Source organism: Notolepis coatsorum (assembly GCF_963971535.1).
Source record: "Notolepis coatsorum genome assembly, chromosome: 1".
NCBI classification, from domain to species: Eukaryota; Metazoa; Chordata; class Actinopteri; order Aulopiformes; family Paralepididae; genus Notolepis; species Notolepis coatsorum.
In genome coordinates this window covers 260981835-261053923 of record NC_140165.1, presented here as the reverse complement: position 1 = coordinate 261053923, position 72089 = coordinate 260981835, and the positions used below count along the sequence as shown (strand labels likewise).

General features: G+C 45.1%; 2 protein-coding genes across 2 annotated transcripts; both read left to right on the top strand.

The window, feature by feature from the left end:
• The first annotated feature begins 28830 nt into the window (after positions 1–28830).
• Positions 28831–48030, top strand: LOC311228554 (uncharacterized protein). Its single transcript, XM_084314452.1, has 3 exons — positions 28831–28944; positions 32156–32331; positions 44185–48030. Exons 2-3 carry the CDS (start codon positions 32157–32159, stop codon positions 46188–46190), a joined length of 2181 nt encoding a protein of 726 aa, XP_084170578.1. The 5' UTR covers positions 28831–28944; position 32156; the 3' UTR covers positions 46191–48030.
• Positions 48031–49154: 1124 nt separating this feature from the next.
• On the top strand, positions 49155–61254 carry LOC311244173 (uncharacterized protein). The gene is made up of 2 exons (XM_084333580.1): positions 49155–49390; positions 57469–61254. The coding sequence occupies exons 1-2, from the start codon at positions 49213–49215 to the stop codon at positions 58980–58982; spliced, it is 1692 nt and encodes a 563-aa protein (XP_084189706.1). The 5' UTR covers positions 49155–49212; the 3' UTR covers positions 58983–61254.
• Positions 61255–72089: the final 10835 nt, after the last annotated feature.

The window sequence follows — 72089 nt, the reverse complement described above, 5'->3', positions numbered from 1 at the left end:
CTTATTACTGTGTTCAGGGCCGCCTGGGAGAAATGCGAGGCCCTTTTTATACAGTCAACATATTCTTAAATAATAGCGCTGCCCGAGGCGGGGCATGATACAGTCAACATATAGCAAAAGAGAGAGCGAGAGAGAGCTCCCGTTCTACAGTCAATATACAGTGTACAGAGAGAGAGAGAGAGAGAGACACATTGGAAAGAAATTGAAATGCTATTTGGCCCTAAACAGAGAGTACACAGTGGCAGAATACCTGAGCACTGTGACTGAAGATCCTTGAGCACAGCCTAGCCATCGAGAAAGGCCGCCATAGGCAGACTGTGTGTGTTAGAAAGAGAGAGAGAGAGAGAGAGAGAACATGTGTGTTTGTCATGTGTGTGTGTGTGTTAGAGAGAGACTATAGCATGTATGAGAGATTCAAAAGGACAAAGATCAACACTTAAATCCAACAAGAAGAGGGTCAACAGAGAAACCAAAGCAGCAAGGAGCCAATGGCCGACATCAGCTAAATAGGCTAGCCAGGTACTGTGACACCAGGCCACGTGACACACAGCTTTGGCCAACGGCCCAACGCTACCCAAGCTACACAAACGACCATTCACACACAGCACATGTCGTATCTCCAAATGTTGTGAAGTAGCATATGTTTTGCCTGGAAAAAAACATCGTTATTAACAAAACATTCGGGAGGGGAAGGAAGGAAGAGTGGGGTAATGTCATCATGACATTTTCATTAATCCAAGTTACCTGCACGATGAACGCAGGGCGAAAGGCCGCAAGGTCTCCACGTTGACGAAAGGCCTCTCGCTGGCGGGACAAAAAGAAGCTATGGCCAGAGCCTTGTCATGGTGCAGGCCCGACTACATCTTCTGTCAAAGGGCCTGCTATTCTCAAGGCTAACTGATAGCATCAAACGAACGTTCCCAGCTGACGCTAAACAGCTAACTGGCTAACAGTTAGCTCACACAGTTAGCTACTAGTAGTATTAGCTAGTCGACCAGTTTGGCTCCAAGAGAGAAAGAGAGATAGGGTCAGGTGACTCAGATCCACGGCGGGTATATAATCATAAGTTGACTCACCATAACGCAGTATCAACGTGGAAGGAGACTTTCTTGGCCCCACGGTGTAATTTCGGCGTATTGCTGCCTAACAGATTTATCTGCTCACAAGTTCTCTTCTCCTTCTTTTGAAAAGACATCCACTCGCCTCGCCTCGCTAGGTTAGCTAACGCTAGTTAGCATTTAGCTAAGCTAGCTACTAGCCGACATGGCTAGCTCCGGCCATTTGTCCCGCTAGCGAGAGGCCTTTCGTCAACGTTCCTTGGTTGGTGACCGACCGACTGATAATGACCGACCTCTTTCTTCGTCTTGGCTATTGGGCATAACTAAGCATAGTCAAAAGCTGCACGCGCGAAAATGTCAAACGCAGCCGACTCACGCTGCCGGCGTACTACACTGTCTACACATGATGTAAGTAAAACCACTCCCTTCGTTGAAACCAATGCTGCTGCAGAACCCCAGAGGCTGAGCTCCAATAGTGAGTATGTCTGCAGCTGCAGGACTGCAGACCCAGGAACAAGTCAGACACGTTTGTAGAATATATGAAATATATAAGCATATAAGCAAAACTAGATTTTAGGTCTGTGATGAAAAAGGGCCTCGCGGGAAGGGGGGCCTCGCAAAAAAAAATAAAAAATAAAAAATAATAATAAAAAAAAGTAATACATTTTTTTTTTTTTTTTTTTTTTTTGCGAGGCCCCCCTTCCCGCGAGGCCCTGTGCGACCGCACTGCTCGCACACCCCCTGAGGCGGCCCTGACTGTGTTGTGTCATCCAAAAATACTTTAATTTAGAGGTAATTCACACCACAACCATGTTACTATCACAAGATAGCGACTTAACAATAACAACAGGTAATGTTTTGTATTCTGGTCATAACGAGACCGCCGGCCATCTTCGTATAACAGATTGATTGATAACTTTATTAACAGATTGCAGAATGGGTACAGTACAGTACAGCTCAATACATACAATTGTTAAGGGGATGCAGACCAGAGAAAGACTTTCGTCTTGTTTACATCAGGGTCCCCCATTTTCAATTCATCATAACATATATGACACACACGACATACAGATAGACAGTACTGCTACATCTATACATTTACGACATACCAGATTTGCAAATACAGTACTGTTTGTGATACAAAAAGAGTCCAGAAAAGAGAGTATATACACTGTACATTGGAAGTTAGGGGACAACAAATGGGTTTCTAGATCAAATGTATGCGTTGAGCTGCGTTTTTATTACATATTTTATCACATTCTTGTTCATTTCATAACCTTATATAAGACTTTCGATTTGGATTCTTGATTTTCGATTTGGATTCTAGCTAACGTTACCTAACTAGTAGTAGTACATAATGTTAGCCTATAGCCTGCCGTTAGCCTACCTGTTAATTATTGTTTATCATTGAGATTAAACGATAGGTTATGTAGATAACCTAGTTATATTAGTATAGGCTAAGCTCCCGCTCTGAGCCTTACGAGATACTCTATATCGCCTGTGATACCTAATGTATCTCCCACGAACAAAAACACATGCACCCCACCTGTATGGGGCCCCGCCCCTTATGGTGGCACCACCCATATAATCATGACTCTGGTCATGACACACCCTTCCTCGCCAAAAACCCGTCCCAGGAAAAGATCCCTCAAGAGGGAACTCAGGGCGCGCAGAGCGGGAGCTTAGCCTATACTAATATAACTAGGTTATCTACATAACCTATCGTTATATTTCGTATGGCATCGCTCCCGCTCTGAGCCTTACGAGATAATGGGGAAGAGCGGGTGCGAGACCCGACAGATGTACCCCCTGAGGACCCGTAAGCCCACATCAAGGGGTGCGGGGAGCCCTGTCACCCCATCCTTCCTAACGAAGGGGGGGCGCAGTCAACTCCACCTGAATGCGAACAAGAGGGAGCCAGAACCCCTTGAACACACCGTACAGGCGGAACCACGTGTGACTCAACACACTGCGGCCCATACCCATACACTCCCGCTACCCGACCAAAGGACGGGAAGCAGGAAAGGCCACAGACCCCAGAACCGCCTGGGAGACAGAACCCCCGGTCATGTCCATGAGGTAAAACCTTACAAAGGAGCCCGGGGAGGACCATGAAGCTGCAGCACAGATGTCCTCCACCGAGGCCCCACCCAGGAGAGCGGCAGAGGCAGCCACCCCACGAGTGGAGTGCGCCCTGACGCCCCCAGGGGGATCCTGCCCAGCCAGCGTGTAGCAGAGGGTAACACCCTCGCACAACCAATGGGACAGGCGCTGCTCCGACAGTGCCTTACCAGCACGAGCCCCACCGTAACAGACAAAAAGCTGGTCGGTAACCCTGAAATCCTGAGTACGGCTGAGGTAAATCCCCAAGCACGGACTGGACATGACAGGTGAAGGCCCGCATCTAACTCACCAGTGTGAGGAGGAGGACGAAACGCCTGAACCACAATATCCCGGGAGCGGAAGGAACTCCGGATATTCTCAGGCACGAAAGCAGGATTAGGTCGCAGAGTGACACCGCAATCGGTCCGAAAAGACAGGCACTCTGGACGTACCGAGAGAGCACAGAGCTCACCTACGCGTTTAGCGGAAGTGACAGCCAGAAGGAACGCGGTCCTGAAGGACAGCTGTCCCAACGGCGCCCGCTCGAGCGGCTCAAACGGGGCCAAGGACAACCGACCGAGGACCAATTGAAGATCCCAAGTCGGAGCCAAGGAGCGTTGCACCGGCTTAACGCCGTAAGCGCGACAGTGGAGGGAGCATGCGCATTCCAGATGGTAACACCATCAGGATCAAGAACCTGCACCCCTCAACGTACCCGTCCCAACAACTGACCTAACAGATGTATGGGGAAGAATCCCTGGCGGCACGGCATCGGTCCCAGACCTGCCTGGCCATGTCCAGACGCAATCCTCACCCGTCAGGATGAGGGCCGCCCCGCGACAGTACACCTGCACCCACATTCTCCCTGCCGGGGATGTGGGGAGCCCTTAGGCCGCGCAGATGGAGGACGCCCATAGCCAGCCGCCCGCCGCCTGGTGCAGACAGGGGGAGCGTACTCCTCCCTGTCTGTCGATACACGACACTGACGTCGTATCGTCCGTCCTGATCAACACCATTTGTGGACCAGAAGGACCGCTTTCAACACCAACACATTGAACGTAGCGCAGATCGGGCAGCATGGTTTGCCAGCTGCCCCCTACTGCGTTGGCCCGACGCATCACCAGCGAGGGAGGCGTCGGTGAAAACGCGACGTGAGACAGCGCCGTAACCGTCCTAGGACGGAACCTCCCGAGCGTGTTGACAACACGCTCCGAGATGGATGCCCATAGCCCTCCAACCGTTGACTGGGAAGAGGAATACTCTACATCCAGTCTACAGCAACCCCAGGCTGGTAGAGACCTGCCTGGTACGAGACCTGACGATCCACCTTGACCGCGAAGGACCAGAACGTCATCAGGGCAGAACACCCCGTAACCCCGGATGACGCAGAGGCCCCAGTGCGGCCTCCACGCACTTGGTGAAGATGCGGGGAGCCAGAGAAAACCGAACGGCAGCCTCTGGTACTCATACGCTAACCCTGCAAAGGAAGCGTAGGTAAGCCCTAGGATGGAAGATCGGGGATGCGCATACGCATCCTACAGGTCTATGGAGGAGAACCAGACCCCCACCTGACAGTGTTCAACAGGTAGGAGACGATCCAAAAAATGCTGAACCTTCCCATGGGACAGGTCCAGCCTGGGTCTTACACCCCTCCCTCCCGACTTCTCGGGCAGAGAACACCGGGAGGAGAACGCCACGACGATGGCTTGCTTCGTCCACAGAGATTGGATCTCGTCGACCAGAGCTGTCCCTGCTGGAGACCCCGACAACAGGGTCTGTACCAAACCTGAAAACGGGTGGGGTTGTGTAAACACAAGTCCCCGCCTCACCATTCTCTCCATCTACCTCGACATATGGTACTGCCGTAGTCATATGTGACGACACTCCCAACGCACCCGCCGTCACGTGGCGCAGGTCCGCCAGGAACTGTAGATAGTTGGCCCGGTCCCCCCCGCTGTGCGAAGACAACCCTGGAATCGTGCGAGGAGCGCGTTCCGTGTCGGAACACCTGACCCTGACACCACCCACGAGGCAATCGCACCCAAGGGGGAACCCCGACAGAAAAGGGCCTGTCTGATACGGGGGGCTTCCGATCAAAAAAGCCCCCCCACTGAACACCCCTCCAGAACATGCTGAAGGAGTTGTTCCGCAGCCGGACATGCAAGGTGTAAGGCCCCCATGGGTTCCTACACACCGTAGCCCTGCAGTGATATCACTACCACCCCAAACCATGTGAGCTGCGACCACTTGCCAATATTCCAGGAGTGGGAGCACCAACATGATACCTGGCCTGGCGAAGGCGAGGCCGGGGAAGCCCGCACTGTGTGCCTCAAAAGGTTTCGAGCCCCCCTGCTGACAACACTTAAGTTGACAGACGTAACACCAGGCTCAACCAACACAGTTCAAGGTGTGGGAGCCGCTTGACAGCACAACATTCTCACGGACAGACCCAGGCTCAGCCATCAACTGGGTGTCAGCCCCTGTCTCCATGAGAAGCGAAGAATGGGGCCGCATACGCTTCAATGAAGGTTCGCGGCCCGCAGCCAAAGGAGAATGCTCAGAGCCCCGCCTCTGGGGATACCAGAGAGAGGATTGAACGGGGAGCGGGCTGCTCGCGGCAAAATGACGACGGAGTGGTTTACCAACACCGAAATCACCCAAAATGGCCGATCCCTCGGCCGCCAAGACTGTCGGCCTCGCGATACCCTGTCGATTCTCCAACCAGGGCACCACTGGCGGGGGAAACATGGCCGCCTGTCGAGGGCCCCGTCATCGCCGCTGACGAGGCCGTGCTCTCTCTTCTTCTGGCTGCGCGGTGTGAGGCGGTGTAGGGCCTAGGACAATACCGCCCGCGCTCCAGCAGAAGACCAAAATCCCCTGCGGAGAGGGGAACCCTGAGCGGTTATAGCTTGCGGCTGGGTCAAAGCTAATAACGTCAACATCCTCGACGGAGTGGTTTACCAACACCGTGCGCGATGTGTCGACGTCGGCCGGCCCTCAAGGCCCCTCCACCAGACACCATCTCGCCAGGCCGACCCATGGTGTCGGCCGGGCGGGGCATTGTTTCAATATATCAAAAACAAAGGACTGACGTTAACATGGAGCACCAGTGGTGATTGCAAACAGCACCCTCCACTGTGGTGTGGACCATGAAAAGGTTAAATGAATAAAAAGAGCTAAACCACAAAAACTGTAGAATGAGCAAACCCATACACACAAAGTTTAAGGGGAGACGGACCAGACCCGTCTTCATTCAAAATATTCACAACAGAACACCAGCCCTAGTTTAGCCCATTTACCAAAAAAGGTAAACAAAGCCCCCCCCCCGCACTACTCCCCCAGTATACCGATTGACCGTCAGTATGAATGGTTTGAGAGGAGAGAAAGCTGTAGCAAGACAGACCTTCTCATAGCAGAGTGACAATATGAAACAATAGCCCCCTACACAGGGCCGCCCCAGGAGATGGGGGGCCTCGCGTCTAAAAACGCACAGGGCCTCACATTTCTCCCAAGCGGCCCTGCCCTTATACTACTGCAGCCTAACGCCAGGCAATGTGGAACCCAAGACAACAATTGCCTGTGCACAGACACGCAACATGTTTACCATGTCGGCTGGACCCATAGCCCCACTACCCGACGCCAACCCAGATGGGAACACCGTTCAACAAACCCCGCCGGAACACAAGGTAATACCTGGCTAGAACCTAGCCACGACCTACCCCGTTGTCAACCCATTTACCCGAAAAAGGTAAATAGAACTTAAAACCCCACAACAGCTACCGACTGACCTTCATTGATGAACCGGGCAAGAGGCGGGAGAGTGACAACATCTCACGGCGGAGACATTAAAACAGCATAGCAATTAGCAGTAGTGATAGCATGCGGCAGTAGCGATAGCATGTTAGCATAGCTTTAGATGTTTTAGCAGCACGCCCAAGACAGCTTGGAAACCGTTCCCTGCAGAGAACGTTCACCAAACCATCTTGCCCCTGGCGCCAACACACAACAAGGTTGTGTTAACAACACAAACCAGCATTACTAACACTAATACCCATGCCTGAAGACACAGGGCCTACCTGAGTACAAGCTGGCCCGACAGCCAGCCTTGTACAGCTGAACCTCGATGTGCAGTCATCAACCGAGGAACATCACAGGCCCGTCGTGTCGCCGAAAACATGCGTCGAAGATGCCAGGGGCCAGCAACCTCCGGTAAGCTTCCAACATTATTAATCTTCCTTAATCTTTTACATTCCGCTAGCTCGCATGGTGCAAGCATCCAGTGCGCTGGGACGAAAATAGAGGAAGGGTGTGTCATGACCAGAGTCATGATTATATGGGTGGTGCCACCATAAGGGGCGGGGCCCCATACAGGTGGGGTGCATGTGTTTTTGTTCGTGGGAGATACATTAGGTATCACAGGCGATATAGAGTATCTCGTAAGGCTCAGAGCGGGAGCGATGCCATACGAAATATAACTTGCTGTATCAAGGTCAGGCTTCAGCCACCTTCTCTTCTCTTTGTCGTCGGGAGGAAAGCGGTAATAAGATACCGTTTTGTTGACATCGTTGAACGTTTATTGCAACATGGAACACAGAACTAACTGACTGTTTCGCGACGGAGGTGAACTGGCGTAGATAAGGGGGGCGTAATAGCATAGGTCAGTGGCCAATCAGAGCGCAAAACTCGAATGCGGAAACACGAATTTGTTGCGCTTCGCGTAGACGCAAACAGTATAGATAGACTGTCTATCCTAAACTAAACAACATAGACTGAAGCCTGCATTTCTCAACCAAGGTGCCTGGCCTACCGTTTTGATGTGGAAAGGTGAGTGTCCACAACGGCTAGCTAGCTGTTCTACTTGAATACTGAATGTTAATATTGAATCAGACAATATTGAATACTGAATGTTAATCATTTGACAGTTGACAGGGGGCTGGAAAGTTTATTTAATAAAAGAAAAAAGACTAATTTAATCAGATTAATCACTTTATTCAAATTGAGGATTTAGTTTGAGGATACAAAAAATATATATAAAATAAATGAGAATAATTTTTTTTATTTAAATGTTTTAATTAAAAACGAAGGTTCGAACGTCCGTTTGAAAAACCCTGACGAAGTTTGAATCACTTTATTCAAATTGAGGATTTAGTTTGAGGATATATATATAAAAAATAAAAATAAAAGTTATTTTTTTTTTTTTTACTTTTTTAATTAAAAACGAAGGTTCGAACGAAGTTTGAATCCCAAAAACAGGCTTCGGAGACAGCCTTACCAAACATTATTATTTATATTATTCAAATTGAACTCAAACTTGTTCCGTTGTGATGTCACAGTATGATGTCATAATAGAACATTCTAGAACATTTCTGATGTCACAGTATGATGTCATAATCGAACATTCTAGAACATTTGTGTATCTATTCAACAATTCTCTCAGAATATCTCATTGTGCATCTTGAAACAGGACTAAACAACAACCAAGGTGCCTTTCCGACCGTTTAGCTTCTTCTTCTTTTGTGTATCCAGATGGCCAACTCTGTGTCCTGCAGCCAGGAGATGGACGACAACCTTCATGCAGTCTCCTCTGTGAGTAGCAAGATTATATACTTTAACATTTGAAGCCTGTCAATCCTGTAATCAGAGCAGCATAACTGGACCACATACCACTTTAACATAACCTTTAATCAGAGCAGCATAACTGGACCACATGCCACTTTAACATGGCGAAATCCCTACAGGCCGCCAGATCATAGTGACTTTTATGATACACTGGATGGGTGTTTAGCTGGAGTTGAGGATGTAGACAAAATTCTTATTGGAGACTGGAACACGGATATGCAACGAAAATATGCACCCGTCTTCAAGTCATTCAGTAGGTTTTGTGATCTGCACGGCCTCAGCCAGCTAATCACCCAACCCACACGTGTATGTGAATCAACTCAGACTACCATTGACCTCATTCTGACCTCCGACAAGTCCAAGATCTCCAATAAAGGGGTTATAGCATGCGGGTTAAGTGATCATTATATGATATTCTGTACCCGCAAAAAACTAAAACAAAAGGCTGGCTGCCACAAAACAGTCACATCTAGAGACCTCAAAACCTACTCTAGCGAGGCCTTTAACCTTGAACTGGAGAGCCTGGACTGGTCAGATGAACTCAATGGTACACTGGTTGAAGAAACATGGCTTGGTTTCAAAACCAAATTCTCAACAATACTAAACGACATGGCCCCCCTAAGAACCACCAGGGTAAAAAATCGCGCTGAGCCGTGGATGCACTCCGAAATACTGGCCGCTATGAAAACCAGAGACAAAAAATGCTCTGAGTTTCGTAAAAGTCAGTCAAAGCTTACTAAAAGCACGAGCAGTGAACTCCAAGCCCACGTGACTGAACTCAAACTAGAAAGAAACAGACTAAGAAACGACGTAAACTCCATGATCAAAACTGCAAAAAAGAATTTCATCAATGACAAAACTGAGGAAAACAAAAACAAACCACGTGAACTTTGGAAATTACTCAATAATCAACTAGGATGCAGTAAAAAACTTAAAACCAGATTCTCAAACATAAACATAAAAACGGACAACACGCTCATCACAGACAAGCTGGATGTAGCCAATTACTTAAACATTTTCTTCACAAACATAGCCACAACACTGGTAAACAAACTACCCTCCCACTCAGGGCTTTATGGGGTAGAACACATAGTAGCTTACTACAAAAACCTAGGGGTCCGCAAGGACGACTTCAAGCTAGAAATGGTAACAACAGATGAGGTACTCAATAAACTGAGCGCCCTCCAACCTAACAAGGCCACTGGCCATGACAACATCCCCTCCAAATTCCTCAGAGACTCAGCAGCCGCCATCACCCCAATCATCACACACATAATAAACCTCTCCATAAAACAGGGACACGTCCCCAAGGACTTCAAAATTGCGAGGGTGACCCCTCTGCACAAAAAGGGCAGCAAATTAGACCCAGGCAACTACCGCCCTGTTTCTATTCTCACCTCCATCTCAAAAGTCATGGAAAAAATAGTCTACGAACAGGTCGAAAAGTACCTAGCGGAAAAAAATCTAATCTACGAATTCCAATCTGGCTTCAGAACATCCCACTCCACTGACACATGCCTTCTCTATTTGAATGACCACATCAAACAAGAGGTGGACGCAGGCAAATACTGCGGCATGGTCATGCTGGACCTACAAAAGGCCTTTGACACGGTCAATCACTCCATTCTGATTGACAAGCTAAAAGCAATTGGTTTTGATAGTCTATCAGTGAGCTGGATGCAATCCTACCTTGAGGGCAGGGAACAGATGGTGGAGGTAAACGGTACCCTATCCCCCCCTCTCACAGTGAGCTGTGGTGTTCCACAAGGAAGCATACTAGGACCGCTACTGTTCCTAATTTATGCAAATGACATGTCGTCAGCTTGTGACTGCAACTTGTTCCTGTTTGCGGACGACTCAGCCCTGCTGGTCTCTGACAAGAACAAGTTACAGGTTGAAAAAACCCTCAGCTCTGAACTAGGCAGAATCTGCATATGGCTCGCTGATAACAAACTATCATTACACATGGGCAAAACAGAGTCCATTCTCTTCGGTTCAAATAACAAACTCAGCAAGACCGACGGCTTCTCAGTTACAGTGGGTGACAATATTGTCACAAGGAAAGATGAAATTACCTACCTGGGTTCCATCCTAGAGGCTAATCTCTCCTGTGACAAAATGGCATCCAATGTAATAAAAAAAGTCAACCAACGAACTCGATTCTTGTACCGGATCTCCTCTCTGGTAAACAAGAATACCCTGAAGACTCTGGCAGGAGCACTCATTCAGGGGTACTACGACTATGCTTGCACCTCATGGTACCAAAGCACCTCAAAGGCGCTAAAAACAAAATTACAAACATCTCAAAACAAACTGGTCAGACTACTGCTTGACCTTACTCCTAGAACCCACCTCACCCCTGCCCACTTTGACAACCTAGGATGGCTTAGAGTAGATGACAGAGTACAGCAACTTGCAATGGGCCTGGTCTACAAGATACACTACACGACCAAGGTACCCATGTACATGGCAAAATACTTCCCAAAGGTCAGTGAATACCACGATCACAACACCAGAGGGAGCTCCACAAATCATGTTAAACCCAGATTCGGCTCAAATAAGGGACTAAACACGTTTCGCAATTATGCCACATCAATGTGGAACGCCCTACCCAAAGCTGTAAAGGAATGTGGATCACTACCCACTTTCAAAACCTCTCTCAAGAGACACCTACGGGAGACTGCAATGCAACACTGGCCCCTGTAAATATCCTAACCCAACCCCCTCCAATGTACAGTAATTTACCTAGTATGGTCTTGTCAATAGTCCAATGTACAATTTTGTTTGTTTGTACAGAGTCCCCCCCCCCCCCCCCCTCAATGTACAGTTTTGCTTGTTTATACAATGTGCCCCCCCCCCCCCACCCACCTCCAATGTAAATTACCCAGTATGGTTGTCAATATCCCAGTGTACCCAACCCCCCCCACCCAACCTCCTCCAATGTACAGTTTCTACGTCAAATGTATATACTCCCTTTTCTTGACTCCTTCTGTATCACAAACAGTACTGTATTTGCAAATCTGGTATGTCATAAATGTATAGATGTAGCAGTACTGACTATCTGTATGTCATGTATGTCATATATGTCCTGATGAATTGAAAATGGGGGACCCTGGTGTAAACAAGACGAAAGTCTTTCTCTGGTCTGCATCCCCTTAACAATTGTGTGTATTGAGCTGTACTGTATTGTACCCATTCTGCAATCTGTTAATAAAGTTTTCAATCAATCAATCAATCAAACATAACCTTTAATCAGAGCAGCATAACTGGACCACATACCACTTTAACATAACCTTTATTCAGAGCAGCATAACTGGACCACATACCACTTTAACATAACCTTTAGTCAGAGCAGCATAACTGGACCACGTACAACTTTAACATAACCTTTAATCAGAGCAGCATAACTGGACCACGTACCACTTTAACATAACCTTTAATCAGAGCAGCATAGCTGGACCACATACCACTTTATCATAACCTTTAATCAGAGCAGCATAACTGGACCACATACCACTTTAACATAACCTTTAATCAGAGCAGCATAACTGGGCCACCTACCACTTTAACATAACCTGTAATCAGAGCAGCATAACTGGACCACATGCCACTTTAACATAACCTTTAATCAGAGCAGCATAACTGGACCACATACCACTTTAACATAACCTTTAGCCAGAGCAGCATAACTGGACCACATACCACTTTAACATAACCTTTAATCAGAGCAGCATAACTGGACCACGTACCACTTTAACATAGCCTTTAATCAGAGCAGCATAGCTGGACCACATACCACTTTAACATAACCTTTAATCAGAGCAGTATAACTGGACCACTTTAACACTTTCAGTGCCGGCCATAACGTTGATTAATGTCCTTGAGTGCCATCATCCACTTCAATGATAGCATTAAAAACGCATAATCTATGTTTTAAATTATGGCTGTGTCTAATCTGCCTGTCGCTTATCAATGACTTGTTTGCAGTCAACATTGTCGAAACGGATCGTTTTTTAATCGGTTCATATCCTTTTTATAGCATTTCGAAAAGCTATCTTTTTCTCGAATATTTCCGGAAAATAGAAAGATTCCCTCATAAACGGCATTTATTGGAATATTCACGAATACACTAGACACGTTGTCATTTGTCGGCCTATTTATGAATCGTTTTCAAATAAACGCTAGATTATCGATAGTATATGTGTACTTATGCACGCTATAGAAGCGAGCTGAGAAATCGATTACCTCATTTCCTCAACATCACACACACACACACACACACACACACACACACACACACACACATACACATACGGGACACGCTGTTATCTCAGTGAATACAGCTCTGATTATCCTAAAACTGGTAACATAGACTCCTTACCTTAGATCAGATGTTCTCCAAAAAGATTATTCCAATTCCTGATCGCCATTCCAAATATCGATCGCGTTTATTGATTGATTATTGGCTGCTGTAAATATATATTCCAGGCTGCTTTCCAACTCGCGATCACTTCCATGTTCATCAGATCACTCGCCAGCATAATGGAGCCAGTTGGCTCCCCCCACACAGATCCACCAGTCTAATCGAATGGCCTGCAGTTACACAGGGATAGACGATAGGGGGCGGTATTTTCCCCTCTGAGCTCCTAGAGGGGCTGCTGTACCAACGGGAGACTCGGTTGATGAAATATGAATTCAGATCGCTAATAAAAAAATCAAACGACAATTTGCGTCGTCGGCACTCAACGGGGGGCATGAAAAGACGACATAACGTCGCTGGCACTCGTATAACTGGACTTTAGATACTTAAGTACATTCAATAACAAATACTTCTCTACTTTTACTTACGTAGAATTTTTATTTGTACAAGTTTGATGGATTACAATCCTCATTTAAAGGTAGGGGATCCACCACAGCTTGCCCTGTATTCTCCTGCTGCTCTTCTCTACTTCTACTGGTCAGCCAGAACTGGTGGAGTGTTCTCCATGGACGTGGTGTCAGGTCCACATATGGAATCTTGCCCTGTTGTTTTCTTCTCTGGTAGCTGAAACAATAGTGTATAATGTGATACTGATTCTGGTGGGCTAAATGACACACAAACCTAAATTCTAGATATAACAGAAAAGGTAATTTCTAATCCTACTGACATGACAGTTTGAAATACACCAGAGAAAGATATACTGCATGTTACCTATAGGTTTTGAATGTATTCAAGTCAAGTCAAGAGTTTTATTTGCCCCGGCATGCAAGGCATACAGTGAAATGCGGGTAGTCATGCCCGCAACAATTGTGCAATAATACAAGTAAGAATAAGACATAACAGGTATAATGTGCATAAAGTTAAAAAAAAATATTAAAAAAAAAGCATTGTAAAAGACATGCTAAGGTCCTGTGATAGTGCAATACAGTGTTAGCTACGGATGAAGCACTGGGTCTTATGACGTACACTACTATACAATACTATACTATACAATATACAGTTATATATCCTTATGCTATCTTGCTATATCCATCTACTCCATTTACTATACAAGAACCACTCCCGTTTTCATTGTGTAAAGTGACCGTTGAGTGAGCGTGTGCAGCATGTGTGTGTGTTTGTGTGTGTGTGTGTTTAAAGTTTAAGTTTATTTGGTTTGTGTGTGTTTGTGCTAAAGTGACTGTTAGTGTGTGAGCATATACAGTATTGCTTTGAAGGTAGATTTATGGTCTAGTAATTCAGTTGTTGTGATTGTGATTTAATCTGGAGCTTTTGATAAATTTGCAGATTTTATTTCTCAATATAGTAAATCTGAGAAATCGTGGGTGATTTTAATCTAAATTGGTTGACTATAATGTGTCTGATTATTGGACAGAGGTGTGTGGTAATCTCAACCTAACCCAACTGATTACTGAGCCTACCAGGCCTAATTTAAAGTGATTTGAAGTCAACTCTATCTGATCTTATCCAATAGGAGTGATACAATGGTTGCTTCTGGTGTCTTTGACCTTGAAATAAGGTACATTTGCCCCATAGCCTGCATTAGGGATAAGTGACTAAAGAAAGTTAAATCGTGAGTTGTTGTCAAGAGACACTTTAGTCTCTGTATAGTTCTATAGTTAGTTAGTTAGACCTATAGTTTGGTCTATAGGCCTACCTTTCCCCTACATTCCTCACTATTAATCTCTGTTCTCTCCGGTGTGAGCTGTGAGGGGAACAACATGTCACCTGGTGAAGAGAGACACAGCTTGAACCTGAAGAGGCCTATATGGACAAATATCTGTCTGGATCAAATCGTCAATAACATGATTTTGTAGTGCCGGAGGAGAGAGGAATAAACGTAGGTAACGTAATGCTTGTTTAATGTACAAAGCCACGTCAGTAAACACAGAACACAAGAGCACATGAATCGCTAGCACAGTAATGAATGACAACAGCTAGTGCAACCGCAATAGATGTCCCCTCTGGCCGCGGTGCCAGATCATTGGTTCCCTCCCACTACACAACACAGTCAGAGGAGAACACACACCAATACTGTAGTCACTACAATTTGAACATTCTTTTGCTTTTGGTTGTTTCCTTAACAGCTTGGAGACCTTCATTCCATAGTCATCCATATGGAGGCTGAGACACAGCTTGACTCTGGAGAGGCTCCTGGGACCACAGAGTCCACTGGGTCTGGCTCCCTGCAGCTAGGGTGACCAGATGCAAAAAGTCCAAAAGTGGGACAACAGTAAGATTTTGGTGGGACAAAGTGGGACAACAGTAAGATTTTGGTGGGACAAAGTGGGACAACAGTACGATTTTGGTGGGACAAAGTGAGACAAAGTGGGACAGATAGATAATGTAAATTTTTTTATTAGAATAACTGAGTCTGGCAAAATGACAGGAGCTAGTTTCATACCACAGTCGGCTGACCTGTATGAATGGGAGTGTTGTACTGTGTGATAGACACTTGTTATCTCAGCTGCAGTGACCTTGTCCGTCTGGCTATCATTGTTTGGTTTAAAAAGAAACGTATCCATAGATCTGGATGTTTCTTTTTGGTGAACCACTTTCAAGTGAGACTCACGTCCACTGTGGCGCTTCAAGTCGTATTCTCCTCCATGCGCAATTGAAAACGAACTATGACACAAAACACAGAAAGCCTGCTGCGGATTGCCTGCCATCTGCCTCACCCAGTCATGTGTCGTTTGCCAGTCTTGGTTGTAACTGCAGGTCAGTTTCTTTTTACTGCTTTCCATCTTGAACTAGTTCGCTTGTAATGTTGTTGTGTTTTTTTTGACCAATCAGATTTGCGATACGAGGTAGCGTCACAAGTTCAACTCTCACGAGCAGAGCAGTGCGCTAAATTACTATAACCAATCAGATCTGCGATATGAGGTAGCGTCACGACTCAGTCACGTCACAAGCAGGCAAGCAGCGCGCTAAAGTACTATAACCAATCAGAGCAATGTGTGTGGACAAGAGGCGGGTTGCTACGTTTACTGTCTGTAGGGAGGGGCTTTTAGACGCATGTTTTTTTTTGGCTTCGAAAAGAGGGACATCCTCTCAATATGAGGGACGCGGGACATTTGGTCAAATGGTGGGACAGTACAACCAAAAGGGGGACACCTGGTCACCCTACCTGCAGCAGCAGCAGCAGCTTGAAGAGGCTCCTGGGACCACAGAGTCCACTGGGTCTGACTCCCTGCAGCAGCAGCAGCAGCTTGAAGAGGCTCCTGGGACCACAGAGTCCACCGGGTCTGACTCCCTGCAGCAGCAGCAGCAGCTTGAAGAGGCTCCTGGGACCACAGAGTCCACCGGGTCTGACTCCCTGCAGCAGCAGCAGCAGCAGCTTGAAGAGGCTCCTGGGACCACAGAGTCCACTGGGTCTGGCTCCCTGCAGCAGCAGCAGCTTGAAGAGGCTCCTGGGACCACAGAGTCCACTGGGTCTGACTCCCTGCAGCAGCAGCAGCTTGAAGAGGCTCCTGGGACCACAGAGTCCACCGGGTCTGACTCCCTGCAGCAGCAGCAGCAGCTTGAAGAGGCTCCTGGGACCACAGAGTCCACTGGGTCTGACTCCCTGCAGCAGCAGCAGCTTGAAGAGGCTCCTGGGACCACAGAGTCCACCGGGTCTGACTCCCTGCAGCAGCAGCAGCAGCTTGAAGAGGCTCCTGGGACCACAGAGTCCACTGGGTCTGGCTCCCTGCAGCAGCAGCAGCTTGAAGAGGCTCCTGGGACCACAGAGTCCACTGGGTCTGACTCCCTGCAGCAGCAGCAGCTTGAAGAGGCTCCTGGGACCACAGAGTCCACTGGGTCTGGCTCCCTGCAGCAGCAGCAGCTTGAAGAGGCTCCTGGGACCACAGAGTCCACCGGGTCTGACTCCCTGCAGCAGCAGCAGCTTGAAGAGGCTCCTGGGACCACAGAGTCCACCGGGTCTGACTCCCTGCAGCAGCAGCAGCTTGAAGAGGCTCCTGGGACCACAGAGTCCACTGGGTCTGGCTCCCTGCAGCAGCAGCAGCTTGAAGAGGCTCCTGGGACCACAGAGTCCACTGGGTCTGACTCCCTGCAGCAGCGTAGCTTACTAGCTGCTGTTCTCACTCCAGCTGCTGATCTCACTCCAGCTGCTGATCTCACTCCAGCTGCTGATCTCACTCTAGCTGATGATCTCACTCTAGCTGTTGTTCTCACTCCAGCTGCTGATCTCACTCCAGCTGCTGATCTCACTCTAGCTGCTGTTGTTCTCACTCCAGCTGTTGTTCTCACTCCAGCTGCTGTTCTCACTCCAGCTGCTGATCTCACTCCAGCTGCTGATCTCAAACTAGCTGCTGATCTCACTCCAGCTGCTGATCTCAAACTAGCTGCTGATCTCAAACTAGCTGCTTTTGTTCTCAATCGCTGCTGATCTCACTCCAGCTGCTGATCTCACTCTAGCTGTTGTTCTCACTCTAGCTGCTGATCTCACTCCAGCTGCTGATCTCAATCTAGCTGCTGTTGTTCTCACTCCAGCTGTTGTTCTCACTCTAGCTGCTGTTCTCACTCTAGCTGTTGTTCTCACTCTAGCTGCTGATCTCACTCCAGCTGCTGTTCTCACTCCAGCTGCTGATCTCACTCTAGCTGCTGTTCTCACTCTAGCTGTTGTTCTCACTCTAGCTGTTGTTCTCACTCCAGCTGCTGCTCTCACTCTAGCTGCTGCTCTCATTCTAGCTGGTCTCAGTCTAGGTTACTCTCTAGTTGCTTGTTCTCACTCTGTCACACTCCCATGTCAGGTCAGACCTGGGAGAGAGAACACCACAGCACTCCCAGTAGTGGTCTTAAAAACGCTGTATTAAGTGAGCCTATTATGGGCTCCACGCGAGCTTTCTACCGTGGGTACATCTGGGCGTCCCGCAACTTTTACTCATTCACATGTAGCCCCGAAAATGCTTAGAAAAGGAAAGCCAAAAGCGTGGAATAAACTCGCCGAAACGGAAAAAAATATTCACGGCCATAGAGGAGACCGTGGGACACCTTTTTGCAACCGAATATGTGTCTCGAATTTGCTCCCATGCGGCGAAAAAAAAAGCAAAATGTTCTCACTTTATTATTGATTTAGGGGAGTGGGCGGGGCCTCGTGGTCTGACCTGCGGGGGGGCCCCGACGTATTGCGCAACGCCACTGCTGTGCACCCTTGCCCACTTCCATTTATCTTTTATCATTTATCCTATCTATCTTTTGTGTAGACGTGTTTTGTGTGGCCAACCATCCTGGTGTCTGGGAGCACAGTTGCTGGCTGGCAATTGGGAGCTTGAGGCTGGACCGACACGGCGTGTAGGGCAGCCACTGTTTTTCCTCTTTTTAACTTCTCTGTGCGTCAAGTGATTTCCTTTTTAGAGTTTTAATTAGTTTCCATTTTTACCTCTGTGCCATCTGACCGCTTTATTTTATTGTGTATTTTATCCAGCAGTGCAGTGATGTGTCCTATTTATTAGACGTGCCGTGTGTGTGCTCTATAGAGGTGCAGTGCTGAGTTTGTGTGCAATATTCTTTTTAATTACTAGTAATGGTGGTCTAGATTGGTCCAGTTGGGTATGATCCCTTTTTAGTGTTTTTATTTAATAAAGTGTCAAATCTTGGGAATACAAAAACCTGTTATTTTATTAGAAACCCTGTGCGGTCTGGGAACTCAGAACATAAATGTGTAACAATGAATGAGGGTCTCTCCCCTTAACAGAGAGTGGCGCAGTTTCTATATATTCAACCATTATACAATATGGCCATGTGTTATCCCCGACTAGTACGAGAACGAGAGAGGCGCCTATTTGGTCCATGATCTGGAGAAGTGCAGCTAAAAGGGCAGTTTGTACGAAAGACATCCGTCTTGTTTTGTCTTTTTTTTTTTATCACTATTCTTCCAGTATGGCCGCATTACACACACTGAGAACCCTGGTCAACGAGCGACTGAACGCGGCTGCTGAGGAGATATTCGGGGTCTTTACTAAAACCATCACACAGTATGAAGAGAGCCAGCGAGAGATGTTGAACCTGCTCTTCAAACCGGAGATCTCTCCTGCAGGGGAAGGAGTCCAGCTGAGTACCTGAGCACCGCATACCCGTCCCCCCACACTTACACGACGCTCGCGGCGGTGTCTCTAACAGTAACTGTAACTGAGGGGTACAATTCCCTGACTGTATTACTAGATATGATACTTACTACCACTACCTTTGTACTTAATATTCGGCCACCCAGTACTCGGCATAAATATATTATGATGAACACTGTCACGTAGATGAAACGGATCCAACACAAATGTACGAATTAGAAATAGGTCTTTATTTCTACACAGCGATGGTGTGTAGAGCAAGCACTTAATCAAATCAATCACATTTATGAATGGGAATTAGTATGCACTTTTATGGCAAGAGTATTCGTCGGTATATCAATAGAGAATGTCCAATCTCTGAAGGCGCAGGTGGTACATATACGACCTGGAATAGTTAAGGAAGAACAGCAATGATACTTTAATGATTATAGACTGGATACACTAGGGGGGGTTAATCCGGTCGCTTGTAAGCCGACAGGAGTAGGAAGGGGGGGGGGGGGGTAGAATCCGGCTGCCTCATCCGGCCAAGGGTATCCCAGGTGAACCCACTGTAGTGCCGTTCAATGCGCCGGCGATCCTTGGACCACAGATGAAAGCAGATGGACTCTTTGTGGGCCGGCGTCCTCCGGTCCACGGAGGAGAGACGTGAAGCGGCCTCGTCTTGCAGAGCGCCTCCTCACCTTGCGTCCTCTCCAGGGGGGGGGGTTCCCAACACACGGCTGTGTCGGGGGTCTTTATCCATGGAATAATCAACGTATACAAAGCATAATCCGTGCCTGGGAAGGCGGGCTGTCGTCGGTAGAATAATCCGGTATACAGGTCCACTCGCTCGTCGGCTCTGGGGCTCCTCGGGTGCTATCTCACATGGGGTCGATCATCCTGGATAAGCAGCCAGTTTTCTGCCCGAAACGATGGGGTACTGACTACGGTAGTATTCTCACCGCACGAAGCACTATATATTAACAGACTATTATTAGCTTAATAGACTACGTCCAACTCGACGATATAGTGCCAAATATGACTATTCAAATATTAATATACACAATGTCTCAATACCGATGGTAGGCCGAACTTGGCCTTACTCCCACACGTGGCGTCGCGGGGAGGCTTTACGTCTGTGACTCTATTGGAGGGTAAGAAACTGGACTGAAAAGGAAGTCCTACTTTAGTAGCGCAGTATATATACGCACTATGAACAAATAGTCCCATTAGTGGTGCGGTAGCCAGATTCCTACGCGGAACTAGGACTTGTTCGTACATGTTGAGCGGTACGTTTGAACTGGGTCTGGGGGGTATGGCAGCCTGGCACCAAGGTCTCGACCAATAGTAGAATGGAGACTATTATGGGATGTTCAGTAGGCTAGAATGGATATTCAATGCATATTGTACAAGGAATATACAAGGGATATCAGGGAATATTAGAGAATATACAAATACAATTAAATATATATATATAAATAAATATATATATTCGGTTTAATCCGGCCCTTCACAACAGCCACCCCCTGATTGGTCCCAGACCTAATCAGTTAAGCAGAGACAGATTAATCGCGTTGTCTATTTACACATAAGGGTTTGCTGTAGGGGTCAGTCAACTTCACAAAGTCATAGGGTTATAGGGTCATGGTCATCATCGATTGTGTCTGGGAGTCGGGGCAGTTCTATGAGCCTCGCCACGGGACGGGTGTAAGTGCGACCCTGGACAAGCACTTCAGCTGCTCGGACCTTGCCGTCGGCACCGGTGATCACTTTGCTTACGCGGCCGGCCGGCCACATAGCTCTGGGCAGTGATTGATCAATAATCATGACGACTGTTCCTTCTGTCAAATTGTCTCTCTCCTTTACCCACTTCTGGCGGGTCTGTAGAGACGGTAGGTAGTGCAGTAGGAAACTGCTCCAAAACTTGTCGGCTAATACTTGGCTGTACCTCCACATTCGTCGGCCGTTCGCTTCTTCAGGCCGGTACATTGTCTGGGGTAACGCGGGATCTAGCCGCCCCATCAGGAGTGTGTTGGGGTCTGCGGAGATAACAGTGCTCAATCCACAGAACACAGGCTTCTTATTTTCCACCTCCTCTGGACTTGCTTCCCTCGGGATAGGCATGGGCCACTGTCCTTCCGGGAGTCTTAGGAATGCAGGGCCGTCACTGTAGACATTGCGACGGGTGAGGTCATCTAGGGGCATTCCCCGGGTGATGACGTCAGCTGGGTTCTGTTTTGTATCAACGTAGCGCCACTCTGTTTCTCCGGTTAACTCTTCGGTTAAGTCTTGAATCTCGGTGACTCTGACTCCCACGAAGACTTTGTACTTGCATGAGTCCGATTTGATCCAGGCGAGTACTGTCGTGGAATCTGACCACAGGATTGTTCTAGACACCGGTATGGTGAGCTCACGTTGGATGAGCGTGGCTAGGTGCGCTCCGGCTAGGGCTGCGCAGAGCTCTAGACGTGGGATAGATTGTTGCTTGCGTGGGGCTATTCTCGAGCGGGCGAGGACAAATGCTGTGTAGATCTCTCCCCCCTTTTCTTGGGCCCGCAAGTAGGCTACTGATCCGTATGCGACCTCTGAGGCGTCACTGAAGACGTGTAAGTCCATTTTACATGTCTCTGGCCTCACCGTGGGTGGGAAGTAGCTTCGGCGCATATTAACGCCTGGGAGTGAGTGGAGCTCCATCTCCCACTCTCTCCAGGTGGATGCAAGGTGTGCGGGAATGGGGTCGTCCCAGCCCTGGTCCTTGTCCCACAATGCTCGTACAATCATTTTTGCCCTGGTGGTGTACGGTAGAATACATCCTAGCGGGTCATATTGTCGGGCGAGTGTTGTGTACACACTCCGTCTGGTGGTCGGCGCCGCCGCCGGCCTTCCCTGCTCCGTAGTCAGGGGCTTGTGTCTGTAGTGAAGCGAATCTGTTTTGAATCGCCACACCAATCCCAGGGTCATCTCCTGGGCTTCTCCCGGGATTGTAGCCATCCAGGTCTCGCTGCTGGCTGCCTTGTCCTCGGAGGAGAGGCTGCGCAGTACTTGCGGATCGCTGCTGGCCCACTGCCTGAGATCAAAGCCGCCTTTGATCAATGAGGCGCGGAGTTTAATCAGGAGAGCCTCGGCTTCTTCCTGGGTTGAAAGGCTTTGTAGACAGTTGTCTACGTCGAAGCTGTTCTTTACGCTGTGTCGGACCTCTTCGTCCGCTGCTGGGTCCTCTGCTACATGTTTCTATAGTGCAAATGTAGCACAGCAGGGGCTGCACGTCGTTCCGAAGGGGAGGACTTCCCATTGGTAGATGGCTGGGTGCTCATCTCCTGGCTTCTCTCTCCATAGGAACCGTAACAGGGGCTTGTCCTCCTCTACTAATCTCACCTGCAGGAACATTCCTTTAATGTCCCCGCTGATGGCCACCTTTTCCTGGCGGAAGCGGAGTAGAACGCCGAGTAGGGAGGGGCCGAGTGTGGGACCGGGCAGTAACTCTTTATTCAGATTTTGGGATCCGATCTGGTAGCTGCAGTTAAATACTATGCGGTCTTTACCGTTGTGATGGACCTTGTGGTGAGGCACGTACCACGATTCAGTGGTCTGGTCAGCCTCTTTAATGTCCATCTTTGTGACGTGTCCCGCTGTGATGAGCTTCTCAATCTCAGCGCGGTATACACTCTCTTGGGCGGGGTTCTTGGCTAAGCGCCGCTCCGTGTTCAGCAGGTACCGTTCTGTGGCGTCTGTCTTGGCGTGGAAAGTAGGCATTCCTTCTCGCCGCAGGAGTGGCGTGGCGTATCTCAACACGCCGTTGACCGGGACTCTCTTGGTCCCTGTCTCGAGGAGGTGAATGGCGTAAATGTCATCTTTAGAGCGAATGTCTTTCTTTCCGTTCTTAAAGGGCATTTGTTCCAAGGTCCATAACCGCTCTACGTGTTTCAGGAGTGCGGTTTCTCCCTCTGTGACTCGGGAGTGGAGACATCTAGTGGCTGTACTTCGGTTGAGAGATTTGGCGAGCGGGCCTTGGAGAGTCCATCCCAAACGGGTCTCGACTGCTGCAGGACAGCCTCGGGGTCCGGTATGAACCCGGTCTATCGGGACAATGAGGTCTGCATGGTCGGAGCCTATCAACAGGGTCGGCATAGCATTGTCTATGAGCGGGATCGGTAACTTGCGCAGATGTGCATATTTCTCCATCAGCTTGGCGACGGGGTATGTGTACCGCGACAGTCCTATTTCTTGGCTGGTGAAAGCATCTGTAATCTGGTACCGTCGCTCAGGCTGGCCGCTTGCTGCGATAGAGAATGAGACATTCTCGCCCTTTATCGTCTTCAAATCTCGTCTTATTGTCCGAATTGTCATTTGGGTTTCGCTTCCCCGCAGCCCTAGCTGGGCCGCAGCGGAGGCGAGCAGAAGGGTCTTCTCTGACCCGTCATCGAGGACGGCGTAAGTGTCCAGGACTTTATTCTGGTAGCTTAGTGTCACACGCACTACTTTTAGGAGTACTCGGGCTCCACTGCTGCTGGCGGGATCGATGTACATGACGCTCGCTTTGCTGCTGGATGGTGCGGGTGAAGGGCGCCGTCTGTTACTGTCGTGAAGTATGTCCAGATGGGCTCCATCGCACTTGGTGCACCTTTTCTTTAAGCGGCATTCGGCTGCCATGTGTGAGCGCGCACAGCGAAAGCAGCGCTTGTTGGACTTTATCCATTGACTTGCTTCCTCCGCGTTCAGCTTGGGGAAGGAGTCACATTGCGCTAGCCAGTGTTCTTTCTCACAGTAGGGGCACACTATCTTCCACTTCTCCGTTCTGGAGGGGGTACTGTGGCTCCTGCTGCTCGGTACTGACTCCGATTGGTGCATCACAGTCACCGATCTTCTTCCATCATTTAGTCGTCTGGTTCCTTCTCTGGAGCCAGGGGTGCTCCGTCCGAATGTATCTAGCCGTAGGCTGCTGACTTCTCTCGCCAGGAAGTCCGCTAGATCGAGGAGGTTCGGTTCGGGGCCATTCGGGTCTCGGTGGTCTCTCTGCCGCCTAAAACGCTCCTGTCGAGCGGGCGGCAGCTTCTCCAAGATCCTTTCCACATTTGAGTTGGCGTAAAGTTCATGCCTCCCCTTCTCTCTCTGCGCTCCCAACATCCCTACCAGGGACTGCACTCTGATGGACAGGTCGTCCAGTGCTCGATTGTCTATTGCTGGGGGTAAGCGGTCGATGTGTCGGATCTCCTGGATCACGTAATCCCATATGCGCCCATACCTCTGGTCCAATGCTACCAGCGCTGCTGTGTATGGGGTGGTGGAAGTCGCGTAGGCGAGCGCTATATTATGTGCGCGGGGTACCTTTAAGTGCTTCAGTAGGATGGCGTATTTGTGGCGTTCATCCAATACATCCACCAACATGGTCTCCAGACACATGCGGAGTTCGGTATACTGGGCCCGGTTCTCTTGGGTGAAGTCGGGTACCATAGGCGTGCCAATGTATGACGCTGACTGTGGATACATCGGCGAGCGTTGGGGGAGAGGCCTCCTAGGCGAGTCTCCTCCCGCTCCTTGGTATGGGCTGGTACCGGCAGTGTACCATGGCCCGCTTGTCCAGGTGCTGTTCCTCGGTGCGGGTCGTGCGTCGTGCTCACCCGGGTATAGAGTCGGGGGTCTGTAGCGCAGCTCCGCGGGAGTATAGCCTGGGCTGTACCGGACCTCCTGGTCCGGTAGAGTACTGTGCTGTCGTCGGGCGTGGTTCTCCTCCTCTTCCTCTTCGTCTTCAGTTAGGTCATCCAGTGCTTGTAGTCTCTGGTTTAGCCTCTCCACAGGATATGCTGCTCCTTCCCGGTTGCTAGGTCTCGCTTGGACCGGTGGGGGGAGGTGGTCTGTGGGGGGTATAGACCTCGTCTGTTGGTCAAGTTCAGGGTTGTTTACTCGGCTAGGGGATGCCGCCCTGGAGGTGTGTCTAGACGAGTTCCTGGAGCCTCTGGCGGAGGGAGAGGGTGTTGTCCGTCTGATCAGCTGTTCTATTAGTTGCGCTTGCTGTCTGTCGCGCTCTGCGTCCCGTAGAGCACCAGCAGCTGCTCGCTGGCTGTCTGCTCGGTCTCGGGCCACATTCTCTTCCCTCTGAATGCGTCTTATTTCTAGACGTATATGCTCTTCTTCGCTCCGCTGCTGGATCTGCAGTCGGTCGCGTTCAGCAGCGGCGTTCAGGCTGATGAGGAAGGCCTGCTGTAGGGTCCTCTCTGCCTCGCTGGGAGAAGGCGGTTGTATAGGGGAGCCTTCCCTCGGGGTACTCCTTGCGGAGCCTTGGAGCTCTATCTCCACGGTGCTCTCCCCGTCTTCTTCCGTGCTGAGTTCTGTCTCGGTAGCGTTGTATTCCTCCCGGGACTCATCGGGGACTACTTCTTCAGTACTGGCGGGGTGTGAAGTCATGTCTGGTTCCCACTGGTCCCCACCGTGAACTTGGTCAGTTACATTAGAACCCGTAGGGGCCTCTATGGTCGGGGTAGTCTGGGCGTTGGGGTTAGACATACTTTTACTTTCTAGTTTTACCGCGTTTACTGTTAGTAGAAGACTAGGTTGTTGACTGACAGCGTAAGCCTCTAAGTACTGAGGGAGCCGTCGTTCGCGCTGCGGGCGTTGGTTAGGAGGATCGTTTCGTGGAGTGTTCATCATAGGCCATTTCAATATTAATAACACTATATTAATATTACACTGAGGTGAGACGTGAAGCGGCCTCGTCTTGCAGAGCGCCTCCTCACCTTGCGTCCTCTCCAGGGGGGGGGGTTCCCAACACACGGCTGTGTCGGGGGTCTTTATCCATGGAATAATCAACGTATACAAAGCATAATCCGTGCCTGGGAAGGCGGGCTGTCGTCGGTAGAATAATCCGGTATACAGGTCCACTCGCTCGTCGGCTCTGGGGCTCCTCGGGTGCAATCTCACATGGGGTCGATCATCCTGGATAAGCAGCCAGTTTTCTGCCCGAAACGATGGGGTACTGACTACGGTAGTATTCTCACCGCACGAAGCACTATATATTAACAGACTATTATTAGCTTAATAGACTACGTCCAACTCGACGATATAGTGCCAAATATGACTATTCAAATATTAATATACACGATGTCTCAATACCGATGGTAGGCCGAACTTGGCCTTACTCCCACACGTGGCGTCGCGGGGAGGCTTTACGTCTGTGACTCTATTGGAGGGTAAGAAACTGGACTGAAAAGGAAGTCCTACTTTAGTAGCGCAGTATATATACGCACTATGAACAAATAGTCCCATTAGTGGTGCGGTAGCCAGATTCCTACGCGGAACTAGGACTTGTTCGTACATGTTGAGCGGTACGTTTGAACTGGGTCTGGGGGGTATGGCAGCCTGGCACCAAGGTCTCGACCAATAGTAGAATGGAGACTATTATGGGATGTTCAGTAGGCTAGAATGGATATTCAATGCATATTGTACAAGGAATATACAAGGGATATCAGGGAATATTAGAGAATATACAAATACAATTAAATATATATATATAAATAAATATATATATTCGGTTTAATCTGGCCCTTCACAACAGTAACAGTAAGAAGCATTTTGGATAACAGTATTCTGTACTTCTGTATGACAACAATGTATGCCTTTCAAATGTTAAATGATAAATGATTAAATGATACACACTGAAATCTACGCTCTCTCATCCTGCTTTCCACAACGCGACAATGTTTTTAAACAGCAGCTCTGTCATTATAATAATAATGCAGGACCTGTTGCAGAGGTCTTTATTCGGCATGCAACGACACTCAATGTTTTTAGTGGTACACACAGCGGTTAGTTTAGCACACACACCGGAACACACGCATGCATTGTCTTTTTAGGATCGCTGATGCGATTTGTCTCTGCGATTAACCCATCCCGTCGTCCTTCCCCCCCAAGGGCAGCCGGGAGCAGACAGGCATCAACGTGAGCCGCGCCAGGGGACCAATCCAAGTGCTCCTGTCCGTCTTCGTCAAGGACGCCACAGCGTTAGCGATCTGTTGTTGTGCATGTTTTTCCATTGGGTTTATCTTATCGGGGGGGAAACCCTTGCGAGCACGGGGAGAACATGCAAACTCCACACAGAAAGGCCTGGGAGATACCCCACCTGGGTACCTGGCATCATGGAAACCTGGTCCCCAAGCGGGAATCGAACCCTGGACCTTCTTGCTGTGAGGCGACAGTGTTAACCACTACACCACCGTGCCGCTATGAAGTGGGAAAGGTGAGCCGTATTGTATATTAGTACATTGCATAGTATATTGTATGGTAACTCAGTTACTTCTATTCTTAACATTTGAAAGGCATACATTGTTGTCATACAGAAGTACAGAATACTTTTATCCAAAATGCTTCTTACTGTTACTGTTAGAGACGCCGCCGTGAGCGTCGCCACAGCAGGGCGCAGCGGCAAGCCTGGCGCTGCCGCGGGGGCGTGCCGCGGCGTGTCACGTGGCCGTCGCGGCCAATCAGGCGAACCCCGAAACCGAAATCCGACTAAATCCGTTGCGGAAGTGATACACGCTGCCAGGTCAGGACCTGCTGTGAGGCATCTATTTCTCAAACTAGAAACTCTTGTCTTCTTTCTTAGTTGTGCACTTGGGCCTCCCACTTCTCTTTCTACTCTGATTAGAGGCTGTTTGTGCTGTTCTCTGAAGGGAGTAGTACACACTGTTGTAGGAAATGTTCAGTTTCTTGGCAATTTCTCACATGGAATAGCCTTCATTTCTAAGAACAAGAATAGACTGTCGAGTTTCATTGATTGATTGATTGATTGATTGAAAACTTTATTAACAGATTGCAGAATGGGTACAATATACAGTACAGCTCAATACACACAATTGTTAAGGGGATGCAGACCAGAGAAAGACTTTCGTCTTGTTTACATCAGGGTCCCCCATTTTCAATTCATCAGGAAAGTCATTCATATGAAAGTTCTCTTTTTCTGGCCATTTTGAGAGTATAATCGAACCCACAAATGTGATGCTCCAGATACTCAACTAGCTCAAAGGAAGGCCAGTTTTATAGCTTCTCTAACCAGCAAACCCGTTTTCAGCTGTGCTAACGTAATTGCACAAGGGTTTTCAAGTGTTTTCTAATCATCCATTAGCTTTCTAACGCGATTAGCAAACACAATGTACCATTAGAACACTGGAGTGATGGTTGCTGGAAATGGGCCTCTACACCTATGTAGATATTCCATTAAAAACCAGACGTTTGCAGCTACGGTAGTCGTGTACATCCTCTGGCCTGTTTGTAGAACTGAACTGCCCTGTGTTGTTGTCTTGTTGACAACAAAGCTAAACCCGCGTCACAGTCCAGTCGCAATACTACAATTCAGCCACTGGGTGGCGGCGCTGAGCGGTCCTCTCTGGAGACTATTGGAGCTAGAGCACGGTGCAGTACTCAAGTCTAACGGCGAGAGGCAGTGTCGCTACTAGCCTGCCGAAAAACAAAAACCGGAAGAAGACGACGACGCGACGACGCGGAAGTTATGCTGAGGAGCTAACGTTAGCTTGTTGTATCGCTAGCTTTGCCTTTTTATATCAACTATTCTTCACTATTCTGGGGAGCTAACGACCCGACGCAGCCGACGAGCTACAGGCCCATTGCCTTGACATCTAATATTTGCAAGGTAATGGAGAGGCTGACTCATGTGCTCGAGAGGAGAGGGTTTAGGAGAGGAAAGGGAGAAACACAATGGCTGCAGTGCTGAGGTGGGGAGATGAGGTTAGGACGCTCAGAGTAACAGGGAGTCAGTCTGTGTTCTTTGATATAGAGAAAGCATATTATGACATGATGTGGAGGGAGGGCTTATTAATAAAACTGCATTCTTTGGGGATAGGAGGGAGGGTTTTTAACTGGGTGAGGAGTTTTCTTACGGATAGGAAGATTCAGGTTAAAGTGGGGCTCAGGTCCAGGTGAGTAATGGAACCCCGCAGGGGAGTGTGATGTATTTGGAGGGGTAGTGGGGGGGGGGGGGGGGGGGTCTGCATCCCCTTAACAATTGTATGTATTGAACTGTACTGAACCCATTCTGCAATCTGTTAATACAGTTATCAATCAATAGGAAGATCCCTGTTTGCGGATGATGGCGCTTTGTGGAAGAGGGGGATGAGTTTAGAGTATGGGGTATGCAAGGTTCAGGAAGCAATAGATAGTGTAGAGCAGTGGGGGTTAGATTGGGGATGTAGGTTCTCGGTGGAAAAGACGAAGACCATGTTCTTTACAAGGAAGAGGGTGCAGGAAGGCCTCAAGCTTAGGCTGTATGGGCAGGAGCTAGAGAGGGTTTAGCCCCTTTCGTGACTTTCGGTTTGCAAGCCTGTGGCTTTTGTGACCGGAGTCACTTGCCCACCCGCCCCGATCACCCAGTAGCGAAACGACCAAGCGTCGTCAAGGGGCTCGCGGTGTGTCAAGAATACATCAGATCTGAATTTCAAAGATACCCAGCGTACAATATGGGTCTAACACAGCTTCACGATGGGGTCTGGAAGCTCGGAGTTGCTAATAAACAGTTTAAAACATTGTTACTCGACGAGTGGTATTTACAGACCGAACGTCCATCTCCGCCGTTGGTGTCACAGCGCATGCGCACCATGCCGCGTTCACGTTACTGGGAAGAAGCGGAAGAACCAGAGGACATCTCGTTGCTACAACTAGGAAGCCTTCACGCTTTGACTCTATATATATCTATGGATGAAACGCCCACATCCATACTTCCGCAATTCGTGACGCGAAGTGGGAGATATGGGGTCTATAAAAGAATCCCATATGTCCTAGTAGGAATTACCACTAGGAGGCTGACGTGAATGGTTTTTCCCAGTCGGAAACTGGTTCTTCCGCTTCTTCCCAGTAACGTGAACGCGGCATGGTGCGCATGCGCTGTGACACCAACGGCGGAGATGGACGTTCGGTCTGTAAATACCACTCGTCGAGTAACAATGTTTTAAACTGTTTATTAGCAACTCCGAGCTTCCAGACCCTATCGTGAAGCTGTGTTAGACCCATATTGTACGCTGGGTATCTTTGAAATTCAGATCTGATGTATTCTTGACACACCGCGAGCCCCTTGACGACGCTTGGTCGTTTCGCTACTGGGTGATCGGGGCGGGTGGGCAAGTGACTCCGGTCACAAAAGCCACAGGCTTGCAAACCGAAAGTCACGAAAGGGGCTAGAGAGGGTTGTAACATTCAAATACCTAGGGGTTGTCTTTGACTCCCATCTCACTTGGGAGGGTCATGTGAAGAGGATAGGGGAAAGGGGGACAAAGGTGTTGAGTGTAATGAAGTGCTTGGCTGGTGGGGACTGGTCAACAAACTGGTCTTGACCTGACTCCTAGAACCCACCTCACCCCTGCCCACTTTGACAACCTAGGATGGCTTAGAGTAGACGCCAGAGTACAGCAACTTGCAATGGGCCTGGTCTACAAGATACACTATATGACTAAGGTACCCATGTACATGTCAAAATACTTCCCAAAGGTCAGTGAATACCACGATCACAACACCAGAGGGAGCTCCACAAATCATGTTAAACCCAGAGGTGGATTGGAGGATGATGGAAGTGAAGAGGTCAGGGGAGAGGGTGGAGTTGGTTAGCGCCTGTGAGGGACTGATGCGTGAGTCGTATGGGGAATATACGGCGGTATATACAGATGGGTCGAAGGATCCGGAGACTGGGGTGACAGGGTTTGGAGTGGTGGTCCCAGGGAGGGGCGTGGCGGTAAGCAGGAGGACTACGAACGGTCTGGGTGTGTACACGGTTGAGATGGTGGCTGTGCTGGTGGCACTGAGGTGGGTGGAGCATGCACGGGTGGGGAGGGTGGTGATATGTAGTGACTCATCATCGTCAGTGTTGGCTAGCCTGAGGTCTTTTCGCTCCAGTAGCTGGCAGGATTTGCTATATGAGGTCCTGATGAATGTGACTAGGTGTGTGAGCCAAGGGAAAGAGGTGAGGTTTTTGTGGGTCCCGGCGCACGTAGGAGTGAGGGGAAATGAGGCTGCGGATGATTTGGCTAAGGGGGCCTTGAGGAAGGGGTCAGTGGAAATGCAGGTCAGGATCAGTAAGGCCGATGCGAAGGGGTTGATTTGGGAGAGGGCAGTTCAGGTGTGGCAGGAGAGGTGGGAGGGGGGGGGTGAAAGGGCGTCACTTCTTCCAGGTCCAGTGTAGTGTTAGGGGTCGAGAGGGGGGTGTATGAGAGATAGGAGGGAGGAATTAGTGTGGATGAGGTTGAGACTAGGGCACTGTGGGTTTAATAAAACCCTGAAGCTGGTTGGGAAGCATCAGAGTGGGCTCTGTGAGGGGTGTGGAGGAATCAGTGGGGCATGTACTGTTGGAGTGTAGGGCTTATGCTGTGCAGAGGAGGGAGATGGAGGGAAGGTTGAGGGAGATGGGGGTTGGGGATGACGGAAATACTGAGTGGGGGAGGGGGAGATAAGGCGAAGGTGGTGATGGGGTTTTTGAGAAGTGTGGGGCTGTATGATAGGGTGTGAGGGACAGGGTCAGAGTTGGAATTTAGATAGAAAAGCTTACACATGATGCATAGAGAGTGGGGTATATAGTATAGTGTAGATGGAGGTTGACGGGGATGGGGAATAGTGTGGTTGTAGGAAGTTGTTTTGTAGGTTAGGTAGTTAGCGTCGGGGTTAGAGAGGGGAGACTGGCCCGATCCCCTGGTCGGTAGGTGGCGGTAATGCCCCAAACAGTTGGTGGCCGACCGCCGTAAAACCCCAATAAGAAGAAGAAGAAGCTTCTGGGGAGCTAACATACATCCACGGAGCTAACGTTAGCTTATTGTATCGCTAGCTTTGCCTTTTCATACAACCATTCTTCACTATTCTTCCAGTATGGCCGCATTGCAGACGCTGAGGACCCTGGTCAACGAGCGGCTGAACTTGGCTGCTCAGGAGATATTCGGGGTCTTTACTGAAACCATCACACAGTATGAAGAGGAGATCCAGCGCCAGAGAGACCTGTTGAACCTGGTCTTCAAACCAACAGTCAAGTTACTCAAAGCAGCAGGTTGGTGAAGTCTGGTATTTAATCATTCTAGCGAACGTTGACTGTCGTGTTCCCTGATATTCATTCATATTGTAGTAGTACTGTAAATAAATAACCCCATGAAAGGTTTATTATTTTTAGAGTAATTACCTGCTTAATATTTGTGATGTTACTAGTTTCAATGTGTTGGATGGTTTTTATAGAGATCTGTGTCAATTAATTGTATTATTAGAATTGACAGAAGCCTATGTGTGTATGTGACTTTCATTTATTTAAATCCATGTCGCCGTGTTGCGAGGCAACAGTGTTTACGCTACGTCACTTTCTTTTTGACAGTTTGACAGTTCAGTTCAAGACAAGAAATACGCTCAACAAGGTTTAATGGACCCGTATGAGGACATAGCTCTTACGGTGGGAATTTGATTGTTTAAAAGGAATGTAATACTATGTAAAAAGATAAATTAAACAGTGATTTTACCAGCAGTAAGTTGTCAGCCACTCAATATACGGGGATCCGTTACAAGTACGTACATAACTATTTTTATAACTGTGATGAAAACTCGACAAACTACATTCGTGCAGTCAGTGTGACCACAGAATGTTTTAAAATGGCAGCGAGTGATTGATTGATTGACAACTGCAGAATGGGTACAATACAGTAAGGCTCAATACACACAATTGTTAAGGGGATGCAGACCAGAGAAAGACTTTTGTCTTGTTTACATCAGGGTCCCCCATTTTCAATTCATCATAACATATATGACATACATGACATACAGGTAGACTTAGCCCCTTTCGTGACTGCTGATGCACGCCTTGCTTTGAATACAGCAGTCACTTGCTCGACCTTACTAGCCATAGGAACATTCACCCTGAAGCAGAGGTGGGACCAAGTCATTGTTTTGCAAGTCTCAAGTCAGTCGCAAGTCTTGGTACTCACAAGTCCCAAGTCAAGACAGGCAAGTCCCAAGTCGAGTCCCAAGTCAAGACTGACAAGTCCCAAGTCGAGTCCAAAGTCCTAACCTTTAAGTTTCGAGTCCTAAACGAGTCATTAATACGCGTTTCACCAAAAAGTTTCATTACCAACTTGTTGGCAAAACATAATCTAATTTCTATAAATGTAATAATATTCAGAATCAGTCTTACAACTAGATACAATTGGGCAGCAAGAGCTGCTTGAAAACCAGTTCAGAAGTATATTGAGCTGGCCCACCCCACCCCCTCACCTATCCACCCCACTCACCATTGACATAGATACAGTGAGGAACCTCTTCCGGAGGCTGGATAAGGGCAAGGCAGCAGGCCCGGATAACATCTCACCTGCCTGCCTCAGCTATTGTTCTGACCAGCTAGCACCAGTCTACACTGGCATTTTCACCACCTCACTCCAGCAAATGCAGATCCCAGCCCTCTTCAAACAATCCATCATCATCCCCATACCCAAGAAAGGAAAAATATCTAGCCTTAATGACTATAGACCCGTGGCCTTGACGGCAGTAGCCATGAAGGTGCTGGAACGCATAGTCCTGTCAGTTTTAAAAACACTCACATCCCCCCTGATGGACCCTCTACAATTCGCCTATCGCACAAACCGGTCTACTGATGATGCAGTCAACCTGGCACTGCACTACACCCTCCAGCATCTGGAGACCAAAAACAGTTACGCCCGGATACTCTTTATTGACTTCAGCAGTGCCTTCAACACCATCGACCCCCTCATACTGTTCCAAACCCTGACCAACATGAACATTGCCCCCTCCCTCTGTTTCTGGTTGCTGGACACATTGAAGGGCCGCAAACAGGTAGTCCGCTACAACAACCTCACCTCTCTCCCTCTGACCACCAACATTGGGGTACCACAGGGGTGTGTTCTCTCCCCGTGGCCTTTTTCCCTCTACACAAACAACCTCCGTTCAGCATCCCCCTCAGTCAAAACGCTTAAATACGCGGACGACACCACCATCCTAGGGCTGATCTACAACAACAAGGAGGATGACTACCGGCTGGAGGTGGAGCGGACACTTACATGGTGCAAAGAACAACCTGATACTCAACGAAAGCAAGACCGTTGAACTCATTATTGACTTTCGCAAAATCACACCCACCAAAACACCCATGCTCATCAATAACCAACCCATTTCAGCCACAGACACATTTAAATACTTAGGAACACACATCAGCAACAAACTCAACTGGGATCATCACACCACTCATCTACTTAAAACAGCCAACCAAAGATTATTTCACTTAAGACAACTCAGGAAGTACAAGGTTAGGAAAACGTTAATGATACAATTTTACACAGCCATCATACAAAACATCATTTCACTCTCCATCACTGTTTGGTACGGCAACACACCCAAACACACACTACACAGACTAGACAGGATCATCATTAGGGCATCCAAAATCATTAACTGCACACTCCCCACCCTGGACTCCATACACAAACATCACACCATCACACGCGCACACAAAATCATCAGTGACCCCCTGCACCCAGCTCATCACCTCTTCCAACACCTCCCCTCTGGTAGGAGGTTCAGGTCACTGGGCAGCCGTACAGTCAGGTTTAACAACAGTTTCTTTCCCAAGGCCATACAATTACTCAACTCCAACTCATCCTAATTTCACCCCCTGCTGTTATGTTCTGTATGTATGTTATGTTTATGTTGATGTTATGTCATGTTCCATGTGGTGTATTGTCGCAGCTACCACCTGCACCGTGCTCAAATTCCACCGGCCTGGCCGTGTGGCAATAAAAGAAACTTGAAACTTGAACTTGAGAGAAAAAAATTATAAGGATCACCATATCCATTTTAAAGGTAGGATAACAATAACCAACATATTGTCTTCCCACTTGGACCAATCATTTATTTAACGTCTGCCTGCCCTGTATATACAGTCTAATGAGTCTATGGCACATGATCCATAATAGCAGACCTTGGTTCAACTAACTAGTCTACCTTAACCCTTTATCAATTTTGGGGTATAAAAAATCTGTACTGAAATGACGAGGCATCTCTGCATTTCATATATTAGGTAGTTTATTAGGTATTAGAATTAGGTAGGGCCTAATTCGTGTGCGAGTTCTCTCTCTCTCTTGGATAAAATAACAAACTCAGCAAGGCCAACGGCTTCTCTGTTACAGTGGGTGACAATATTGTCACAAGGAAAGATGAAATTACCTACCTGGGTTCCATCCTGTGACAAAATGGCAACCAATGTAATAAAAAAAAGTCAACCAACGAACTCGATTCTTATACCGGATCTCCTCACTGGTAAACAAGAATACCTTGAAGACTAACAGGAGCACTCATTCAAGGGTATTACGACTATGCTTGTACCTCATGGTACCAAAGCACCTCAAAGGCACTAAAAACAAGATTACAAACATCACAAAACAAACTGGTCAGAATACTGCTTGACCTTACCCCTGCCCATTTTGACAACCTAGGATGGCTTAGAGTACAGAGTACATCAACTTGCAATGGGCCTGGTCTACAAGATACACTACCACCTTGTACATGTCAAAATACTTCCCAAAGGTCAGTGAATTCCAGGACCACAACACCAGAGGGAGTTCCACAAATCATGTTCAACCCAGATTCGTCTCAAACAAGGGACTAAACACGTTTCGCAATTATGCCACAACAATGTGGAACGCCCACAGCTGTAAAATAATGTAAATCCCTACCCTCCTTCAAAACCGCTCTCAAATAGCACCTACGGGTGGCTGCAATTAAAAACTGGCCCCTGTAAATGTCCAACCCCCCCACCCAACCCCCTCCAATGTAGTTTCTTCCCCTTCGAATGTAGTATATATTTCTGTTTCTTATGATCTATGTCTCTTATACAGTACTGTATACTTGTATGTCATAAATGTCTTGATAAAACAGTACTGTATAGCTGTATGTCATAAGTGTCATGATGAATTGAAAATGTGGGACCCTGATGTAAACAAGATGAAAGTCTTTCTCTGGTCTGCATCCCCTTAACCCTTTGATCGCCGGGGTTAAATTCATAATTTACCATCCCTCGCCAGCTCTATTTGTCTATGGAGAAGTTCCCCTTCTTTGCAGGGCTATAACTTTTTAAATTGTATTGCTAAATTGACATTATTATGGCCCATTCAATGTCCTATATCTATTGTTCAGGGTGTAGCAATGTTATACTTTTTCATTCACATATTCGTACTAAAATACGGTCTAAAGTATAAGTATGTTTTTATCGTTTTCTGCAGCTTTCTCCAGAACTTGATTTATAGCCCTAAATGCATTATATTGATGATCAAATACAGTTTGATAGCGATCGGTGCCAGATAAAAAATTTCAACTGCACGTACTTCTAGAAGTTACTACGTATGATCTGATGTTGACCGGATGGGCGGGGAGTCGTTTATAATTCCGTAGGCATCGTTATATCATTCATCTAGTGTGGGTGATATGATCATTAGAGCAGTTAGTATAGAAGACATTAGAAAATAACACTGAAACTCACCGTAGCTTCCTCTCGCCGTTGGGAGATGAGCGTGGAACAGAATTTTTTCCATTATGGGATGTAGAAATACCCGATCCATTTCCAGGTTGTATAATAGTATATACGTCCAAATCATGTTGTTTATCGAGTTATTGGCAACGGATCGCTATGTATTGTGTCGAGCTCGAGTCCCGGGACCTATAGCGAGTGATCGGACCAAATTGAAATGAGCACCAGCTTCTACCTCCTGTTTCTTCCATGGGCGATCGGCCACCAGATGGCGCTCTTGAACCGTTAGAGAGTTGACAGGGGCTCACAGGTACATATAATGTCTCCGGGGGAGAAATATGATTTCGATCACAGATTTTTGAAATATTGATATCAAAGACGTGTTACGGCGTCTTCGGCAGAATGAGCATGGCGGGGAATGACGAGTTTCGGCGTCTCCAGCGATTAAAGGGTTAACAATTGTGTGTATTGAGCTGTACTGTATTGTACCCATTCTGCAATCTTACAATTTTCAATCAATCAATTTTTTTAAGGAGCAGCATTAATGTTAGGCTTTCATCAAGCGAGACTAGGGTTGGGCGATATGGCAAAAAATCATATCGCGATAATGATATGATAATGTTATCATATTTCTCGATATCGATTATTATGTTAAGTAAAAAAGAAAATGATTTTTTTTTTTTTTTTTTTAAGACAACAGATGTATGTTTATTTTGCAGCAATTCTTTGTTGTTGCCGCCATCTTTAGTGTTACATCCCCTCACACTCAGTTCTCAGGCTACAGCTGGTTTAAAATAGAGATGTTCCGATACCATTTTTCCCTTTCCGATCCGATTCCGATACCTAAGCTTTGGGTATCGGCCAATACCGATATTTATCCGATACCAGTGCATTAAAAAAAATTATATAAATTATATATATTTTTTTTTTTTTTACAGATACTGTTATACTGTTTTTTAGTAATAACTAGAACGTATGGTATTTATTCAACAACAGGTGATTGTATAGATTTGTATTAGTATCATTAATCAATGAGTATGGGCTGCAGCACTGCAGATATACCCTACTCCAATGATCCACACGGACATTAAACGGTGTTGCACTCGCTACTCAGTGGCTCTGCAGATATACCCTATTCAGTCTGTAAGCTAGTGGCAGATAGAACGTTCATGTTGTGATTTTTGATGCAAAATAAATATTCAACATTCTCTTTTGAAACTCCGCCTCAGACTCTTATCCTTTGGCACTTGCTGTACTTTGCTTGCAGGTCTGCAGCCATTATTGCTGGATTATAAATAGCACCAACTTTAGACACGGTAACGTTATCAAGCTAAGCTAACTGACCTAGCTCGTCTTCCCGCATTGACATTTGATAACGTTAGTAATAGTCAGCTAACGCTGGTCCGTAGCTACTTAACTTAAATACAATTGCATTATTGTTGATAGACGGTCACGGACAGTGTTAGGTCCTGGAGAAAGGACAGGCGATCATCTGATTTGATGTAACGTTAAAGCGGATGTTGTTCCAACTAGCTATCTTTCCAGCTAATGCTATCATAACACCAGCCAAACACATCCCGATTCCCGTCCGAGCTCCCCGTCACACCGCACTGTCGGGGACAATGGAATTTAAGAAAGTGTATCTGCTGTTAAAATGACACAGCATCACACTTTAAAACATGTTCATTTTATAATCCTCACTCTCCGCAGGACTCTGCAGGAGATAAATTACATCATGGGATCGGAGGCTAGAATTTACGTGTACTCGCCGATACCGATACCAGCATTTTAGGCAGTATCGGCGGCATTTCCGATACTGGTATCGGTATCGGAACAACTCTAGTTTAAAAGCTAAAGTAAACCGGCTTCTCTGCTGGCTGTGGCTCCAGGGGAGTTGAACAGTTCTGGCTCTGCTAGTTTATTTTCGATCTTTTGGCGCTTTTTTGGTGGACAAACCACTGCACATGTGCACCGTGACTCGTGACTGAAGTCTAGCTCTGCTAGCACACATAGCCTACTGTGTACAGACGGTTTCAAACTGTATTTTAAATTAGAAAGCAAACAAAATAAATGGACAAGAGAAAAATAAATCTCAATTTGGTCAGTATTGTCATTTGGACAAGCAAAGCCATTACTTTAAGTTGCAGGCAAGAAAGACAAGTCTGTCCACTGTCTCTGGTTTTAAAACTGCCCTGTTGCAGGTCACAAAAAAAACGATTTTTCGATATATATTCTTTTTTCAATATTCGATATCGATTATTAAAATATATCGCGATATTTATCGTTATATCGCCCAGCCCTAAGCGAGACATTGCTGATTGTTTATAAACCAAGTTACATATCGTTATTTATGCAGCTTCAAATGTAGTTGGAAGTTGTTGCGTCTCCATCTGATTTTCTGCAATTCGTTTTTTGTTGACCACCACATCGTTTTTATAAGCAAACGAAGCAATATTTGGTATAATTTCCCACTGGATCCGTTGTTCTTAACGTTGAATGAATGAATTAATGAAAACTTTATTAACAGATTGCAGAATGGGTACAGTACAGCTCAATACATACAATTGTTAAGGGGATGCAGACCAGAGAAAGACTTTCGTCTTGTTTACATCAGGGTCCCCCATTTTCAATTCATCGTAACTTACTTCTTCTCTGGCGCAAATTGATTGGATGCTGTGGATTGTTTCAAACAAAGTGGGCAGAAGATATGATCTTTGAGCCAAGACACAAATTACATTTAACTAAAACGATCTTTTCTTTGGCTCGACAAAAGAGAAATTGACTTGTGACAATATCCATCTGTAAAAACGCGACTAGTGGGGGCTGCCATGACGGTCAAATAGTAAACACCCCACAGCACAGCGTGTCTCCGCGAGTAGGGTCCAGCTGCAGCGCCGGAGAATCCTCTCAAGGGGCAAGCCTGTGGCACCCACGAACCTACTACTTTCTATATAGCAGCTGGGAGGTGCGCTGTTTTAAGTGAGCGACGAGCGTGTGTTATTGGATTGATTGATTGAACATCCGAGCTGCTTCTATAGAAAGAAGGTTCGTGGCTGCCACAGGATTGCCCAGTGAGAGGATTCTCCGGCGCTGCAGCTGGACCCTATTGGTCTCAGACCGGAGAGGAGAACTGCGCTGCAGCTCGCTACCAATCTACATAAAAATAACGCAGTAACTAACGAACCATTCAGTATTTAATATAACTTATCTTTGGGCATGGGGGAAGCCAAGGTATCAAGTCTTCTCAAGTCAAAAGGCTCAAGTCCAAGTGAAGTCACAAGTCATTGGTATTAAAGTCGAAGTCAAAGTCTTTTTTGATTTGGTCAAGTCAAGTCCAAAGTCATCAAATTCGTGACTCGAGTGACTCGAGTCCAAGTCATGTGACTCGAGTCCACACCTCTGCCCTGAAGCACTGGTTATTTACGGACGGTTAGTTCTAATTTTATCACAGAGAAATGTCAAAGGTACTCACAGTTGCACGGGGGTTTCACACACAAAACCGGGGTGGTTTGAAAGCTCAGCGTTGCTAATAAACATTTAAAATCATTTTTATAAATGAGTAAAAATCACTGAGCTAGCCTTGCGTCAAAATGGCGTACTCTTGTTCTTCCGCATTGTGACTTGCCGGATCGCTGTGATTGGCTTCTTCTCTTCTTCTGCTTTGTCACATGCCTGGTGCGCCCAGCAATCACAGCGCAGTGATTTTTACTTTTTTTTATAAAAATTTGAACTAACCGTTCGTAAATAACCAGTGCTTCAGGGTGAATGTTCCTATGGCTAGTAAGGTCGAGCAAGTGACTGCTGTATTCAAAGCAAGGCATGCATCAGCAGTAACGAAAGGGACTAAGGTAGACAGTACTGCTACATCTATACATTTATGACATACCAGATCTACAAATATACAGTACTGTTTATGATACAAATAGAGTCTAAAAAGAGAGTATATACATTTGAGGGGGAAGAAACTGTACATTGGAGGAGGTTGGGTCGGTGGGGTGGGGGGGGGTGGTTAGGTGGGGTGGGAAACTGTACATTGGAGGAGGCGGGGGGGGGGGGTTGTTAGGTGGGGTGGGAAACTGTACATTGGAGGAGGTTGGGTCGGTGGGGTGGGGGGGTTGGGTAGGCGGGGTGGGAAACTGTACATTGGAGGGGGTTGGGTTTGGACATTTACAGGGGCCAGTTTCGAATAGTCTCCTGTAGGTGCTCTTTGAGAGTGGTTTTGAAAGTGGGTAGTGATTCACATTCCTTTACAGCTGTGGGTAGGGCCTTCCACATTGATGTGGCATAATTGCGAAACGTGTTTAGTCCCTTGTTTTAGCCGAATCTGGGTTTAACATGATTTGTGGAGCTCCCTCTGGTGTTGTGGTCGTGGTATTCACTGACTTTTGGGAAGTATTTCGACATGTACATGGGTACCTTAGTGGTGTAGTGTATCTTGTAGACCAGGCCCATTCCAAGTTGCTGTACTCTGTTGTCTACTCTAAGCCATCCTAGGTTGTCAAAGTGGGCAGGGGTGAGGTGGGGTAACTAAGTGCATTTATAAGGGGTGTCATGGCCAGCGTCTCCGGTGATCCGGTGGGTTAGGTAATAATCACGATAAAGAGAATAGAACTCGCACACTCATATGCTCCAGAATACACTTTTAATTTATAACGTTTCATCAGGTCCATGAGGAGTAGACGAGAAGAGTATATGAGAATGCGGGTTCTATTCTCTTAACCAGACCTGGGCATTGTACGGCCCGTTCACATGCACAATATACGCTTACCTAGGATTTGACTTGATTCAACAACAAAGCAGTCGGGGCAATGGCAAGCCGAAAACTGTCGAAAGTGTTTTTTTTCACAACTGAGGTAGGTAGATTACATTTTTTTTATTTGCAATTAATTTCAAGGCAACTAGGCAGCAACAATCTCGAACACATGAAAACCCTGAAAGAAGTCAAACCATCAGCTGATCACCGGCACAGGTACTCATCCATGTTAGGAGCACTGCATGATGAATTTTCAAGGCGTTTTCAAGATTTCAAAAAGGTTGAGGATGAAATGCAGCTGGTTTCCTCTCCCTTTACCTGCAGTGTTGATAGTGCACTCACTGATGTTCATCTTGAACTCATTGACCTGCAGTCTGATTCACTACTGAAAGAGCACTTTAAGTCACTGCTAGAGTTCTACTCTGCTCTCAAGGAGGAGAACTTTCCAAACATGAGGAGACATGCTCAGAAGATGTTGGTTCTCTTTGGATCCACCTATATGTGAACAGACATTCTCAGTCATGACGTTTACCAAGTCCAGGTACAGATTCTCTCTCACTGATGAACATCTGTCAGCTGTGCTTCACATCTCCACCTCAGACATGCAACCTGACTTTGATGGACTTGTTAAAGCTCAACAGAGACTGGATTTATCACACTGAATGAAAATAAAAGAGCTGAAAAATACTAAAATGTGGAAATATAACAAGTGAAATGGGACACTTGGAATGTATAATCCTGTGATTTATTGTGGATATTTACTGTTAATGCTTGTGTGTCTAGTTTTATGTCATGTCAAAAATAAAATAAAAAAATGTGTTCACAAAAAAAAACAATGAAATGCATGCTCAATTGGATTCAGGTCAGGTTATTGATTTGGCCATTGCATAACATTCCACTTCTTTGCCTTAAAAAACTCTTTGGTAGCTTTCGCAGTATGCTTCGGAGCATTGTCCATCTGCACTGTGAAGCGCTGTCCAATGAGCTTTGGAGCATTTGGCTGAATATGAGCAGACAATATTGCCCCAAACAAAAAAGCAGAATGCATCCTGCTGCTTTTGTCAGCAGTCAAATCATCAATAAATACAAGGGAACCAGTTACATTGGCAGCCATACATGCCCATGCCATAACACTATAACACCATGCTTCACTGATGAGGTGGTATGCTTTGGATCATGAACAGTTACTTTCCTTCTCCATATCATTCTGGTACAAGTTGATCTTTGTCTAATCTGTCCATAGGATGTTGTTCCACAACTTTACAGGCTTTTTAAGATGTTTTTTCTGGCAAAGTCTAATCTGGTCTTCTCGTTTTTGAGGCTCGCCAATGATTTACATCTTGTGGTGAACCCTCTGTATTCACTTTTATTCTCTTCGTTGTTGACTTTGACACAGATACACCTACCACCTCCTGGAGTGTGTTCTTGATCTGGCTGTTGTGATTATTATTTTTTCAAATGAAAGCTGAAAGTCTGCACTTAAAGCATATCTTGATTGTTTCATTTCAAATCCATTGTGGTGGTGTACAGAGCCAAAATTACGAGAATTGTATTGATGTCCAACCCTTTATGGACCTATCTTCTTCTCTGACTCATAATATTGGTGTGTTCCTTTTAACTCTTTCAGTGCCACGCCTGGTTTTCCGTTTTACTTGCTGAATGCCACCATCGGCGCCAATGTTAACGTTAATATCGCCTAATCTATGTTTTAAATTATGGCTGTGTCTAATCTGCCCTTCGCATTATCAAAGACTATTTTCCAGTCAGTGCTGTGAAGGCAGATTGTTTTTTTATCGCGTCGTTTCCGTTTCAGAGCAGTTAGAAAAGCCCCCGTTTTGATATAAAAAACAGCTCATTCTGGAGCATTCTATGAAAATCGTCTTTTAGTGGAATATTCCACAACGTTGATATTCGTCTGCCTTTTTATGAATCGTTTTCAAATAAACGCTAGATGATCAATATTATACGTGCACGCAAGCACATTACGGCCGCGCACTGATAATCGCTCCGTTGATTTCCTCACAGACTTTTACAGTGAAACCGAAAGAAGACATTTCACAAAACAGCTTATAACTTCATCAAACTTACTCCGATTATCCTACCACTGATAACATAGAGTCCTTACCTGACATCAGATGGTATCCAACTGGTATATTCCAATTCCTGATCACCATTTGAAAAAATCGATACGTGTATGGATCCAACGCGACACTGTAGATCTCCATGATCCGCGGGGATCTGAGGCTCCAGAATGAACTGTGGTAACCCCGGCTGGATCAGTGAACTGGAAAATGTGGAGTACCGGATTTTTTTCCCCATTCATTTTCATTGAGTCCATTCCAAAATCACTTATGTCATCTGGGAGACGACAGGGGGCGCTTTTTTCCACAGTGATCACCGGCGCAGCTCGGCTATACTCGGGTAGGCTCGGGTGATGCAATAATTTTTCAGATCGCAAAAAAAAAAAATTCCGAGAAATCTCGTGAGTGGCACGCAACCACCTATAAAAAAAACCCGAGAAATCTCGTGAGTGGCACTGAAAGAGTTAAACATGTAACTCTATATAAAGAATGTTTCCCCCCACAATCTTCTACAGCTATTTTTACAATAAAATGTTCTGCTCTTCTCTCCAGAACCCCCACAGCTCTCTGCCTGTCTAAAGGAGGGTCCATCTGAGCAGCAGGAGAGGAGCACCACTATGCACCAGGAGGAGCCAGGGCCTCCACAGGTTAAAAAAGAACCAGAGGAACTCTGGACCAGTCAGCAGGGAGAGCAGCTTCAAGGTCTGGAGGAGGCTGACATCATCAAGTTCACATTCATTCCTGTCCCTGTGAAGAAACACGATGAAGAGAAACCTCGGTCCTCATGGTTTAACCAAACCCAGAATGAGGAAGGCAGTGAAGCTGAGCCTCTAGCCGGCATCTCAACTGAACAGATGGAATCAGAACCTGATAGCGAGGACTGTGGAGTGTCAGATCAGTTATCCGGTTTAAACCCACAGACATCAAAGACCAAAGGGAAAGGACAAAGCTTTTCTGTTGACAACCAGTTGGTCTACGGATCTACAGAATCGTCAGGACCTTGCTGTAAAGTGTGCGGAAAATCTTTTACCAATAAGGTTTCCTTGAATAAGCACGTTCGAGTTCATCCAAGTGATTGTGGCTTGTGTGGAAAACACCTGGAGTCTGAAGAGAGCTTAAAGCTTCACCGAGAAGCTCACAGCACATGTAGCGTTTGTGGTAAAATATTTCCTTGTATCGCGAATCTGGAAAGACACCTGAGAACTCACACCGGAGAGAAACTGTTTAGTTGCGAGGTTTGTGGAAAAGGATTCAGTCAGAAGGCGGTCCTGAAGACACACATGAGAACTCACACCGGAGAGAAACTGTTTAGTTGGCTAAAGGAGGGTCCCTCTGAGCAGCAGGAGAGGCGCACACGTCTGGACCGGGAGGAGAGGAGCACCAGTCTGGGACAGGAAAAGCCAGGGCCTCCACAGGTTAAAAAAGAACCAGAGGAACTCCGGACAAGTCAGCAGGGAGAGCAGCTTCAAGGTCTGGAGGAGGCTGACATCATCAAGTTCACATTCATCCCTGTCCCTGTGAAGAGTGAACATGATGAAGAGAAACCTCAGTCCTCATGGTTTAACCAAACCCAGAATGAGGAAGGCAGAGAAGCTGAGCCTCTAGCCGGCATGTCAACTGAACAGATGGAAACAGAATCTGACAGAGAGGACTGTGTAATATCAGAACCTGATAGCGAGGACTGTGGAGTGTCAGATCAGTTATCCGGTTTAAACCCACAGACATCAAAGACCGAAGGGAAAGGACAAAGCTTTTCTGTTGACAACCTCTACAGATCTACAGAATCGTCAGGACCTTGCTGTAAAGTGTGCGGAAAAACTTTTCCCAACAAGGTTTCCTTGAATAGGCACGTTCGAGTTCATCCAAGTGATTGTGGCTTGTGTGGAAAACATCTGGACTCTGAAGAGAGCTTAAAGCTTCACAGAGAAGCTCACAGCACATGTAGCATTTGTGGTAAAATATTTTCTTGTATCTCAAATCTGGAAAGACACATGAGAACTCACACCGGAGAGAAACTGTTTAGTTGCGAGGTTTGTGGGAAAGGATTCAGTCAAAAGGCGGTCCTGAAGACGCACATGATGAGCCATACCGGGGAGAAACCATTCTTCTGCGCATTTTGTGGAACACGATTTCGCCAGAAGGAAGCTCTGAAGAAACACATGATCACTCACACCGGAGAGAAGAAATTTCGTTGCACGGTCTGCGGGAAACTGTTTAGCCGTAAGGCCGTTCTGGTGAGACACATGAAAGCGCACACGGGAGAGAAACCATTTGACTGCCCGGTTTGTTGTGAGACATTTAGAAGGAAGGACCACATGCAGGCTCACATGTTAATCCACACAGGTGAGAAACCATACACCTGCAGCGTCTGCGGGCAAAGCTTCCGCCACTTAACCACCTTCAATAGGCATAAATGTCAAAGCGGAGAGTCGGCCAGTGAGTTGTTGCTGTTCGGCTTGGGTGATGGCGAGCACCAGGCCAGAGAGTGGACCGGTGAGTTGCCGCTCATTGCATTGGGCGACAATTTTGCGATGGTGTCGGACATCGATGGTTATTGACGGCCGTCATCATGCAGGAAAACATGGTGATTTGAGGAAGTGATGTCTCGTTTATTTTCACTAGCCTGTTGCATGTGTTGATTGCATAACAAAGAGCTTTAAAGGGATATTTAACTTCAGTAGAACTTCTTCTACAGTCTTGCCTCTATCTAAAGTAATCTACTAGTAAACTAGTGACCACCGCTGTCCCTGTCGTCTGCTGTCAACACCACTATTCCTCCCAAGTGTCAGGCTCCTCATTCACTTCTATTCATTTTGAGGACCAAGTCTAAATATCATACTTCTGATGTATAAACAAACTATACAATGGCTGGGTGGCGCAGCGGACATTGCACTCGTCACCAACGCAAGAGACACCGGGTTCAGCTGTCGGCGTTGCCTCCGGCTTGGGTCGGCCGTCATACTAACTCATTGGCAGAGTTAGCGGGTGGAAGTCGATGGGTGGTAATCTGGACGTTGTGGACAGCGACTCCTACAGGTCGGTTGGGGGACGAGGAGAGATTTATAGATGAAGCAGTAGCTACCAGTGGAGAGTCCTATGCAAGTGTAGACGTCCAATTCAGAAGTGAGTAGAGGGTACGATGATGTGTAGGGGGCTTACAACCAGTGATGGATCTCAATGCCCCACGGCAGACAGTGTCTAACAAGTGAAGAGAGTGTGCAGATGCATCCTTGTACAGAACATCACCGTAATCTAAAGAAGGTGGCAGCAACAAGACATACTTATTTCTAAAAAAGAAGCCTAACTTTGATTTCTTAAAAAGGCAGTCAAGTGTTTATAGGTGGACACAACTTCCATAGAATTCCCTTGTTCCGATGAAATTAAGAACTGCTGGGACCTTCTTTCTGTTGGAAAAGAACATGACTTTGGTTTTGTCTGCGTTCAACACCAGTCTAAGACGAAGCAGGTTAGACCGAAGGGCATTGAAAGCAGACTGCAGACATTCAAAAGCAGAGACAACTGTGCAACAATATAAAACTCATCAGCATAAAGATGTACTGAAGCATTTATATCACTGAGTTCTAATGAGGACCGGTGAGGTTGAGATATGTAACTGGTAATGGGCTTTACAAATAAACTTGATATCCATTATGTGTTTTGTAGTGTTCTGTTCACTTTCCCGATGGCAAATTTACCAGAATATGTTATCAAGACAGTGTCAACGGTGCATAACATTCAGCCACTAGATGTCGCACTATGCACCAGCATGTTATGTATCCAATCGGGTGCATTCCACATGGAGAAATGGGAAGTAGGGAGGGGATACATGCACGCAACATGTAAACAACATTAATTTTGTACCCGCAATTGTTATTAATTATTGAATTAATCAATAATTTTGGGAGAAAGCAATACTTTTTTTCTGCACCTTTCTAAAAGCTCTGTTGGATGTATTATTATAAAAATAATTACTCTACATAAAAATTGTCTCTATAGCACCTTTAAACATCCCATGAAGTGAAATCTTTCTGCCATTTTACTCCTTTAGTTCTACACCTATATCATTGCATTTAGCTACAATCAAGGCAATTAGTAGAGACGGTAAGTTGAATAGTAATACCAATACAAATAATACGGCTTCTGTAATCAATAATAAATAAATACAAAATAAACTATCAAATACAAATTTAATTTAAAGAATATGATCTTCAATTTACAATATTTTATCAACATTTCCTCAGCAGAATCCATGTGCATTACTTTCAGGGACTGGCAGTACATCTACAATTGTGAAATGATTTTTCGTGAATGTAATTTTATAAAAAGCTTTGTATAATGATTGTGTTTATCATTCACCTGTCCAGTTTACCTTTCATTATCATCACTTACACTAGTACCTCTACATTTGACTGGTAAGAAACATACAGTCCTTCATATCAGCAGCCATCAGGTGGACACACGGACTGCTGCCAGCAGCTGGAGAACTAACGGCTGCAGAACTTGAGGACTATCAGGAGTGTCTGACCACCAACACCTGCACAGGCTATAACATATGGCATATTTCAAGACAGTTGGGGTACAGACCCTCACCTGCACCTTGTGGATACTGTTTATTCTTCTCATAATTTTATATTCAGTTGATTATATTGTTTACACAGGTTATTTCTCTCATATCTTTATATTCAGATTTGATTGCCTATATTTCTTTCTTCCATTACCCTGCCCATACCTGTACCTCCACTCCCCCATGCTGCTATGATGCCTGAATTTACCCAAGGGATCAATAAAGGAATATAATATATTTTCTTATCTTGTTTTTTGTATGTACATTACACATACTATTTTTGTAGTTATTTTTCTTCCAGCATGGCTGCCTGTTAGCAGTGGTAAAAGAAATTGCCTAATTTCTGTGCAGTAGTATTAGTAGTAAAAACACTGGAAACGAACAATACTATTGTTCCACTGTAACAAGATCCAAGTTTCAAGTTTCTTTAATAGTTGTCATACAGAAGTACAGAATACTTTCATACAAAATGCTTCTTACTGTTACGCTCCAGAGACTGTGCTAGACAAGATAGTATCAAATAACATAGTATAGCAGTAATAAGACCAAATGATTATGATGTTTTTGTTGATATGTTTCTTGTGATAACGGCTGCAGTGGCTACTTTTGAGTTGTATATTGTTAAGATATTGTGTCAGCATAAAATCAAATCAAAACATTTGAATTTACTCATACAGTATGTACACCCTCTGGCGGCCTGTTTGTAGAACTGCCCTGTGGCGTTGAGTCGACAAAGAGAATGAAGTCTAAAAAATAGCGCATCGCCGTCAGTCGCAATACTACAATTCAGCCACTGGGTGGCGGCGCTGAGCGGTCCACTCTGGATACTATTGGAGATAGAGCACGTTGCAGTACTCAAGTCTAACGGCGAGAGGCAGTGTCGCTACTAGGTTGCCGGAAAAAAAACAGAAGAAGACGACGCGGAAGCTAACGCACATCCACGGAGCTAACGTTAGCTTATTGTATCGCTAGCGGTGCCTTTTTTATATCGTTATATTCTTCACTATTCCTCCAGTATGGCCGCCGCACTACAGACGCTGAGGAGCCTGGTGACCGAGCGGCTGAACGCGGCTGCTGAGGAGATCCTCGGGGTGTTTAGTGGAACCGTCTCCCGGTACGAAGAGGAGCTGCAGCGCCACAGAGACATGTTGCAGCTGCTGCTCAGACCAGAGAGCAGGCTGCTGAGAGCTGCAGGTCGGTGCTGGAGGCTGCTGTTTAATAACTCTAGCTAATGTCTTGTTCCCTTATATTCATTAATATGTGTAGTACATATATAACTAGTTGTGTCCCTGACTGATGAAAGCTCGACATAATAAACTACATCAGTGTGACCACAGAGTGTTTCAAAATGGCGGCTGACATGATGAACTCACAAAATGGCGGCTGACATGATGAACTCACTAACTCCTATAAAGCAGTGTGTGTGACTGTGATGCAGCCTTGGTGTGTAAATAGTATACCATTCAAGTCCACGTCTTCTCATCTCCCGCAGGTTTATTATTCTGGGGATCTGGTGATCTATAGACAGTAGACACTGTAGTGGCCGTTCCTCGTCGTTCCCTAATAACTATAGACAATGGGCCACGATGCCTCCATCATCACCATCACTATGAATTGAAAATGGGGGACCCTGGTGTAAACAAGACGAAAGTCTTTCTCTGGTCTACATCCCCTTAACAATTGTGTGTATTGAGCCGTACTGTATTGTACCCATTCTGCAATCTGTTACAGTTTTCATTCATTCATGCACCTACTCAGATTTTCTTCTACTCTAGTAGTAACAAAAGAAGTTGTGGATGTTGACAGAATTTCCAGGCTGCAGCTGATGTAGTTTGTAAGGTTTATTATCCAAATGCTATTATGGTTGATGAGAACAGAACAGTTTGCGTCTTCCCTTTTATTGTTCAGTTAGGACAAATGTTTTCTCTCAGCAGGTGCATTTTAACATGACTAATATTACAGTGCCTACTATACTAAGAGGTGGTGTGCCCCTAATATATTCAAAACATAAACACAATACCATTACCATAAACAATACAACTTCCACTATGTCGGTTTTGGCTTACTACAGATACACAATACACAATATCAGTTCATTTTCACCAGCTGTGTTATATTGACGAGGCTTGGCCCGAGGTTCAATAACATCCATTTATTGACTCGTTCGTTTATAATCTCCATTCGTGCATGCCGCTTACGTTACAGCCCCGTATGCTTGCCTAGTACTAGCCTGACTGTCCTTATTGTGATTATGTGGTTATGTGATTTATGATTATGTATATACGCGTGCCAACAAACTACAACTTGTGTTTCGACTTCCTGGTGTGACATCACAATAACTACGACAACCAAGAGGCTCAAGCTCGAACCTAATGCATCACAAGCTGTAATAATAAAATAAATAGAAAAATATCACACAACAGCATATTCATAAAGTGGCAAGTGGATAGAAATCCCTGTTACATCTGTTCATCCGTGTAGTATGAGGTAGGGTGAAAATAAAAACAAATTGGCCAGAAAGCAAATGCTCGCCAATTGGGCGAAAGACGTGAAATGATGTTGGCTTTGTTTACACTACCTTGGTGTGATCGTTTGTAATAAAGTGCAACGTTTATTATCCCAGAACTGTTGGCATATAGGCTAGCTTTTTCTCAAACTGAGCTGCTAGCTCTGGCCCACGTCACTCCTCTGTAAGTAGCAGGATCTGTGCGTCGGTGATAAAGGGTCTCCAAGTTTAGTCAAATTTGGCTAGAGATCCTTTCAATGAGAACATTGTTTTTTTTTTTATAAAGTTTTGTCAGGTCCATGGGGAGTACGCTGGAAACATGGTCAATGAAAAGTTTATTCTGGAGTATATGAGAAAGCAGGTTCTATTCTCTTAACTAAACATTAAATACAACTTAATTTCTCACTCTAAAAAAGATTCCTATGTCAGTAAATATTTTCACTGGCACAGTGCCTAACTTCGGCCTAGAGATGTGCTCTAAGTGCATACTTTCTGGGGCATTTCCCCTTCGTTTGTGTCTTCAGCAAGTGAAATGCATGCTCAATTGGATTCAGGTCAGGTTATTGATGTGGCCATTGCATAACATTCCACTTCTTTGCCTTAAAAAAAAGTCTTTGGTAGCTTCGGATCATTGTCCTATCTGCACTGTGAAGCGCCGTCCAATGAGCTTTGAAGCATTTGCCTGAATATGAGCAGATAATATTTCCCAAAACACTTCTGAATTCATCCTGCTGCTTTTGTCAGCAGTCACATCATCAACAAATACAAGGGAACCGGTTCCATTGGGCATAAAAAAAAATATTGCTGGTTTCCTGTTGGTTGTCAGTTTGGCCATGGGTAGGTAGGGAATTTATTTTATTTTTATTTTATTCTTTCCCACGGCAACTGGATACTAAGGGAATTTTTTTTTTCTAGAATTAAAGTTCTGACATTCATGTACGTATTTAAAGCGCAGAACAATTGAAATGTCAGTTTATTTTTTATATAAAAATGTCAGACTGTCATTCACACCTTTTGTGCCAATATTCTGATCATTCAATGGAGAGATTGAAAGATCTAGAAATTGCCACTGCCCGTCAAATCAAAGAAGAAATATTTATGTATGTTATTAAAACGAGTCAGATCTAGGAATAGGATGAAATCCACAACCAGATATACCACACATCCGACTCCCAGCAAAAAGGTTTTATTATATTAAATACCACACATGTACTAAAGGTTAAAATACAAAGACACTGTACTACAAAAGTACAATGTACTAAGGTAGTACTAAAAATGCCACCCCTAAATATGCTCACTAAATATCCCGACGTCAGAGAGCTGTTCTCATTCTTGACATGGACTGCACTTTACTATTTAATTAAACTTGATTGTAAAAAATATTATCTCAAATTCATACTATTACAGAAACAGTGCTTGCATGAAAATGAAACGTACTGTAATAATGTTGTGTGTGTCACTGTTAGCTGGGGGTGTGTTTCCGCCCGGGAGAGATGGGGGGTGGCACCGGAAGTTAAGTTTGTTGTCGTGGAATACATGTGTAAAAGCAGCTGTGTGTGATGACGAGTGAGGTATTCACCTGTATGTAACCGATATCAATGGAATTAAACAACCCCAAAGAAGCATAAACCCCTCCTCATTCTTCCTAACAATTAGTATGACAGAACGATACAGTAGGGCTGGGCGATATGGAAAAAAATCATATCGCGATAACGATATGATAATTTTATTTTATTTCTCTATCGATAATTATCGAATTGTTATAAGTATAATTTTTTTTTTTTTTTTTTTTTTTTTTTAACAGATGTATGTTTATTTTGCAGCAATTCTTTGTCATCTTTAGTGTTACATCCCCTCACACTCCAGTTCTCAGGCTGCAGCTGGTTTAAAAGCTAAAGTAAACCGGCTTCTCTGCTGGCTGTGGCTCCAGAGGAGTTGAACAGTTCTGGCTCTGCTAGTTTATTTTCGATCTTTTGGCGCTTTTTTGTGTACAGACGGTTTCAAAATGTATTTTAAATTAGAAAGCAAACAAAATAAATGGACAAGAGAAAAAGAAATCTGAATTTGGTCAGTATTGTCATTTGGACAAGCAAAGCCATTACTTTAAGTTGCAGGCAAGAAAGACAAGTCTGTCCACTGTCTCTGTTGCAGGTAAAAAAAAAAAAAAAAAACGATTTTTCGATTTTTTTTTAATTCGATATCGATTATTAAAATATATCGCGATATTTATCGTTATCGTTATATCGCCCAGCCCTACGATACAGTACATACAGACAGAGACTCGTTCCATTTTAGTAAAATCGCTAACTCACCGTCACCAATTCTGAGCCTTGGTTTGTGCTCGCCTGGACAGAAAACCCCACCCGCCTGGTTTGGAGGCTCTTGATAATGGCATTCCTCAACTCGTCTTTTTTATTTTGTTCAGTTCTCAGCGGAGGCAAATGTATACGTTGCTGTGCACGAAAACAGCAAGTCGAAGGCAGACTGGCTTGTGGAGGGTACAGGTTCTGGCGCTGGAGCCTTGCACTTCAGTGCCAAGTACTTGAATTGAAATAAGCTTAACACGGCGCCGGCATGGGACCCAAGCTGGGTGGTGGTTGCATAGACAATACATCGTTGGCAATGTCTGTCCATTTGTCCGCTCTATCCACTTTGCCAGCTGCTGATATAAAGCGACATCTGCACTGTTTTACTTCTAGGAGCACGTCTTCAAATGTTTTTGCACCCAGTCTGACTATTTTAGGAGGCACACCACACAAACAAACAATGGTTACGGTTAGGGATACCCCGATCGATCGGCCACCGATCGTTATCGGCCGATAATCAGTATAAATATGCGATCGGTGATCGGTGATAATGCTTTATTTTCGCCGATCGTCAAAACCGATCGATGACACGGAAAACATGATCCAATTCTCAGCGGAGTTCTCACTCGCTCTTCTCTCACAGCCACACAGCTCTGCTGCTGCGCGTCTTGCCCCTCCTACTCCTCCCCCTCCCATACCCGTGTCATGTTGTCAACAAACCCTTCTTACGGCAAGAGTCGAGTGCATGAGCACCGCAGAGCTCCTCTTTCAACATAACCAGCATTAAACAAAATGGCCCAGTCATCTATTCACTTTTGTTTAATACATGAGGCGTTGTATAATGTTATCTAGCTACTGATAGCTCCTGATATCAACGTGACAGTTTGGCATTCGTTTTCGCAAGTGCTGGGTAGCGTTGGCTAACTAGCTATTGCTCGTGAGCTAACAGCTACCGAGCTAACGTTACTGTTTAAACAAAACTACACAGTCAACTATTCACTTTAGTTTACTACATGATGCATTGTCGTTCTGGCTAGCTACTGATATCAACCCCGGAACATTTTTTTTGGTACATTTTAAAGTTGAATGCATCAATCTGGTGCACTTTGAGAGCAAAATAAAGAGGCTAGATCTATGATTAACTTTGTGCTCAAAACACAAAATCTACTAGACTAGTGCTTCCCAATCCTCTCCTCGAAGCGCCCCAGCTGTTCAATGTATTTGTTAAATTCCACCACCAGCACACCTGATTCAACTTAACTAGCCCTTTATTAGTTGAATCAAGGTGGTGGAATTTAACAAATACATGGAACGGCTGGGGTGTCTCGAGGAGAGGTTTGGGAACCACTGGACTAGAGCATACATTTGAGCCATCAAAGAAATTAAGCAAAAGTGGTTACCTGTGTTGAACTGGTTTATTTTTTAGGAAAAAAAAATATAGTGGATTAGTACTATTACGACTACTACCACTGCCAATAGGGAGGTGTAGTGGTTACGTCATTGGCGTTTTTCGTGTTCCACCCTCTGTCCAACCCAATGCATTTCCCCATTGCCCATTTCTAAATTGTCTCATTTAAAACAAATAGAGCATTGACATTGGCATGGTGTACCTTTCTGTGCTTATTCATCCACTATCTATAGTTCAACATGAAAATATTCGCAATTAATCATAAATATATATATTTTTTTTATATAAATGTTTATGTTGTGGGACTTGTACAGCACTTTGTTCAACTTTGTCAGTGTTGTAAAGTTTAAACCTTTTAAAATCTTAGACAAACAAAACACTTTGCTTTCATGAAATATTGTAAGCCGTCATTTGAGGCTTTATAAAAGCAGCACAATGAACACAAATCTGTCAGTGCCGAGTCCGACCTCATCTCTTAAATAACAAACAGCATTGCTTGTTGTAGTTAACAAAGAGAGGCAGAGTTGATTTAGCAAATTTTTTTTTTTTCTTTTTTAACACTTTGGCTGCCATGGGTTAAATTCATGATATACCATAGATTGCCAGCTCTATTTAACATGGAGAAAGTCCCCTTCTTTGCAGGGCTATAACTTTTTAAATTCTATTGCTACATTGCCATTATTAGGGCCCATTCAAAGTCCTATATGTATTGTTCATTGTGTAGCAACGTTAAACTTTTTCATTCACATATTCATAGTAAAGTATGGTCTAATGTATAAGTATGTTTTCATCTCTTTCTGCAGCTTTCTCCAGAACGTGATATATAGCCCCAAATGCATTATATTGATGATGAAATACAGTTTGATGGCAATCAGCGCGATATAAAAAAATTCCAACTAGACGTACTTCTAGAAGTTACTACACGTCATCTGATGTTGACCGGATGGGCGAGGGGGGCGTTTATAATTCCGTGGGCAGCGTTATACCAATCATCTAATGTGGGTAAAATGTTGATAATAGCAGCTAGTATCGAAGACGGTAATTTTACACGCTAAAACTCACCCCAGTCTCCGCGCGCCGTTGGGCGATCATCGTAGAGTAGAAATTTTATCATTATGGTATGGCGATTTACCCGGTCCATCTCCAGCTTGTATAATGGTATATACGTCCAAATCATGTTGTTTATCGAGTTATTGGCAATCGATCGCTATGTAGTGTGACGAGCTAGAGTGCCGGAACCTATACCGAGTGCCCGGAAGTAATACGGCCGACCAGCAAGACCTCTACTGTGCTTCCTGTTAAGCGATTGCGCCGATCGGCCACCAGATGGCGCTCCTGAACCGCCAGAGAGCTCAGTGGGTCCTCCTGGTGGATCTCAGGCCAGCGGAGGGGAAATATGAATCCGATTCCAGATTTTTGAAATATTGATATTAAAGACGCTGTAAAGCGTCCTCGGCAACTTGAGCATGGCCGGGAATGACGCTGAAACACGGCTTCTGGCAGCCAAAGTGTTAATAATCGAATTTTATTTTCATATTCGAATCCCATGCCCATCGAACGAAGCTTCGAAGTATTTAAGACAGCCCTACTGGACACGCTAGGTATTATTATTATTATTATGTTTCATCATGAATGCATGAAAGGGGGGGGGGTCGTTTCTGATGCTTTGATTGCCAGTAACGGCATTCGTATTGAACACTAAACACGCTGATCAGCCGGATCGGTATCAAAACATTGTTGGATCAAGCTGAAATTGATGTCAGATAGTCCTTACCTGTGGTCGGTGGTATTCCAAAAAGAATATTCCAATTGTCTGATCGCGATTTCCAGTATTGGTGTCTGTCTGGTCCCGGACATTTAATTTGCCACAACTTATGGATCAAGAGTGCCAGATGCATTTCCAAGTGTTCGGATGAAGCAACTTACTCGGCTCCGTCTAAATATAGCGCCCGGTGACATTTGAGTGTAACACAGAGTTAGATATAAGGTTTCAAGGGGTGGGCGACACTGCCATCTGGCAGGATGCGGCCGGTATTGCACTTTGGCGATATCAAAATCCTTTCATATCTCAACACCGAGGTCAATGGATGAATAATGAATGACGATAGCGAATAAAAGAAAAAACTACCAAAATCCCAGAGATATCTCGGGTTCTGGCGTCCAACGCATGGCGAGTTAACGAGAGATATCTCGGGTCTGGCAATTAAAGAGTTAAAGCATATCTTGATAGTTTCATTTAAAATCCATTGTGGTGGTGTACAGAGCCAGAATGACAAAATCGGTAAGCGCATTTCCCATAATATTGGCATGTTCCTTTTAACCTCTTGAGCCCTAGCCTAAAATTCGCCTAAAAATACATACCTAAGTAAATGGAAGATTGCTCCACTTCTACAAGGTCCATTTGCATGTTATTGGTATCTAGGGACATCTACGGATCTCAGGGAATGTATTCCCAGAAATACTGTGTCTGTTACTAGACTTGAGTAAATTGTAATGAACCAAAGGAGAATATCAATTATATTAAAAAAAATCATCTGTGACAGTGATAACACCATGCTAAACATTTTATAAATAATTCAAATATAAATAAAAAATTCATACAGAAGTAATTTGCTTGCAGGAAGCTGGAATTGGCAGGGAAAGGTAGTTTTTTTTAAATGTCAACGCTCATTGAGAGCTCTGGATACCCTCTCCTCATATGACTACAATCAGCGACGCGGCGCTAATTCAAAATGGCGCATATCCGCAAAATTATAAACACATTCCACAAACTAAAATCTCACTAATACAACTTTACTCCGTAAACAAACGTATTGCTGAAAATATACACTATGACTGCTGTTTTGACAGGGTTAGGGTCTTTACTCTTGGCTACATTTGAAAAGAAAACACAACATTAATTCATACAGTCTGTAGAGATATGCGTGATGTCATTTTGGGTCCGGTACCGGACACGTCGGGCTTAAGAGGTTAAACATGTATATATAAAGAATGTTTCCCCCCAATCTTCTACAGCTGTTTTTACAATAAAATGTTCTGCTCCTCCCTCCAGACCCCCCACAGCTCTCTGTCCGTCTAAAGGAGGGTCCATCTGAGAAGCAGGAGAGGAGATCCAGTCTGGGCCAGGAGGAGAGGAGGACCCGTCTGGACCAGGAGGAGAGGAGATCCCGTCTGGGCCAGGAGAGGAGCACCAGTCTGGACCAGGAGGAGAGGAGCACCAGTCTGGACCAGCAGGAGGAGAGGAGGCCCAGTCTGGGCCAAGAGGAGAGGAGCACCAGTCTGGACCAGGAGGAGAGGAGGACCAGTCTGGGCCAAGAGGAGAGGAGCACCAGTCTGGACCAGGAGGAGATGAGGACCAGTCTGGGCCAGGAGGAGAGGAGGACCAGTCTGAGCCAGGAGGAGAGGAGGCCCAGTATGCACCAGGAGGAGCCAGGGCCTTCACCGGTTAAAAAAGAACAGGAGGAACTCCGGACCAGTCGGCAGGAGGAGGCTGACATCATCAAGTTCACATTCGTTCCTGTCCCTGTGAAGAGAGAACATGATGAAGAGAAACCTCACTCCTCATGGTTTAACCAAACCCAGAATGAGGAAGGCAGAGAAGCTGAGCCTCTAGCCGGCATGTCAACTGAACAGATGGAAACAGAATCTGACAGAGAGGACTGTGTAATATCAGAACCTGATAGCGAGGACTGTGGAGTGTCAGATCAGTTATCTGGTTTAAACCCACAGACATCAAAGACCAAAGGGAAAGGACAAAGCTTTTCTGTTGACAACCTCTACAGATCTACAGAATCGCCCAGACCTTGCTGTAAAGTGTGCGGAAAATCTTTTCCCAACAAGGTTTCCTTCAATAGGCACCTTCGAGTTCATCCAAGTGATTGTGGCTTGTGTGGAAAACATCTGGACTCTGAAGAGAGCTTAAAGCTTCACCGAGAAGCTCACGGCACATGTAGCGTTTGTGGTAAAATATTTCCTTGTATCGCGAATTTGGAAAGACACATGAGAACTCACACCGGAGAGAAACTGTTTAGTTGCGAGGTTTGTGGGAAAGGATTCAGTCAGAAGGGGGTCCTGAAGACGCACATGATGAGTCATACCGGGGAGAAACCATTCTACTGCGCATTTTGTGAAAAAAGATTCACTCAGAAGGAACCTCTGAAGAAACACATGATCACTCACACCGGAGAGAAGAAATTTCATTGCACGGTCTGCGGGAAACAGTTTAGCCGTAAGGCCGTTCTGGCGAGACACATGAAAGCACACACAGGAGAGAAACCATTTGGCTGCCCGGTTTGTGGAGAGACATTTAGAAGGAAGGACCACATGCAGTCTCACATGTTAATCCACACGGGTGAGAAACCATACACCTGCAGTGTCTGCGGGCAAAGCTTCCGCCACTTAACCACCTTCAATAGGCATAAATGTCAAAGCGGAGAATCGTCCGGTGAGATGATGCTGTTCGGCTTGGGTGATGGCGAGCACCAGGCCAGAGAGTGGACCGGTGAGTTGCCGCTCACTGGATCTGGCGACGATTTTGCGACGGTGTCAGACATCGATGGTAATTGACAGCCGTCATCATGCAGGAAAACATGGTGATTTGAGGAAGTGATGTCTCGTTTATTTTCACTAGCCTGTCAACTTCAAACTACTTTATTTTCCATTCTGACCTTCATTTGTGCAATGGTTAAAGTCCGGCCTCCACCAGACCTAGGCGTTCAGCAGTCACAAGTTGTTGATTGCATAACAAAGAGCTTTAATTAAAGGGATATTTAACTTCAGTAGAACTTCTTCTACAGTCTTGCCTCTATCTAAAGTAATCTACTGTACTAGTATACTAGTGACCACTGCTGCTGTCCCTGTCGTCTTCTGTCAACACCACCATTCCTCCCAAGTGTCAGGCTCCTCATTCACTTCTATTCGTTTTGAGGACCAAGTCTAATATATCATACTTCTGATGTATAAACAAACTATACACAGGGGCGACAATGGCTCCGGAGGTAGAGCAGTCGTCTGGTAATCATTTAAGCTAAAGTTGCTATTTTCAAATCATCAAAGGAAATATTTCTCACTGTGTAGAGGTGTAGTTTGACAACTTTGTCAATACAATTTATAAAGAAAAGAAAACCTATATTTCTGGCTCATAAAAGCCTAGTACTCCTCAGGATAGGTTTTGGCTCAGGTTGGACCAGACAATGCTAACCTGATGCACCAGATGGTTTGTATCTCAAGCTTTCTCTCAAGGTAAGATGATTTACAGAGAGATCTCAGAAACATTTGCTTCACTTGAGTCATGTGTCTAGATTTATTTTAGCCACTAGGTGGTGCTGTTGTAAAAAATGTAAGCCAGGATAGAACACTGTTTTTTGTTAAAATAGAATAGAATAGAAATCCTTTAATAATCCTGAGGGAAATTCGGGACTACAGATCGCTCACATTGAACAACAATAAACATTTAGGTAGTCAATGTGACTAAAATAAGAATAATATAGGGTCCGGGATATACATTCTAAAATCTTAGATATAACTATCCAGCCACAAATATACAGAAATATACAGTAAAATGTACAGTAATAATAAGCGTATAAAAATGTAAAGTGTCCAGGAAGATTGTGAAAGCTTCTGTTCTGACCATTCTGGGGGGTTGTTCCCCCCCCCCCCCTAATTATTCCCCCTAATATTCATTGAGGGTGTTTTGTTGTAATTTTCTCATTTCAAACCTTTATTTATACAGGTAAAAATCTTATTGAGACATAGTCTCATTTACAAGAGCGACCTGATCCACCAAACAAACGGAACAAATACATAAAACAAGTTACAGACAAAAACAAGTCAAGTAACACAACTAAAAGTCTAAGAGAGGCTAAAATCTAGATACATTAAATTAAGAACAAGGACAGACCTCATGGATGCCCTTTCAATATTGCGTATAAGAAGCTTAAAATCTCCAATGGGAATTAGGTTCGGGAGCCTCAGTTCCTTTTGTAATAAGTTCGACGTAGATAGAGGGGCAGAATAGGAAAGGGCTGGTTTTCCGAGTTCTGTGCGGCCAAATGGTACAGAGAGAGTTAAAAGATCCTGTGACCGCAGGCCAAAACTACTGAAGCAGTATCTACCAGTGGAGAGTCCTACCTCAAACCCTGCCCTCTTTTCTTGATCCTCCAATCACAACTGTCGCTTACCTCGGACAAACTTTGTTGGATCAAGAAAAGAGGGCAGGGTTTGAGATGGGTCCATTCAGAAGTGAGTAGAGGGTACGATGATGTGTAGGGGGCTTACAACCAGTGATGGATCTCAATGCCCCACGGCAGACAGCGTCTAACAAGTGAAGTGAGTGTGCAGATGCATCCTTGTACAGAACATCACCGTCATCTAAAGAAGGTGGCAGCAACCAGACGCATTCAAAGCAAAACACAACTTATTTAAAAAAATAAAATAAGCCAAAACCTGCACAGACTTAACGTATGACATAATTCAAGACAGTTGGGGGTACAGACCCTCACCTGCACCTTGTGGATAGTGTTTCTTTTTCTCATCATTTTATATTCAGTTGATTTACACAGTTTATTCTTCTTATGTCTGCAATTTATGCATTGTTTTTTTATTCTGTCAATTGTGTGCTGATTTTATGCCTATGTTCATTTTATACTAATTGCTGTGGTGCACTCTGGACTGTGGTCCATGTGTGAAAACAAGTACTAGTTAGATAGTTATTATTGTTATATTGTAGACATGTGTTCATTGAAATGTCTAAAGTTTTGACGACATTGAAAATTAGGGTGACCTCAATTGTCTTTTTTCCCCCCTTTTATTTTAATAAAGGTTTGTTTGATTGATTTCTCTCATTTGATTGCCTATATTTCTTTCTTCCATTACCCTGCCCATACCTGTACCTCCACTCCCCCATGCTGCTATGATGCCTGAATTTCCCCAAGGGATCAATAAAGGAATATAATATATTTTCTTATCTCTTATTTTTTTTTATCTACATTACACATAATGTTTGTGTAGTTATTTGTCTTCCAGCATGGCCGCCTGTTAGCTAATTTATTTGCAGTAGTAGTAGCTAAAACACTGGAAAAGAACAATATCACTAACATGTTTCCAAGTTCCAGTAATGAGGCCAAATGATGATGTTTTTGTTGATATGTTTCTTATATATAAACACATTGCCACTGTTCAGTGCGAGCCCTCGTGCCCCATCCAGAGTGGGATGTGCTTGTTATAGCGAGAAAAAGTATTCGCAAAACATGTTGTCCTTTTATTGTATATCACTGAAGTAAGTCAGTCCACCATGTAATGTTTTTGGAGGAGTGTGTGCTCCTTTTGTTATGGACATAGCAACTGTTGTTTTTGCACAAAAACAATGGTTGCTATGTTACAGGCAGCCATGTTGGAAGACGAGAGAACTACGCAAACATTCAGTGCAAGGCATATATTCAGAGAGAGAGAGAGCAGACGAATTTTACTTTATTATTGATTTTTTTTATTGAGAAAACAAATGTAACAGTCATACATCTTAGACGTCCCATATTGACAAAAATAAAAGCAAATGACACTAAAAACAATTATGGGGGGGGGGGACAGAATTTTATTTTTTTGATCCACTTTTTCTCCCATTTTCTATATTTTCTCCCATCCCAATTTCGTATCATCCAATTCAACCCTCCCCTGTCACGAACGCTGTTTCTTGCCTCCCACAAGCCGGCTGCAATGTGGACTAAGTCATACATAGCACAAGTCCCCTCCGGTACTTGAGGTAACAGCAGTCGCATCTTTTCACCTGCGCAGCTCGATCTCTCAGTGTCGAGGAGTAACGTGTGGGAGGCTCACGCTGCCCCCGACACTTCCTGATTCCACTGCGCAGGCGCACCAACCGACCTGTAGGAGTCGCTGTCCACAACGCCCGATCCCCACCCTTCAGTTTCCCACCCCCTAATACGGCCAATGTGTATTAGTATGAACGACCAGCTAAACTGAAAGCAATGTGGAGCGCTGGGCTCGAACAGGCGAGCCCAGCGTCTCTGCATTCGTGGCGAGCGCCTTGCCCACTACGCCACGTAGCCGCCCTGGGGGACAGCATTTTAAAAGTGTGTACTACTAGACATTAATAAGGGGGCGTGGTTTACTCCACACTTGCGACGGGTGGCGTCATTACTTTTTACCAACCGTTTTTCAGTTCTGCGATCTGATTGGCCACTGACGTTTCTGGTCATGTGACATCTGCGCCAATCGTGTGACGCCTGTTTCTATCACCGGTTAAAGTTAGGCGACTCTTTCGAAGTTGGTTAAGGTTAGAGTTTGTCTTAGAGCAGGGCGATAGAACACCAGCCCTGATTCCAAACTCTAACCTTAACCAACTTCGAAAGAGTCGCCTAAGCTTAACCAGTGATAAACTAGGCGTTAGGTAGTTTGCAGGCTGTTCGAGGCGGAAATAGGCGCAGAAACAGGCGTCACGCGATTGGCGCACATGTCACATGACCAGAAACGTCAGTGGCCAATCAGATCGCAGAACGCGGAACTGGACATCGGTTGGTAAAAGTATAGACGCCGACGGGTGATATGACGCCAAACTCATGCGCAGATGAAACTTTGTGGACACGGCGCATGTGTTGTTGCTTTATTATTATTGTTATTATTATTGTTATTCCTTTATTTCATATGATCACTATTCCTCCAGTATGGCCGCCGCACTACAGACGCTGAGGAGCCTGGTGACCGCGCGGCTGAACGCTGCTGCTGAGGAGATCCTCGGGGTGTTTAGTGGAACCGTCTCCCGGTACGAAGAGGAGCTGCAGAGACACAGAGACATGTTGCAGCTGCTGCTCAGACCAGAGAGCAGGCTGCTGAGAGCTGCAGGTCGGTGCTGGAGGCTGGGACATCTTCATAAGTGATGCACTTGTTTTCTGCGGATGGCAATAGTCGTGTTTTCATATTGTACAACATGCGACTAGTAAATATAATCCATAACTGTATGGATTGACAGCATGTTGATTAATTGAAAATGGGGGACCCTGATGTAAACAAGACGAAAGTCTTTCTCTGGTCTCCATCTCTGTATTGTATGAATGAATGAATGAATGAAAACTTTATTTAACAGATTGCAGAATGGGTACAATACAGTACGGCTCAATACATACAATTGTTAAGGGGATGCAGACCTGAGAAAGACGTTTGTCTTGTTTCCATCAGGGTCCCCCATTTTCAATTCATATTGAAATGTACCCATTCTGCAATCTGTTAATAAACTTTTCAATCAATCAATCAATCATGTACAATAATGGCGTATAATATAGACACATCTACCTGCATATCCTTTTTACACCTGTATAATCTCTAGGCCTATAATCTGTACATATCCCTTACCAACTCCTACTAGTTACGCTGCTGGCCAGTATAACTTACTACCATAGTGTCTTTATAAATTATATCACTGTATATATTAGGCTAATACAACTCTGTACATCTGATTTTAATCACCTGTACATTGTACAAGTGCTATTGCACTTTACTGTTACATTTGGATGCCAAACTTCTTCTACTTGTGCTGTATAATGACAATTACATTTGAATCTAATCTATAGGAACTGAGTTAAGATCGATTGTCATCATCACATTAACATGCTGAATATAAACCAGACAGTTAAACGACACCAACTGAACTAGCTGACTACATCTAAATACTCCATACATATTTGGAGAAAACAAATTGTTTAATTGGCAACATGTGACGTGATCTGGCCTGCACTTGTTTTTTGCTTGAGGTGTGTGTGGTGCTAACGTTGGTGGTTTGCATTGTCCCTCTTATAATTCAAGTCACTGCTACATTATTTATGATACAGAACGGTTCAAATGTTATTCATTTATTTAATAGTACCCTCATGACGTGTATTACACAGTTGCAGCTGATAACGTTACTAATGGTTTGGCTTAACTATCGGTTAAGAGCCAGCATCGACTGTATTCAGTTGTGTGCTGTTGTTAATGCTAACTCTGTTACTAACACAGTGGCACACCTGCATATAAGATAAGATGTTCCTTTACTAATCCCCTTGTGGAAATGCATGGGTCATAGCAGCATATAGGGAAGGGCAGGTAGGCCTACATGTAGCCTGGTCATTTAGCTGACGCTTTTATCCAAAGCTACTTACAAGTTATGTACAACAAGGCACAGGCAGGGTAATAGAAATGACAATAAAAATATATGAGAATACAATAAATATCAGTATATAAAGGTAAAGAACAAGGTAAAATATGATAAAAAAAAAAATAGGGTCTGATCAGCCAGACAGGTGAGACATGTAACTCTATTGATGATAATAATAATAACAACACAGTGACAGGTGTGAGACATATGTTACTCTATCAATAATAATTACACAATGACAGGTGAGACTATCAATATTAATAACATGCAATGCGTGTATGTACAGCCCCTGGTATAATATACAGCTTATATCCTAAGTTCAGTTCAGTTCAGAGTTTTTATTTGCCACATGGAATCATACAATCATAGTTTCTTCATTACACAATCATAAATAGTCATTCCATGGACAAAAGGAGCAGGAAGAAGAATAAATCTTATAGTTACCTGCCCCTTATTCCTAAACTAACAAGTATTTACTTAATGGTCGGCGTACAACCTAATTTACACAAATAATCATTTATACCATTATAAAAGAAACACACAATCCACAGTTAAACAAGACAAAATTAAATAATAATAATAATAATGATAAAGAATAAAGAAGAAAAGAAAGAGAAGAAAAAAAAGATAATATCTCACTATTCAGATCACATTTGATTTTCATACTGACTAAATATTTTTTTTTATACATTTTTTTGAATTGATAAACACTATTACATCCCTTAAGCTCGCTATGGAGAGAATTCCACAACTTTACACCAATAACTGAAGGACACATCTGTTTAAGTGTGGTACGTGCAAACTGATGTTTAAAATTGTATTTTCTCCTACTAAACTCACTTTCTAAATGAAAAAGATTTTGTAGTTTCAACCCCATGTGCAGATATATAGCTATTAGCTCATCTAAATCTACTCTGTGCAGTACTCCATAGTGAGTCTTAGTCTACTCTAAGTAAACAGATTAGGCGTATTATCAATAATATGAAATATTCTGTATACAAATAAGATCTACAGTGTTAGTAAATTAATGATTGACGTGTGAGTGCAAGGTGTGCCAGAGCACATGCAGGTTCAGTAGTTAACCCTTTCACTGCCACACTACAGAAGGTGAACCCTTTACTATCACACTACAGACCCTTAACCGTCTGTAGTGTGATAGTAAAGGGTTAACCTTCTGTAGTGTGGTAGTGAAAGGGTTAACCCTTTGTCGTGTGGCAGTGAAAGGGTTAAAGTCAAGCCTTGCCCGCAGTTGTGGAGCCTGATGGCTACTGGCACAAAGGACTGACCGTGGCTATTTGTGGTGTGATGGGGGGGGGGGGGGGGGATCTAGTTGTCACTCTGCTGTGACACGTCAGTGAAAAGGGTCATAAATCAGGGGTTCCCAAACCTTTCAGGCCAGGACCCAGAAAATAAGGCGTCAGAGCCGCGGCCCAATGCACATCGTCAGGCTTTTTTTCTTTTTGCCAGGCGACCGATTTTTTAAGCCAAATATCACTTCAATCCTATTAAGTTAGTTCAAGTTAGTTATTCATTTATATGTGCTATTTATGAGAGGGCTAACTTGTTGCAAAATAATAATGATAATAATAATAGCCTCATTAAAATACTATTGTTGCTTCGGTTGTTTTCAGCGTTTTATGTGCATAATCTGTTATTTAGTTTGAAATGTTCGTTGAAATAAGTAGATTTTTTTGTTTTTGTTTATTTATTAAGTTAATATAAAACCATATAGTCACATTTTAGAATACAATAGAATAGAATACAACTAGAAACACTGTCCTGGCCTGCTTCTAAGTTCAGTGGCCTGACAAAAAAAAAAAAAAATGATTTTTTATTTTTTTTGGAAATCATCTCGCGGCCCACCCGTGGCTGCTCGCGGCCCACCTTTGGGTCGTGACCCCGACTTTGGGAACCACTGAAAATAGTATGCTATTGTCAATATCGATTAATATACCTTTTTTTCACAGCAGACTTTGCAAGGTTTCACAGCACGGTAAACTGTTACTAATAACATTCATATATTGCTCCGTTCCATTTAGGTATACTAGTAGTGAGCGATGCCAGTGAGGCACCGTGCATAACACCAGGGCCCCCTGGCACAGGCATCACTTGGAACACACCCTTAACCCTTTCACTAACCACACTACCCAAGGGTTAACCCTTTCCCTGCGACAATACAGAAGGTTAACCCTTTCACTGCCACACGACAGACGGTTAACCGGTTAACGGTTAACCATCTGTCGTGTGGGAGTGAAAGGGTTAACCTTACGTAGTGTGGTTGTGAAAGGGTTAATAATGTTAGTTAACCGTTAAGTGTCTTTCTCAAGGACACATCGACACGCTGCCCAGGAGGAGCGGGGAAATCGAACCCGGGACCATTCTGGCTACCAGACGACTGCTCTACGTCCTGAGCCACTATATCTATTTCATTAAACACCTTGTAATTTAACATTGTAGTGATTTGTTCTACCTCCAAAAGGTAAAGCACTTTTTGACCATTTTGTCATGAGGTCTATAAGTCATGGTTATCATCATAGTTACTACTATGGTGCTTATTTTAATATCAGCCTAAACCATTGTTTGCTGTGATTCAAACCAAGGTGTTTCCTTTGACCCTTCTCAGAGATGTGCCCACAGTAGATGGAATGCAGCTGCAGCCAATCACATTAATAATGTGCGCCAGCCGGCCAGCATAGACAATGGATCTCTTTCACAGCGGCCATTTTGATGTGTCATATAGCAGGGTAAACACAGCTGTAGTGAACTAATGACATCAACCCTTTCACTACCACACTACAGAAGGTTAACCCTTTCACTACCACACTACAGAAGGTTAACCCTTTCACTACCACACTACAGACAGTTAACTGTCTGTAGTGTGGTAGTGAAACTGGGTTAACCTTCTGTAGTGTGGTAGTGAAAGGGTCAACCCTTTGGGTGTGTGGTAGTGAAAGGGTTAATAATCCATTTCATTTTCGGTGTTTTGCCGTCGAGCCAGTGAGAAATACCAGGGCCCTGGCTGGCTCTGACTCATGGAATGGACCCATGATCAACGTTATTACAGTGTTTGAGTTGCTAAGGCGGGTCACAATGCTTGCTGTGAGAACAGATACTATTATGCATGATTGTTAACCCTTTCACTACCGCACTACCAAATGGTTAACCCTTGCACTGCGACAATACAGAAGGTTAACCCTTTCACTGCCACACTACAGAAGGTTAACCCTAATGTATGTAGTGTGGCAGTGAAAGGGTTAATGCTGGCCACTGGCAAACCTAAACCGAGCAGAGGCGTTGATGTTATAGGTGCAGCTGTGTGTCCGCCTTGGCCCGTACTATCACACGTCTCTGTGGAACGCCCTACCTAAAGCTGTAAAGGAATGTGAATCCCTACCCACATTCAAAACCGCTCTTAACACTTTCGCGGCCACTGGTATGAGTCTAATTAATCTCAAGAGGACCGGGAAATGTAAACAGACGTGGGGCTGTTTGTAGAGCTAAATCTATACTTTATAGTATTGCTATCTGTCCATTCTCATTGTGAATTGAGACCATAAACCGTCCCTTCAAAATGGCTTAAAGAAGAAAAGAAAATCATCAATACGTTCTCATTTTATAGCGCCGTGAATATAAGCATTATACCGGATTTGGTCTAGTACAGTGGTTCTCAAACTGTGGTACGCGTACCACTAGTGGTACTTGGTGGTACTGCTGGTGGTACTTGAAAACATTTACAAAAAATCTTTTTTGCAGTCAGGCCACTGAACTTAGAAGCAGGCCAGGCCAGTGTTTCTGGTTGTGGCGGCGCGATAGTTAGATAACCTAAGTGGGGAACAACCAGGAGATCACTGTGACAGAGAGTAATGCAGTCTAAACAGTCATAAATCTTTAATTCAACTTCAGCCCTGATCATAACCATTTATCTTTTTAGATTTTTTTGTAATGTCAGATACAAAATGAAAGACTCCCACTTTTCTGAAAAGAGTTGGTGTTAAATCTGACATTACAAAAAATCCATCAAATTCTGTGTTGCTGCTAATCATTGACACATGCCTAGCCTGTAATAATCCCCCCCAGAAAAATTTACTTTGCATTTGATATATTGAAAATATTTTACTTTTTGTGTGTGTTTTTTTAACAATAATGCTTGCTGTGTGAGAGAGATAGAGATAGAGAGAGAATTAAGTACATTTGCTGAAATACAGTTGTTCTTAATTTTCTCACTTGCTATGTGAGAATGTTAGTTATTATGTTCTCAATGCCCCTTGCATTGTATGAGTTGTGTGGAAGCGTTTGCTAGTTCTAGTGCTATCCCTTTGTACATTGTGGCTGTGTCTGACAAAAGTTAACAATAAATAATGGTATTAGGAATACATTTGCCTCCTGCGTGAACTGTGCATAGCTGAATAGACTGTATTTGAACGCCGGTCATATGGTGGTACTTGGAGAGCCAGCTACGTTCTCAGGTGGTACTTGGTGTAAAAAGTTTGAGAACCACTGGTCTAGTATATTTCCTGGAAGCTGAGATAATGGGCTAATAGCTAATAACGTTAAATCCAATGGCATTTCGGTTATAGATACGCTCCAGTTAAAACTCAAACTGCATATGATCGGCATGATCCTCACGCATGTATGCATGAAAGGGGGGGGGGGGACGTCGTTTCTGATTATCGATTACCAATAACCGCGTTAGCCTCATAGGCCGAACGCCTGGGTGGCTATCAAAACAAGGCCCGATCGGGATGTACTTTACGTGAAAAAGATCTTACCGTGGTCCGGTGGGATTTCCCCGAGCATTTCCCCGTTATCGATCGCCATCTGGTAGATCGAAATGTCCATTGGCTAATGATAAATCCCCTTATTGCATGGTGAAATCTGCGATGCAAAACGTAATCCAAGCTACAGGCTGCAGATCCAGAATCGAGCTAACATAAAACTCCATTGAAAGTAAAAAAAAAAAATAGTCCACCGTTCGGCCACAGGGAACACTGCATTATCGCGATAGTGCCCCTAAGAGGATCTGGCCGGTATTGCACTTTGTCGAATTCAAAGAGTACGGCACATCTGCAGTGCCGCTCGGCGACCTTGAATAGGTTATTAAAATGGAATAAAAGCAATAACAACTTGCCATGAATTTATCCGTGCTTCTGTCCACAACGGGTGGAATCGAAACACGGATATATACATTGTTCATCCCCATTGTGTTAAAGAGCACCTACGGGAGGCTGCAATTCGAAACTGCCCACCGTAAATGTCCAAACCCCCCACCCCCTCCTAATAGACAGTCTCCTCCCCACCGCATGTATATATTCTCTCCCCGCCGTATGTATATTTCTCTCCCACCCACCCCCTCCAAATGTACAGTCTCCTCCCCACCGTATGTATATTTCTCTCCCACCCACCCACCCCCTCCTAATGTACAGTCCCCTCCCCATCATATGTATATACTCTGTCAGGATCTATGGGTAACAGTACTGTATATTTGGAATACCGTTTATGTCACAAATGTATCAGTACTAGGCCTGGGCGGTATCGTTTTTTTCACACCGTCATACCTTGATGACCTAATACCCCGGTGTACGGTATATGACGGTATGACTTTCATTTTCATCAGCTGGGGGGGGGGGGGGGCGTGTTACCAAGTAAACAAATCGCGGAGATTGCCAGTTAGCCTGCAGCATCCGAGTGCTACTATCATTAGCTCTCAGAATGGTAGCCACTAGCCAGAAGCCCGCAGCATCCTAGTAATACTAACGTTAACTCTCAGAATGGTAGCCAGGACCCCCGCTGCACCCTAGTACTAGTAACGTTAGTATTGTGTATTCAAAAACGCACCGGACTGCGACGTAACGTTTTACCGTTTATTTGCTTGCTCCACCAGTCCACAACAACACACACTCTCGTTACCACAACGCTTTACGGTATTTTCACAGCACTGTCGCAACATTACCGTAAAGCGTGACCACCGTTGTGATACACATACACAACAGTTAGCTCTCAGAACAGCCAGTTAGCCCGCAGCACCAGGCAGCAACGGTAAGCATGTCTCATTTAATTTCCAGTGAAGCGGGGTTTCCCCTCCTCCTCCTGTGTGTAGACAACCAGCTCTGCGGCTCGCTCCACTAGTAGGACTGGTCTCGCCCTCTGCTGGCGCGTGTGTGCAGTGCACTACAACCAACCACTGTTAAAACTCCGTTTCACTGTAATATAAACTGAAACGGATCTGTGATTTTGACGGTATTGGTTTTCAATACCGTCGGGATTTCTAAATACCCTGGTATACCGTCATACCGCCCAAGCCCAATCAGTACTAAATACCTGTATGTCCCTATGCCATAAATGTCATGTATGTTGTGTATGTCATAAATGTCAATATGAATTGAAAATGGGGGACCCTGATGTAAACAAGACAAACGTCTTTCTCTGGTCTGCACCCCCTTAACAATTGTGTGTATTGAGCCGTACTGTATTGTATTTGTACCCATTCTGCAATCTGTTAAATAAAGTTTTCATTCATTCATTCATTCATTCATTAATTCATTCGAGAGTGGTCGGCATGGTAACCATAGACTGTGGCAGAGGCCACTTGGGATGGTGCACGCGTCGTGTAGAGCTGTATCGTTTGGAAAATGACCATTGTCTGTGTTGTAATGTAGATAATTTACCAGTGACTCAAAATATAATAATAATATTATTATAATAAACCATATTTGTATAGCACCTTTCATGCAAGAATTGCAGCCCAAAGTGCTTCACAGCAGTAAAATAGACATAAATTAGCATAAAATAGACGGAATAAAACTAGAGCAGATAATGAGAAAAAGGGTAAAAAAGAATATATATATATATTTTGGATCTCATCCACAGTGCTCACACAACAACAATAACAGGCACGTGCACACATAGAGCCCAAGGGGTGCTTGAGCACCTGCCTTTTTGAGCCTCATAAAAAATCAATGGTAGTCTGTGTTGATTGACATACCCGGGTGGGTTGGGTGATTAGCTGGCTGAAGCCATGCAGATCACAAAACCTACTGAAGGACTTGAAGACGGGTGCATCTATTCGTTGCATATCCGTGTTCCAGTCTCCAATGAGAATTGTTTCTACATCCTCAACTCCAGCTAAACACCCATTCAGTGTATCATAAAAGCCACTCTGTTCTGGCGGTCTGTAGATTGTGCTGACTAATACTGTTTTACAACTCGATCAGCTGAGTAACAATGTTCATCAGAGTGTTCTACACTGTGTGCTACAGTGTATGTTAGTATATTAGGAAGAGTGCATGACTGTAGAGGACAGTAAGAAGAGGATAGCATTGTGCCTACCAAAAGGGTACGATGCTATCCCAACAATAAACCATGGATCAACAGAGACAACAAAACTCTTCTATACAAGAAAAAGAGGGCGTTTAAGGCAGGGGACATTGAATGGGCCAGGGCAGCACAAAAAGAGCTGACAAAGGAGCTAAGGCCAGCCAAGCTCGAATACAAGGACAGATTGGAGGGAGGACTGAAGGCCCTCAGCTCAA

Excerpts from the sequence above, each read along its gene's own strand:
- LOC311228554 (XM_084314452.1), top strand. The coding sequence starts at position 32,157 with ATGGCCGCATTGCAGACGCTGAGGACCCTGGTCAACGAGCGGCTGAAC. Across the intron at positions 32,332-44,184 it reads CAAGTTACTCAAAGCAGCAG|AACCCCCACAGCTCTCTGCC; the intron begins GTTGGTGAAGTC and ends TCTTCTCTCCAG.
- LOC311244173 (XM_084333580.1), top strand. The coding sequence starts at position 49,213 with ATGGCCGCCGCACTACAGACGCTGAGGAGCCTGGTGACCGAGCGGCTG. Across the intron at positions 49,391-57,468 it reads CAGGCTGCTGAGAGCTGCAG|ACCCCCCACAGCTCTCTGTC; the intron begins GTCGGTGCTGGA and ends TCCTCCCTCCAG.